The 72089-nt window shown below is 41.7% G+C and overlaps 2 protein-coding genes across 2 annotated transcripts in view; both read right to left on the bottom strand.

Annotated features, from left to right (window-relative positions):
• The window catches only part of STX12 (syntaxin 12), a 42358-nt gene extending 19847 nt beyond the window's left edge, over positions 1–22511 (bottom strand). Inside the window, exons 1-3 of the mRNA XM_060622974.3 lie at positions 22272–22511; positions 7597–7666; positions 5987–6086 (exon numbers count right to left, since the gene is read on the bottom strand). Coding sequence (XP_060478957.1) covers positions 5987–6086; positions 7597–7666; positions 22272–22389 — 288 coding nt within the window. The 5' untranslated portion in view covers positions 22390–22511. The remainder of the gene's footprint in view (positions 1–5986; positions 6087–7596; positions 7667–22271) is intronic.
• Positions 22512–30758: 8247 nt separating this feature from the next.
• Positions 30759–55917, bottom strand: FAM76A (family with sequence similarity 76 member A). Its single transcript, XM_060625211.3, has 9 exons — positions 55468–55917; positions 54119–54183; positions 50998–51052; positions 50104–50256; positions 47299–47456; positions 42741–42827; positions 37127–37262; positions 33857–33958; positions 30759–33105 (listed from the first exon to the last, which is right to left on the bottom strand). Exons 1-9 carry the CDS (start codon positions 55546–55548, stop codon positions 33019–33021), a joined length of 924 nt encoding a protein of 307 aa, XP_060481194.1. The 5' UTR covers positions 55549–55917; the 3' UTR covers positions 30759–33018.
• Between the last annotated feature and the right edge of the window lie 16172 nt (positions 55918–72089).

Raw genomic sequence — 72089 nt, forward strand, 5'->3', positions numbered from 1 at the left:
GGATTCTCGCCTCTGTCCCTCCCCAGCTCATGCGTGCACCCCACCCCCCACTACCACCTCTCTCAAAAATAAATAAACATAAAAAAAAAAAAAGGAGAATGTGACATCTTGACCTACTACCATATATACACATATGTATGAAATGGAAGCTTCCTGTAATATATATTTCCCTTTATTACATGGCACACATGTTTTTTCATGTTTTAAGTAATTAATTAATTTATTTTTAAATGTTTATTTTTGAGAGAGGGAGCACGGGGGAGGAGCAGATAGAGAGGGAGACACAGAATCTGAAGCAGGCTCTGCGTTGACAGCAGAGAGCCCAACGCAGGGCTTGAACTCACGAACCATGCGATCATGACCTGAGCTGAAGTCAGACACTTAACCAACCAAGCCACCCAGGTGCTCCTATTTTTGAGAGAGAGAGAGAAAGGGCATGCATACATGTGCTCTAGTTGAGGAGGGGTAGAGAGTGAGGGGGACAGAGGATCTGAAGCAGGCTCTGTGCTGATGGCAGAGAGCCTGATGCGGGGCTTGAACTCAAGAACCTTGAGGTCATGACCTAAGCCACAGTCAGATGCTTAACCAATTGAGCCACCCAGGTACCCCTACATGGTATACATTCTGATATTTCTACTCTATTTCATTTTTAAAAACATTTTTAATGTTTATTTGCTTTTGAGAGAGAAAGAGACAGAGAGATAGAGGCGTGAGTCAGGGAGGGGCAGAGAGAGAGGGAGACACAGAATCCGAAGCAGGCTCCAGGCTCTGAGCTGTCAGCACAGAGCCTGATGTGGGGCTCAAACTCACAAACTGAGAGATCATGACCTGAGCCGAAGTCAGACGCTCAACTGACTGAGCCACCCAGGTGCCTCTATTTCATTTTTTTAAATGATCACAGCACACTAGAATTATTTCACGTTCCACCTAGCTACAACTCACAAGATGAAAAACAATCCAGAATAGGGAAGTTGTAGGCCTTGTCTTTAGAGCCATCAGAGATAAAACATCATAAAAAAATTCAATAATAAAAAGCCAAATGGAATCACAGTAGGCTAAGGTAGATGGAGAAGGTTTTTTTCTAGGAGGAGAGGATTTGAGGTAGACCATGAATGATAGGGAATAACAGGTCAAACCACAATAAAGAAGGAGGCACAATGACTTCAGGAACATGTGAAGAAAAGGCCTGGCACATCAAGGGAACAATGAACTCCAGTAAAAAGTGTGTGTTTTTAAAGGATTTCAATGACCACTGAATAAAATAACTTGAAAAGAGACATCTTTTCCCCTGAGCACTTCTTCAACCTGAGGCTTATCAGTGACTCATGATGGGACATGAAAGTAACTGCAAAATAGAAAGGAAAAACATCTGATTGAAATTATTTACAGAGACTGCATGCAAAACAAAGCAGGACCAAACAAAGCTGCTAGCCAAACCCCAGAGATGCAAACGCTGAGATTCCTTTCCAGTTAAGCTCATTTTATTAATATATTCAATGTTATTATTAAAAATAGCCGCAGATATTGAGTAGCTACTAATTGCCAGGCACTCTGCAAGATCTGGTGCATACATTCTTCCTATCGTCACAACAGTCACATAACCCCATTTTACAGATAAGGAAACTGAGGGTCAGAGAAGGTCTACCTAGCACCAAAGGCCAAGTCACTTTAGTTTCACACACTGCCTTCCCATTAAAATGAAGTCCTTTCCTATTTTTTTAAATTATTTTTAAATTTACATCCAAGTTAGTTAGCATATAGTGCAACAGTGATTTCAGGAGCAGACTCCTTAATGCTCCTTCCCCATTTAGCCCATCCCCCCTCCCACAACTCTTCCAGTAACCCTCTGTTCGTTCCCCATACTTATGAGTCTCTTCTGTTTTGTCCCCCTCCCCATTTTTATATTATTTTTGTTTCCCTTCCCTTATGTTCATCTGTTTTGTCTCTTAAAGTCCTCATATGAGTGAAGTCATAGGATTTTTGTCTTTCTCTGACTAATTTCACTTAGCATAATACCCTCCAGTTCCATCCATGTAGTTGCAAATGGCAAGATGTCATTCTTTTTGACTGCCGAGTAATACTCCATTGTATATATATCCCACATCTTCTTTATCCATTCATCCATCGATGGACATTTGGGCTCTTTCCATACTTTGGCTATTGCTGATAGTGCTGCTATAAATGTGGGAGTGCATGTGTCCTTTCAAAACAGCACACCTGTATCCCGTGGATAAATGCCTAGTAGTGCAATTGCTGGGTCATAGGGTAGTTCTATTTTTAGCTTTTTGAGGAACCTCCATACTGTTTTCCAGAGTGGCTGCACCAGCTTGCATTGCCACCAACAATGCAAAAGAGATCCTCTTTCTCCACATCCTCGCCAACATCTGTTGTTGCCTGAGCTGTTAATGTTAGCCATTCTGACAGGTGTAAGGTGGTATCTCATTGTGGTTTTGATTTATGTTTCCCTGATGATGAGTGATGTTGAGCATTTTTTCATGTGTCGGTTGGCCATCTGGATGTCTTCCTTGGAGAAGTGTCTATTCATGTTTTTTGCCCATTTCTTCACTGGATTATTTGTTTTTTGGGTGTTAAGTTTGATAAGTTCTTTATAGATTTTGGATACGAACCCTTTATCTGATATGTCATTTGCAAATATCTTCTCCCATTCTGTCGGTTGCCTCTTAGTTTTGCTGATTGTTTCCTTCACTGTGCAGAAGCTTTCTATTTTGATGAGGTCCCAGTTCATTTTTGCTTTTGTTTCCCTTGCCTCTGGAAACGTGTTGAGTAAGAAGTTGCTGTGGGCAAGATCAAAGAGGTTTTTGCCTGCTTTCTCCTTGAGGATTTTGATGGCTTCCTGTCTTACATTGAGGTCTTTCATCCATTTTGAGTTTATTTTTGTGTATGGTGTAAGAAAGCGGGTCTAGGTTCTTCTGCATGTTGCTGTCCAGTTTTCCCAGCACCACTTGCTGAAGAGACTGTCTTTATTCCATTGGATATTCTTTCCTGCTTTGTCAAAGATTAGTTGGCCATACGTTTGTGGGTCCATTTCTGGGTTCTCTATTCCGTTCCATTGATCTGAGTGTCTGTTCTTGTGGCAGTACCATACTGTCTTGATGATTACAGCTTTGTAGTATAGCTTGAAGTCTGGGATTGTAATGCCTCCTGCTTTGGTTTTCTTTTTCAAGATTGCTTTGGCTATCCGGGGTCTTTTCTGGTTCCATACAAATTTTAGGATTATTTGTTCTAGCTCTGTGAAGAATGCTGGTGTTACTTTGATAGGGATTGCATTGAATATGTAGATTGCTTTGAGTGGTATTGACATTTTAACAATATTTGTTCTTCCTATCCAGGAGCATGGAATCTTTTTCCTTTTTTTTGTGTGTTTTCTTCAATTTCTTTCAGAAGCTTTCTATAGTTTTCAGTGTATAGATTTTTCACCTCTTTGGTTAGATTTATTCCTAGGTATTTTATGGTTTTTTGTGCAACTGTAAATGGGATCGATTCCTTGATTTCTCTGTCGCTTCATTGTTGGTGTATAGGAATGCAACCAATTTCTGTGCATTGATTTTATATCCTGCAACTTTGCTGAATTCATGAATCAATTCTAGCAGCTTTTTGGTGGAATCTTTTGGATTTTCCATATAGAGTATCATGTCATCTGTGAAGAGTGAAAGTTTGACCTCCTCCTGGCCGATTTGGATGCCTTTTATTTCTTTGTGTTGTCTGACTGCAGAGGCTAAGACTTCCAATACTATGTTGAGTAACAGTGGCGAGAGTGGACATCCCTGTCTTGTTCCTGACCTTAGGGGGAAAGCTCTCAGTTTTTCCCCATTGAGGATGATATTAGTGTTGGGTCGTTCATATATGGCTTTTATGATCTCGAGGTATGCTCCTTCTATCCCTACTTTCTTGAGGGTTTTTATCAATAAAGGATGCTGTATTTTGTCAAATGCTTTCTCTGCATCTATTGAGAGGATCATACGGTTCTTGTCCTTTCTTTTATTGATATGATGAATCACATTAATTGTTTTGTGGATATTGAACCAGCCCTGCATCCCAGGTATAAATCTCACTTGGTCACAGTGAATAACTTTTTTAATGTATTGTTGGATCCAGTTGGCTAATATCTTGTTGAGAATTTCTGCATCCATATTCATCAGGGAAATTGGTCTACAGTTCTCCTTTTAGCGTGGTCTCTGTCTGGTTTTGGAATCAAGGTAATGCTAGCTTCATAGAAAGAGTTTGGAAGTTTTCCTTCCATTTCTATTTTTTGGAACAAACTCTTTCTTAAATGTTTGGTAGAATTCCCCTGGAAAGCCATCTGGCCCTGGACTCTTGTTTTTTGGCAGGTTTTTGATTACTAATTCGATTTCCTTACTGGTTATGGGTCTGTTCAAATTTTCTATTTCTTCCTGTTTCAGTTTTGGTAGTGTATATGTTTCTAGGAATTTTTTCATTTCTTCCAGATTACCCATTTTATTGGCATATAATTGCTCATAATATTCTCTTATTATTGTTTTTATTTCTGTTGTATTGGTTGTGATCTCTCCTCTTTCATTCTTGATTTTATTTGGGTCCTTTCCTTTTTCTTCTTGATCAAACTGGCTAGTGGTTTATCAATTTTGTTAATTCTTTCAAAGAATCAGCTTCTGGTTTCATTGTTAGACTGGTTTTTTTGGTTTCGATAGCATTAATTCCTGCTCTAATCTTTATTATTTCCTGTCTTCTGCTGGTTTTGGGTTTTATTTGCTGTTCTTTTTCCAGCTCCTTAGGGCGTAAGGTTAGGTTGTGTATCTGAGATCTTTCCTCCTTCTTTAGGAAGGCCTGGATTGCCATATACTTTCCTCTTATGACCACCTTTGCTGCATCCCAGAGGTTTTGGGTTGTGGTGTTATCATTTTCATTGACTTCCATATACTTTTTAATTTCCTCTTTAACTGCTTGGTTAGCCCATTCATTCTTTAGTAGGATGTTCTTCAGTCTCCAAGTATTTGTTACCTTTCCAAATTTTTTCTTATGGCTGATTTCAAGTTTCATAGCGTTGTGGTCTGAAAATATGCACAGTATGATCTTGACCTTTTTGTACTTGCTGAGGGCTGATTTGTGTCCCAGTATGTGGTCTATTCTGGAGAATGTTCCATGTGCACTGGAGAAGAATGTATATTCTGCTGCTTTAGGATGAAATGTTCTGAATATATCTGTTAAGTCCATCTGGTCCAGTGTGTCATTCAAAGCCATTGTTTCCTTGTTGATTTTTTGATTAGATGATCTGTCCATTGCTGTGAGTGGGGTGAAGTCTCCTACTATTATGGTATTACTATCGATGAGTTTCTTTATGTTTGTGATTAACTGATTTACATATTTGGGCGCTTCCACATTTGGCACATAAATGTTTACAATTGTTAGGTCTTCTTGGTCTATAGACCCCTTGATTATGATATAACGCCCTTCTGCATCTCTTGATATACTCTTTATTTTAAAGTCTGGATTGTCTGATATAAGTATGGCTACTCTGGCTTTCTTTTGTTGACCATTAGCATAATAGATGGTTCTCCGCTCCCTTAGTTTCAACCTGAAGGTGTCTTTAGGTCTAAAGTGGGTCTCTTGTAAACAGCATATAGACGGATCTTGTTTTCTTATCCATTCTGTTACCCTATGTCTTTTGATTGGAGCATTGAGTCCATTCACATTTAGAGTGAGTACTGAAAGATATGAATTTATTGCCATTATGATGCTTGTAGAGTTGGAGTTTCTGGTGGTGTTCTCTGGTCCTTTCTAATCTTTTGTTGCTTTTGGTATTTATATATACGTATATATATTTTCATCTTTTCTCCCCTCAGAAGGTCCCCCTTAAAATTTCTTGCAGGGCTGGTTTAGTGGTCACAAACTCCTTTAATTTTTGTTTGTCTGGGAAACTTTTTCTCTCTCATGAAGTCCTTTCCTATTAAACAAACATACACACATATACACCCCAGAAAATACCTACCTGTTCCGAAGCAGATAAGGGAAGAGGCAAGGCCCCTAACTCCTTCAGTAACTCATTTGTTTCCTTGGCAAGCTGATTTGTGGAGTGCTGTAACTGCTGCCTGAGAGAGAAAAGACATGATTCAGGGTATTCCCACCGCTCAAGAGCTGTCACACTTTGTGCCAGCTTGTGCTCACAGTGCCTTGCGATGCAGGGAGTGAAACAGTACTTGAAGGAATGGGTTCCCAGAGGCCCAGGTCCCCCCACACACAAAATTCCACAAATACGACTCAGTCAAAAACATGTCACTCAGTAGAAAGAACCTGCCTAGGTGAAACCTGCAGATCAGGTATTTTAACTCTTCATGGAGACAAGAAAAGCCTATCAGCAGTTCTGATAGAAATTTAAGAGCAGCTGCCCCCACACCTAACTCGAATAGTTGGAACACACTGAGTTCTCACAAAATTTACGTTGAACTGCCCGGCAGTTCTGCACAGCTGCTGCCTGTCACAGGCCACTGACTGGAGACAAAATGCAGACACTGGGGGTTGGAGGAAATATGCACTAAAAGCACAGTTTCCACCCTAGGGAACAACCTCCAAAGATCTACACCCACGTTCTTGCTTAAAGCTGGTGCTTTTTCAGCTTTATACTTGGCTCCCTACTGTCCTTCATGCTTGACTTTCTGGCTCTTCCCTCCAAAACAAAGAAGACCTGTACTGTGTAAAAACACATACGGAGTATAAGACAAGGGAAATTAAAGAGGAAAGAATATGCATTATATTAAGTGGGATTGGAAAGTAGTGGAAACCCTAAAAGAGCTCCTTTTAGTCATGGTTTCCTCTACTCTCTCGCCATTTCTACAAAGGTTTTAAGGGAGGACAGAGAAACCACACTACTAATCGTTAGTGTTTTTTCACTGCAAAGGGGCCTCCAAGATTAAAAGACAAGGGAGTCAAAACAAGAGGCAGTCAATTAAGGGCCTGAACCTCCCAGACATGACTAACACATGACCAACACGAAGATTTTTCACATCTCCCTAGAAAAAGCTCAGAGTAGTAAGTCAGTCTCTCAATTCACACCATCAAGGACAGGAAATGAAGAATATCCTTCAATATATCTTAAAGATGAAGAATAAAACTTCCAAAAGCAGAAATGGGGTCAAGGAGGATGTAATAAAAAGATTCATGAGTCCCTACTACCAGTCCATTCTCCTCTCCCTCAGACGCCCCTCCGGTCATTCGGAATACATTTTTCTAGTGTTTATAGTTGGAAATCCCACTAGACTAGATGACCTCTGCAGATCATCAGGAGTCCTGTGCCAACAAGGAGGCTCATTTAGGCAGAATATAGTTTAACAGTGGTAGGAGTTCCCTTCTCTACTTCCTCAAATTCCTAAACTGCCCAAGGAAGAAAGAATCGGAGTTCAAGGATTTTGAAAGGCAATGGAGATCACAAACCATGAATATATTTTGGTGCCCCTCTTCTAGATCCAACTATTACTTCATGTTCCACTGCCTGTCATTCTGACTCCATAGGCCTGAAACCTAAGTGAGCTGCCATGCAGCAAGGACAGTAAGTGCATCCTAGAGGGCCCTCACCAAACCCAACCTTGTTAGGAAGCTACTCACAGATTTTCCTGTAGTTTGCTTGAGTCCTGCTTAGTTCCTAGTTGGCTCATCAAATTCTTTATCTGAGCAGCTAGGGAAAGGGGGAAAAAGATTTATTTAAAAGAAAAATACATTCATCATGAGCACCCTACTTCTTAGATCGCTGGTCTCTCTCCACATCCTGAATAAATTCATGCAACTAACAAAAAGCATGCTGTGATCAAAACTGTGGCATATACATTCCCTTCTAAAACTAACCGAGGTTCACCTTTCTCCTATAGAGTAACTATGTCACCAAGTAGGGGGTGGCAGTTTCGTTCATCATTCTCAAAGAACTTCCAAAATTTTCTAGATTTCCCATGGTGCTGGTTTAATATTTCAATACCTTTGGAAGGGGCCTTAATACCAAATATCAACTCCTAACAATGAAAATTTAAATTCATAATACAATAATTTTTCTATAGCAAACATTTTGGGAAAGACAATGTACATTTGTTATCAATAATAAATTACTATCAACTGAGCAGCTCTATGTGCCAGGCACTATATCAGGAGCTTTGTAGGCGTTATTTTATTAATTTTCATAGCAACAATCCGAAGTAGATATATCTTCATTTTGCAGATGAGGAAATACATTTAGAAAAGTTATATCAGTTAAATTTACAGAAGTTAATTATGTCAAGATACACAATAAGTGTTAGGGCAAAAAATTCACTCACAGGTACATCAAACTCTAAGGCCTATGTTCTTTTACCTATGTTGTCTTATAGTCAAATATGTGTTTTTGTTCATATAACGTTCTCTATCTTTTCCTAGATATTTTGCTAACACTAGCTCATGTTTAAATTCTAGATATTTAGGTCTCTAACCCTGGACTAGGAAAGCAGAGGTCCACAGGAAGTGATCATCTATCAATAAGAAGAAAGACTCTAACACCAGCCTGCCTGGGAATGTGAATGGCCCCGTATACCTTACTGATTTGTGTAACAGAAGTAGAGCACTGATTTCTTTTCTTTTTTTCTTATTCTAAATATTTTTGGGTTTTGTGGGTTTTTTTGAAGTGTAGTTGACCCTTTGATTTCCTTTTTATCCTGCTCTCTGTTCTTTTGCTGGTTGGCAGGGAGGATAAAGAAAATACATTCATTCATTCACTTGAAGAGATTGGGATTTTGTTTTATTTATTTTCTGTTGTTTGCTTGCTTTTTTCTTTTAATGTTTATTTTTGAGAGAGAGAGAGAGACACAGAGCACAAGTCGGGGGGAGAGGCAGGGAGAGAGGGAGACAGAATCTGAAGTAGGCTCCAGGCTCCGAGCTGTCAGCACAGAGCCCAACACTGGGCTCGAAACCACAAACTGTGAGATCATGACCTGAGCCGAAGTTGGACGCCTAACCGACTGAGCCACCCAGGCGCCCCTTGTTTGCTTGCTTGCTTAAGAGCATTCATTATCTTCTATTCCAAGTTGCTGGGGTATAGAACATAATAACAGTGTATTCTTTTACCATAGGAATCGTGGTTATATTCAAGTTTCACCAGAACTTTAAGAGATAATAAAACACAATAGGTATATGGCTCCTCCAACCAAAACACAGTTTCCTTTGTGAGGGGCTTTCCTATTCTCTCAGTATTAATGCCAAAGTTTCACTTGTGAGATATCAGACTGCTAAATGACTGGCTTAGTGGAAGATGAGGAGGAAGTATATAATATATATTATAGGGGCAGCGTATACAATGTTTCCATATCCAGTAAGAAAGAATCTTCACTTACTAGAACTTTGAATTTTAAAAATTAGTAGTTCCTGGGGCACCTGGTTGACTCGGTTAAATGTCCAACCTCAGCTCAGGTCATGATCTCATGGTTCGTAAGTTCAAGCCCCACATTGCGCTCTCTGCTATCAGTGCAGAGCCCGCTTCAGATACTCTGCCTCCCTCTCTCTCTGCTCTTCCCACCCCCCCCCCCACTCTCTCTCTCTCAAAAATAAATAAACATACAAAAATAAAAAATAAAAATAAAAATTAGTAGTTCCTGGGATGCCTGCATGGCTCAGATGGTTAAGCATCTGACTCTTGATTCGTGGCATCCAGCCCCATGTTGGGCTCTGTGCTGACAGCACTGAGCCTACTTGGGATTCTCTCCCCTTCTCTCAAAACAAGTAAATAAACATTTAAAAAAGATTAGAAGACAGAAGAATTTAAAAATTAAAAAAAATTACTGTTTTCTTATGATAGGGTGCTCCTTAAAATAACAAAATTTGGGGTTTGGTCTTTTTTTTTTTTTCATTTTATTTTTTATTTTTTTAAATTTACAATCTTAGTTAGCATATAGTGCAACAACGATTTCAGTAGTAGATTCCTTAGTGCTCCTTACCCATTTAGCCCATCTCCCCTCCTACAACCCCTCCAGTAACCCTCAGTTTGTTCTCCATATTTATGAGTCTCTTCTGTTTTGTCCCCCTCCCTGTTTTTATATTATTTTTGTTTCCCTTCCCTTATGTTCATTTGTTTTGTCTCTTAAAGTCCTCATATGAGTGAAGTCATATGATGTTTGTCTTTCTCTGACTAATTTCACTTAGCATAATACCCTCCAGTTCCATCCACATAGTTGCCAATGGCAAGATTTCATTCTTTTTTGATTGCCGAGCAATACTCCATTGTATATATATCCCACATCTTCTTTATCCATTCATCCATCGATGGACATTTGGGCTCTTTCCATACTTTGGCTATTGCTGATAGTGGGGCCAGGTCTTAATCGTGCCCCTAATTTGGTCACCAAGAATAGTAAAAATGCAAGCTGAGGTTTATTAAGTACCAGTTACCTTACAAAAACACTGATAAACTAATAGCTTCCAAGTCTGATTAGAAACAATGATTAAGCCAAATCTGATTGTTGGGTGACTCTACTCCCAAGTAGAAACTGAACAAACTCATCCTTAGCAATATGTACAAGTTACTTCTCTCTAGCCAAAATCGCTGTATCATACGTGTTATAAAACAAAAAATTGGGTTGATGGGGGGTGGGAGGGAGGGCAGGGTGGGTGATGGGTATTGAGGAGGGCACCTTTTGGGATGAGCACTGGGTGTTGTATGGAAACCAATTTGACAGTAAATTTCATATATTAAAAAATAAAAAAATAAAAAAAATAAAAAAAACAAAACAAAAAAAAAAAAAAAAAAAACAAAAAAACAAAAAATTCCAAAGTCAAGAATATATAAACTTGTAGCACTTCAAATTATGATTTTATCTTATTTTGGGACTGTTTTTTGTTTTTTTGTTTTTTTTTTTTTTAGCAAAAACGTAGCTCCAATTTTATAACAGAAATATAGTGTTCAAGTGATTAAAATTGTGCCTTTTGACCAACTTCATAAAATATATTTATTCTATTAAATGAGGGTTCCTTTTAGCTTAATGGTTCCACAGGAAAATGTAAACACCATAATTTTGCTAAGACAGCATCCTACAAGATAAAACTTTTCATCACTGACATATGGAATTTCCCCTTATCTCAGTCAAATAGGAATTAGGATACCACTAGAGCTATCAACTGGTTATCCATACAAATAATTTATAAGAGGGCATTAGCATTAATTGAGCATTTCTTCTGTGCCAGACAATTGGTTAGGTACTTGATGTGATATAATAGAAAATATATCGGGTCTTTGTCCCCAGATCCTGGCACAAAGCACCTAAAACCCTTGGAATTTTGTGCACAATGGGAGTGTCTTTTGTTATGCATAAAGACCCCCTTCTGAGCACACTGAGTTTATGCTCCTGGGGTGACTTAAAGTTAGATAGCCTTAGGCTGGGTGGGGCTAGTCAGAAGAATGACCAAGTGATTAGAAGGTTAGAACTTTCAGCCCCACCCACAGACTTTAGGGAAATGGGGGGCGGGAGGGTGATAGGCACTACAGATTAAGTTCTATAAAAACTCTTCAAGTACACTTGATGAACTTCTGGGTTGGTCAACAGCTGAAGATACACAGACGGTGTCAGAGGGTGTCCAAGCCCCTTCCTTGAATGGGCATCTCTTCTACCTGGCTGTTCCCGAATTATGCTCTCTTATAATACACTGGTAATCTAGTAAGCAAATGTTTTCCTGAATTATGTGAGGTGCCCTAACAAATTAATCAAACTCAAGGAGGGGCTCATGGGAACCTCTGATTTTACAGCCCACTGGTCAGAAGCACATGTGACAACCGAACTTGTAACTGGTATCTGAAAAGGGATAGTCACATGGGACCCAGTCCTTAACCTGTGGGATCTGATAATAACTCCAGGTAGAAGTGTCAGAATTGCGTTAAATTGTAGGAAATCCAACTGGTGTTTGAAGAATCTCAGAATTGTCTGGTGTATGGAAAAGCCACACATCTGATGTCAGAAGTATTTAAAGTGTAGGAAACACAGGAGTATTTTTCCTTTACACTTAATAAGCATTATCTTATTTGATTCCAAAAACCCTTTGAATAAGCATTATGCTCTCAATATTATAGATGGGCTCACTGAGGCTCACGAGCACAACAACACTCATTTATTCATCCATCCATCCGTCTCTCCATTCATTCAGAATACCTACTTTACACTGTCCTATGCTCTAGAAGAATCTGCTCTCAAGAAGGTAACATTTTAGGAGCACCTGGGTGGCTCAGTCTGTTAAGCCTCCAACTCTTAATTTTGGCTCAGGTCACGATCTCACTGTTTGTGAGATCAAGCCCCACATCAGGCTCTGTGCTGATAGCGTGAGCCTGCTTGGGATTTCTCTCTCTCCCTTTCTGTCTCTGTCTCTCTCTCTCTCTCTCTGCCTTTCCCCCAAGCTCGCTCTCGATCTCTCTCTCTCAAAATAAATAAACATTTTTTAGAGAGAGAAGCTAACACTTTAAAGAGACAATAAGTATATATCTGGTGGTGATAAGTACTATAAAGAAAAATAAATTCAGGTAAGGGCTGGAAAGACAGGGCAAGGAGAGGGTGCTCGTTTTACATAGGGTGGTTAGAGAAAACCTCTCTGAGAAGGTGACACAGAGAAGAGATCTAAAGGAAGTGAAAGATCAAGTTATGCAAATATATGGGGGAGAAGCTTTCTAACAAAGAGAGTATTAAGGCAAAGTCCCAAGGCAAGAGTGCTTCCTGTGAAGGAGGAACAGTGAGGAGACCATTGTGGCTAAAGTAGAGCAAGCAAGAGAGAGGAAAAGTGGACAAAGAGGCAGAGGCCAGATTATATAGGGCCTTGTAAACTAGAGCAAGGACTTCAATCTGTAATGAAATGGGAAGCCACGGAGTATCGTAATAACCAGAACTCAAGCCCAGGGCAAATTCCAACGGCTATATTCTTCGTGCCGCATTATGTTTTCTCAAAAGGCTGACGCTAAATGGAAACAGAATGAAGTAACACAGGGCAGGTCTCAATTCCAGTGTTCCACTTAGCCCCACCCTGCTTATCTGATAACTCCCCAACTGAACAGCTCTCTGCTCCAGGTAGGCTGATGCCCTTGCTCTAACCTGTTCTCTTCCCAACTCCCTCCCACCTTCGGGAACACTCCTGTGTACTCACCAGAGTCCAGCAGAGTGCCAGGCACCCAGTGGGTACATAAGTCATTGCTGACTGAGTTAACCTCCCTTTTATATCATGACACTTTATTTAAGACAAAAGCTATGAATGAACATGAGCAAGGAATAATTGAGACCTGACCTCTAAGCCAGATTTGACCACTAACTAGATGTATGGCACCAACCAAGCTCATTTCATGTAGTTGGGTTTCTTGTCACCAAATGTCTGTGGCATTCAGGTTTAACTTGCATATATTGAGTACTAACTATCGTTATAATACTAGTTGTGGGGGTGAGGTGTTTTCTCATTATAAAATCTTGTTTTTTCTTTCTTTTTTCTTTAAACATTTTGTAGTATTTATTTTTGAGAGAGAGAGAGAGAGAGAGAGAGAGAGAGAGAGAGAGAGAGGGAGGGGCAGACAGAGAGGGAGACACGGAATCTGAAGGAGGCTCCAGGCTCTGAGCTGTCAGCACAGAGCCCGACACAGGGTTCAAACTCACGAACCATGACCAGAGCTGAAGTCAGATGCTTAATCAACTGAGCCACCCAGGCACCCCCCCTTTTTTTTTTAAGTTTATTTATTTTGAGAGAGAGAGACAGCATTAGTGGGGGAGGCACAGAGAGAGGGAGAGATAGAGAATCCAAGTAGGCTGTGTGCTGTCAGCGCAGAGTCTGATGTGGGACTCAAACCCAAGAACTGTGAGATCTTTACCTGAGTCGAAACCAAGAGTCAGTCACTTAACCAACAGAGCCACCCGGGCGCCCCTCCTCATAAAATATTTACAACTATGTGAGAATGAAATGATCTCTGAGTATTCCCATCACTCCTCAGTGCTAAAATTCAACAATATGAATAAGCATAGTCCCAGAACGATGCTATGTAACCAAGGAGTGTTTTTGGCAAGGCAGAGTTTGGCTTAGAGAGGTTCCATGTGTGTACAGATGAGACTGGACTGAGTTTGTGCCTCTGGAGGGCAGGGACCACATTCTACTCATTTTTGTATTTGCGTAACCGTGCGCACGCGCGCGCGCACACACACACACACACACACACACACACCCCACACACTCCCCCCTCCAGAAAATAGTTGGTTGAATGTATGATGACACATTAAGGTAGATCTTTAAAAAGTTCAAGGAAACAGAGCTCCTATCATTGACTGTCTTTATAAAGTAGAGCACTCTCCTTAGAAACGCTAGAGATATGTCAAAGTATCAAGTTATTAATCATCTATCAAAACTTATTAAATACCCAGGGCACCTGGCTGGCTCAGTCAGACGAGCATGCAACTCTTGATCTCAGGGTCGTGAGTTAGAGCACCACGTTAGGTGTAGTGATCACTAAAAATAAAATAAACTTTAAAAACTTTATTAAATAGGGGCGCCTGGGTAGCTCAGTCGGTTGACCGCCCGACTTCGGCTCAGGTCATGATCTCCCAGTTCGTGGGTTCGAGCCTCACATCAGGCTCTGTGCTGACCACTTGCTCAGAGCCTGGAGCCTGCTTCAGATTCTGTGTCTCCTTTGCTCTCTGCCCCTCCCCCGTTCATGCTTTGTCTCACTCTGTTTCTCAAAAATAAGTAAACGTAAAAAAAAAATTTTTTTTAACTTTATTAAATACCCTAGAGAGCAGTGGGAATTTTCTAGCACATGGGGGGAAAATCAATTAAAATCAGCTGTTCTTTGTGTATTCTCAGCTGAGAACTTTTTCATCTAGATTCTCCTGACTTCTCGTTTGTTGAGGTTACCTGAATTTGTTGGGGGAGGGTTATGAAAGTGCAGGAGAGGGGGACTTATAAGGCCATTTGCTAGCTAAGCACCAAAATCAATCTATGCCTCCATCAATTCTTTCTAAATTCCTGAATATTAAAGCATTTTCCTAAAAGTTTCCAGCAAGACTCAAGTATCAGATACCCCAAAACTCAAATCATAAGGGGAGTAGTGTCTTACTTTACTAGAATCCAAAGAAACAGAATTTTTTGTATACTGCCCTCCATAACCACCAACACCAGGGGGTTACTAAAAACTAATGACTCAATGAGGGGCGCCAGGGTGGCTCAGTCAGTTGAGCATCTGACTCTTGGTTTCGGCTCAGGTCATGATCTCAGTTTGTGAGTTCGAGCCCTGGGTCAGGCTCTCGGCTTTGGGAAGCCTGCTTGGAATTCTGTCTCTCTCTCTCTCTCTCTCAAAAATAAATAAATAAACATTAAAACACAAATAATGACTCAATGAGCCATCTAGTTTCCATTGAAGAATTTCACCCCTTAATGAGCTTAAGGCACAAAAAGGAATAGAATGTTCACTATATAGTTATTTTCACTGGAGTGTACATAAAATATCAAAAAGTAAAGTGATACTTTTTGGAAAGATTTTTATTAAATGGGTTGAATCTAAAAGGGTTTTCTGGTCATCTTGACTAATGAGAAAACCCTTTTTCTAAGCATTCTAGTAAATAAAAGTTTTACCTTAGACTGATTTGCTACAACCTTTTGTATGAAAAGAATCCTCTATGAAAGGCTGCATAATCCTGGAAACCAGATGACTAGGCCAAATGGAAAGACAAGTCCTTCAGTTCTGTGTAAGCAATTTTGTTATTTTTAAAACTAGACCTCAAGTTCCATCACCGATATCCTATTTTTAAAAGTATGTCCTGGCTAAAACTTTTATGAAGACTACAAAACAAATCAACTTATTATACATTACAGTTGATATCCACACTGCAAACTACTCTATACTGAACACTCTTTATGTACTTTCAGCTGATATCAGTTTTAAGCAGAATCTGAATCTCCGAATGAACCTTAATCCAAATCAAGGTCTAGTCATATCAAAGCAACTACCGTCATAGTATATTAAAAAAACAAATATAAATTCAAGGAAAAAACATTATTTACACCAAATGGGAAAATGAAGGCCTATGTGGTGATTAAGACAATAAAGTCATCTCAGTGTGTTACTCTGAAAATTAGGTTTATATTCTGTTTTCATACAACGAAAATGACCTGACTTTAAAAAAAGTAGCCACTCTATTATAATAGGAAAGCTCTAAACCAAACTGAACATGAGCACTAAATATCAAAGGTCAAAATATGTAATGGTTAATTAAGAGCACAGGCTCTGAATTAAGACTGCCTATGTGTTACTCCTGGCTCCACCACTCTTGGTGTTATGATCTTTTCTTTTCTTTCTTTGTTTTTTAAGTTAGCTCTATGCCCAACGTGGAGCCTGAACTCATGATGCCAAGATGGAGAGTCACATGCTCCACTGACGGAGCCAGCCAGGCGCCCCGACTCAGCTTTCCTATCTTGAGCAAAACACTCCACTCCTCTGTGCCTCAGTTTCTTCACCTAAAAAATGGGAATAACAAGAGAACTCTCATACGGTTTTTGAGAGAATAAAATAATACGGGGCTAAATTTAGAACAGTGTCTGGCACAGAAAAGAACTCAATGAAGGATAGCTATTATTATCAGACTCAAGACCAAGAACGACATACTCAGCAATGATAACATCAATTAAGTACATACTGAATGCCAACAACATAACCATTGCTGTGCCAGACACCAGAGCTAAAGAGAACTATACAATGCATGCTGTCTCTATCCCCAGAAAACTAAAAGTAATCTCTCTAATTAGAATGACAAGGAAAAAAAAAAAAAAAAACAAATTAAAGAATACTGAATATAAATAAATGCTAAACTGTGAAAGAAAAGTGCCTGTAAATTCAAAGAAAAACAACATAAAAGGATAGTTAACATTTCTTAAACATTTACTATGTTGCAGGTGCTGTTTTAAGCAATTTTCATAATTACCTCATTCAACTCTCAAAGCCCTATGAAGTAGATTATTTTTTACTCTACTTTAAAGATGAGGAAATTGAGAAATAGAGCAGTAAAGCAGTATGTCTACACAGGTAAGTAAGAAGCAGATCTCGGATTCAAATCCGGGCAGTGTGACTCCTGAAACTGCTCACCTAGCAACTAAAGCATAGTGGGGCAGGAGATTCGACCAATAATATCACCATTTACTGAATGTCTACTATGTGCCAAGCACTCTACTTTCAAATGCCCCATTTTAACAATTCCATTCATTTCACACCTGGGGTTGCAACAAAAAAGGGAAATAAGCTGCCCAAGGTTAACAGTGCACAGAGGGGCTAGGACTCAGTCACCGAAGGGCTGACCTGAAAGCTCATGCCCCTTCTGACTTCACTTTCTTTCAAAAGCAAAGGAAGGCTTAGTTGCAAGGGGTAGGATTTAAGCACAACTTAGAGGATTTGTATAATTTAGATAGTGAGGTAGGGAAAGATATTAAAGAAAGGAGGAACAGAAGGTGCAAAAACTTGAAGCAAAAACCAGTGTTTAAGGATGTTAAGAAAAATAACCTGCTTATAGCAAAGAGTGAAGATAAGTAGAAAATACGGCTAATTTGGGTTAAGATGACAGAGACTGAGTCGGTAGAGCAAATGACTCTTTTTTTTCAATTTTTTTTAATGTTTATTTCTGAAGGAGAGAGACAGAGCGTGAGTGGGGGAGGGGCAGAGACACATACACACACACACACACACACACACACACACACACACACACACACACAGAAGCCCAAGCAGGCTCCAGACTCTGAGCTGTCAGCACAGAGCCCGATGCAGGGCTTGAACTCACAAACTGTGAGATCATGACCTGAGCCAAAGTTGGACGCTTAACCTACTGAGCCAACTGGGCGCCCCTAGAGCAAACGACTCTTAACCTTGGGGTGGTAGGCTCAAGCTCCACCTTGGGTGTAGAGATGGCTTAAAAATAAAACCTTAAAAAAAAAATGATGACAAAGAGTGAAAACAAAGAAAGTTACGATATGATGCAGCAGACAACAGAGAGCCACCACAGGCTCTTGAGGAGGTGAGTGGTATAATCAAAACAGGATTTTAGGGGCGCCTGGCTGGCTTGGTCAGTGATTTCGGCTCAGGTCATGATCCTGCAGTTCATGAGTTTGAGACCTGAATCGGGCTCTGCGCTGACAGTGCAGAGCTTGCTTGGGATTCTCTGTCTCCCCCTCTCTCTGCCCCTCCCTCACTCACGCTGTCTCTCTTTCTCTCAAAATAAGTAAATATACTTAAAAAAACAAGCCAGGATTTTAGACATACTGCTGATACATTATCAGGATGAATAAGAATGGAAACAGAGACACTGAGAGTTTGATGCTGTGATACACATGTTGACATCATGAAGATTTACGAGACGGCAATGAAATAAAAAGCAAATGGCAAATGCGAAAATAACTTTGAAAGACCACCCACCCATGGGATTTCACAGTAATCAGTTTTAAAAATTCAACTGCCTTTTATTTATTTTTTTTTAGTTAAAAAACTGTTATCAATAAATAAGCAATATTAAAGAACAGCAATGCTGCTCTTGGAAGCAAAGCTAACTTGGAGGCTATTAGGTCTTTTCCTATATCTGACACAGCAATACTTGCCCAGACCCTTCACTCCATAATAGGCAGAGTTAAGTATATTTCTTCTGTACCCCACACATACTGATAACAACCCTTGTTGTACCAGGCAGTCAGCCTTAGCTGTATCTATATCAACTCACGTGGTGGCCTGCCATATTTCGGCTGATATGCTCAGTAATTCCAAACCTACATCTGTGGCTGGAGAGCTGAGAAAAAAGAATAGCTATTCTCTCAAATTTTCAATGGGTAGAGTGCTTGCAGGGCTCTCTGGACATGGGTATATGTCTGTGAGCTCAATTTCAGAGTGTATACTTAGTATGTCTGCCATGTCTGGGAGAGGTTTGGGGAAAGTCACCAACCTCATAACAGGGTAGAAGCAATGTCACCCTACTGACTTCAAATTCCCCATTCCTCATCTAACAACCCTAAGGGAAGAATTCCAACTCACGCCGACTAGGGTCAGAAGATGTGGTAGGTACCACCCAGTACAAGGAAACTGAGGCAGTAAGAGTTCAAAGATGGTAGAAAAACCTCATTCACTTTAAATATACTATTTGTTAAGCATCAAAACCCTAGGGGTGCCTGGGTGGCTCAGTCAGTTGAGCGTCCAACTTCAGCTCAGGTCACGATCTTGTGGCCTGTGAGTTCGAGCCTCACGTCGGACTCTGTTGACAGCACAGAGCCTGGAGCCTACTTCTGATTCTGTGTCTCCCTCTTTCTCTCTGTCCCCTCCCCCGCTCATGCTCTGTCTCTCTCTCTGTGTCAAAAATAAATAAACATTAAAAAAATTAAAAAAAAAAAGCATCAAGACCCTAAATGATAAGATGTTTGGCTACGTCCCTGACTTCTTTTCTTACTATGCTCCCCTTCTTTAACTGCAGTCCGGCCACACTAGCTTCCTTGCTATTCTTTGAACACACTAAGGTCTTTGCTCTTACTATAACCTCTGCCTAGAATGCCTTCCCCCAGCTACTCACATGGCTCTCTCCCTCACTTCATTCAGGTGTCTATTCAAATATCACCTCCTCACAGAGCCCTTCCTTAACCATCTGATCTAAAATACAGAACACCCACCCTCTTTCTCTCTTCATTCTCCATCCCCTTACTCTATTTTCTTCATGGCATTTAATCATTACTGGATATTTATATATGTATGTACACACACATAGGTACACACACATTCTCAGGGCAGCAATTTTGTCTGTCTTGTTCATCACTCCAATCCCAGTGCACAGAGGGTGCTCAAAGAATATTTGTTGAACAGTACATGTATGAATCTATCATATATTTGGGACTGAGATAAGTACTAGAAATAAAAAGATGAATAAGTCATGCCCCATGCTTCTTCAAAGGAGCTAACAATCTAGCAAGGGAGGTTAGACACACCACATGAGAAAGTTCTATGGCCTCAGGTATTCCCCACTTTCCTATGGAGAGTTAAAAAAAAAAAAAAGGGTCATTTGTAAGTTGAAGGGCTTCTACAAACTGTAATATTAATTAAAAATTATAAAAAAGCTAATTACTGGTCATAAGAGACAGATGTGGTTTCAAATTCAGGTATTGCCATTTATTAGCTCGGTAATTATTTAAACTTTCTCAGTCTGCTTCCTAACCCATACAAAGAAATAATATTGGTAGCTACTTCGCAGAGTAGTTAAAAAAAAATAAGATAATGCATATAAAGCACTCTTTGCATTGCCTGGCACACAGTATGTACTCAAAAATAACCTATTAATGTTATTAACAGTTGACTCCAATGATCCCTTGAGCCCAACACCCAACCAACAGCTAAATCCTGTCAAGTCTATTACCAAAGAAGCCTATCCTTTCTTTTCATTTTCACAGCTCCTAATTGGTGTCTCTAATTCCAGTCTCTCCCTTCCAATTCAATATATATACTCCTAAAGAATTAAATCCAAGCCCCCTTAGTTTAACACTTAAAGCCTTTCAGGTTTGGGCCCCAAATTAACTTTTCCAACCCAATTCTCCACTACTTTCTGGAGTCCACTCCCGCAGCCAAATTAAATCACTCTACTTTCCTATATATACCCCATACTTTCCCACCAGCATGCCTTGTGCATTTTATTCCCTTCTCTACTGTCTAAAATTCGAATCCTTTCCACCACTTTCTGGACCTAGCTCAAATGCCATAATGCCTTCCCAGGTTCCTCCCAAATGAAAATGGTATCTTTCTCCCCTGAACACCTGCACAATGTTATTATATACCTCTTCTGTAGTACTGATCACTTGCAACTTTGTATTTCGGTTGTTACAACTCCACAGGCTCCCTGTTGAAAGAATCCATGCCAGTTCCTACACTTACCACATGCCTAATACTCAAAAAAAAAAAAAAAAACAAAACAAAACAAAAAAAAAAACCAACACGTAGGATGAATATTTCAGACATTAAGGTTACATTTAGCCTCAACAATAAACTTTCAGCCTTGAAGTAGACTCTTGTGACCTAACTGGTACTACAGCTCTCTCACAAAAGGAGGAATTAGAACACAAAATACTATACTTTCTAACCAGTGGTCATATTAATTTTTTTTAATTTCTATATTATACAGGCCACATATTTATTCTTCCTTCCACTGCCATATCACCCAGTCTCACACTCTTCATCAGAAACTTTCCCCCCTCTTTATATAGAACGTAATTATAATTCAGGACCAGCTGAGTTCTACCTATTAAAAGAGTACAGCCAAGCTCACAAAAACACAATAATAAATGAGGATTCTTTCCAAGTCAAGTTGTGCTGCTGACCTGTTTATAAGGCTCTGAGATGATTTTCAAGCACAAGAAACAGGCTGTATTTGACTCAATCAGTTCAATCAGTCCTACTCAGAACCTAACGATGGGGAGGTGGTTTTAAGACAAGCAATGACATTTTGAAATCCGCCACTAACTCTGTCATGTCTTACTTGCTGTGTGAATGTGGCCAAGTCCCTGAGGTTCTCTGTGTACGAGATTTGTTCAAAAAAGCGGCTAAATAGGGAAGGAATGCAAAAACTTCATCGGCTTGAAATCCAAAAATACGTGCACATCTTTTGCTACAAAAGACAAAATCATGTAAATCCAAATGTTTTCGGTGAATTCTCTTTATTAAAACAGAAGTCACCTCGTCCCTCAAATACAAGTTATTGTATCTGATTTCCAAATTCATCACAGGGAGAGCTGGGTATTAAGTCACCCAAACACATGCCCTCTCCACTTCCCTTAATTGAAAGCTGCTAATTTCCAAGGAGCAAGAAGCTGAGCGGAATGTAAACCTAAAATCTACATCAGTAAACAACTCCTGATCCAAACTGGCCAAAGAGGAAAGAGAGGTGGGTGGGGGGAAGGCGGATGACAGGAAAAACTCGGCTGACCACTGCGCCAAGTCAACTCACTCACTCACTATTCCCGAGGTGACACACACACCCCTCCCACCCTAGGGCTGTCAGGACTGCTGTTTCGGCCCCAAGACCGTGAGAGGAGAACACCAGAGAAGAAACTCAAGCTTCAGCTGGGGCTCGGGACCCTCGGGGAGGCTGGGCCTGATAGACTCGGGGATGGCAACCCGCCGCCCCCACAGGAGAGAGCCCGAGATGGGCTCAGGTGTGGCCTTGGCCGTAGCCTCGGCCGGGCTCCGCGTCCCGGCACCCTCACCCAGGCCTGTCCCCGGGACGGCCCCTGCCCCCCAGCCCTGTACCGCGGCTCACTGGCTTGGCTGATCCGCTGGATGTTGCCGCTGCACGTCTGGATGATGCTGTTGAAGTCCCGGAGCTGGGGCCCAGAGGACCCCGGGGTCCGATACATGTCTAAGGGACCGTAAGACATGATGAGGAACTGAGGCCGACTCGCCCTGCAGCGCTTTCCTACCGGAAGCAGCCACCAGACTGGACCCGCACCCTGACGGGGAAACCGAGAAGAGAAAGGGCGGGGGAGGGGGCTAGGGCTGCGTGCGCACTAGCCCCACCTCCCTGCAGCGCGCATGCGTCCGTCCCGCCCCGGGCCACTGCGCAGGCGGCGCTGGATCTGGTGCCCGAGACAGTAACTTAGAGACAGGACGCATCCGCTTTGGAGGAATGGGGCGGGGCGATGACGTCATACGGTTGGGGCTCGGATTGGAGGAGCTGGTGTGACAGTGTTGTTGCTCGCCAGAGCACGGTGACAGGAGGCAAGAATTTTCGATTAGCATAAAATTGTACCGATGATCTCAGCCCTAACATCCTAGTCTGAGAATTCAGGCCCAAATATGGGAGAATTCGACAACCTTGACCCTCAGATCCGTAACCAAACTCCTGAAATCCCTCACTCTACTTCCATCCTCTAGGGCTTTCATAGTATTTGCGGAGCACTTTTATGGTTTACAGACGGCTTTTATTTCTTCCTCCACCCCTCTTCTAATCTAAACAATAAAGCGATGATAATATTTTTTCAACGTTTTTTTTTTTTTTTTTTTTTATTTATTTTTGGGACAGAGAGAGACAGAGCATGAACGGGGGAGGGGCAGAGAGAGAGGGAGACACAGAATCGGAAACAGGCTCCAGGCTCCGAGCCATCAGCCCAGAGCCTGACGCGGGGCTCGAACTCACGGACCGCGAGATCGTGACCTGGCTGAAGTCGGACGCTTAACCGACTGCACCACCCAGGCGCCCCATAAAGCGATGATAATATTTTTTATTGAGAACATACTATGTATGAATCTTCACTGCAATTCGCTGTTCATAAGCTCTATCATAGCAAGGGACAATGTTCTAACTATATTTTTACCTTCGGGATAAATAATAGACAATCTTTTTTTTTTTTTTTAATGTTGAAGCAAAGTAATTCGACAAAGTAAGTTCTTTTCTTTTGCAACACTTAGAAAATTAAGACCACAGCAGTCAATTTGCTTTTCTGAGATTTGACTGCAAAACCCAAACACTAAGACAACTCCATCCTCATGTTGCTTCTTCCCTAAAATGCATTCTCATATTCCTAAACTCATTCTCCATCTAAATCGTTCCCAAATAGCCTCTTAATTTACTATGTATCTCAAACCAGGATTTTTGGGAGAACTAGACTCTCAAATTTTAAAAATCATTCTGTAAGTTATTTGGAATGTATGACCTCAATGTTCCCACAGAAGACTGCATTTTGTGAGCTTATCGTAAATGGGCAGACGTCGGTAGGATTTTGGTTTGGGAAGAGATCAAGATAGGGAGAAGTGAAGGGGGAACTGGTAGTGTTTATTTCCTGAATTCTCCACCCATCCCCACCCCAGCCTATTTTGAAATGTCTGGGAAAGGTCAAAGAGAGGAAGCTGTTTGCCTGTTTGGGAGGAGACCCCAAATGAGGGAATAAGCCTGCGTTCAGCCTTAGAGATTTTGTAAGCAAAGCTGTTTCTGTGCAGCATTTATAAGAGCATTTCTTTCTGTACAGAAAGGGACAGATGACATTTGGGGGCTCTGATTCTGGTCAGTAAAACGCTACCATTTCTTAGATCCATATGTCAAATCTTATAGCAAATCATGTCAATTGTACTTTTGTACCTATAAAATAGTCTTGAGTATTTTTCATTTACATTTGACTCTATTTAAGGTGAACTTCAGTAAAGGTATTTTTAATCCTAGGAACTGAAGACATAGGGTTTTGTTATTGTTGTTTTTTTGTTTGTGTTTTTCTAATGTTTTATTTTTGAGAGAGAGAGAGAGAGAGAGAGAGAGAGAGAGAGAGAGCTGGGGGGAAGGAGCAGGGGGCGGGGGCAGAGGATCAGAAGCGGGCTCTGTACTGACAGCAGCCAGTCCAGTGCAGGGCTCAAGCTCACAAACTGTGACATCATGACCTGAGCCGAAGTTGGACACTCAACTGATTGAGCCACCCAGGTGCCTGTATTTTCTCCATCTCAATAAAAAGTGGTTTTCTGGGGCGCCTGGGTGGCTCAGTCGGTTGGGCGTCCGACTTCGGCTCAGGTCACGATCTCGCCATCCGTGAATTCGAGCCCCGCATCAGGCTCTGGGCTGATGGCTCGGAACCTGGAGCCTGCTTCCGATTCTGTGTCTCCCTCTCTCTCTGCCCCTCCCCCGTTCATACTCTGTCTCTCTCTGTCTCAAAAATAAATAAAACGTTAAAAAAAAATTTTAAAAAAAGTGGTTTTCTATCTGTGTCTTGTGCTATTGTGTGCTATCTGCCAAAGCAATACATTTATGTCTTGCAAATACTAGATGTCAAATGCACATTTATTATATTTATACATAAATATAAATAAATAAATAAAAATATAAATAAATATAAAATATATAAATAAATATAAATAAATAAATAAAAATATAAAAATATAAAAATATAAATAAATAAAAAATAACTACCATTTTTTAAATACCTATCCAGGCAATGTGAACACCTTTTACAATTCTTATCGGTAACCCCCAAGATAAAGCCTATCTGATAAAGACCACCTGTGGTCTGACAAACTTAGGCTTATCAACTTAATGCTGCAAGGGAGACTGCACACCCGAGAAATCACCGGGCATCTCACCTAGCACAGGAGGAGATAGAGTTATTCTAGGATTTGGGGGAAAGATGGGGTGTAGGTAAAATTTAAAAGAAGCAGTGTTTTGATAGCCTCAAAGCACAGCAGGCTACATGTAAGGGGATTATCATCAGGCCTGAGCTAACAAGAGGACTCGGGATCTTGTTTCCTTGGAAACTACAACGTGAGGATAAATGTGGAATGTTGTATCTGGAAACCCCTTATCTGAAGCTCTGCACCTGGGTTGGAAATCGAGGCTGGTCCTCTGTGTCAAACTAACTCAAATCCTCCAGGCCGGAGTGGAATATTCCATTCTTACTGATCTTTTAAATGGCAAATATTCTGAAAATCTGTGATTTTTCTGCAGTATGTCCTTTTGTTAACTGACAAAAACAATTCTCATGGTTTGCACCCATCAATGTGAGATTAACTCCTTGGTAACAGATAAGGAATCTGGTGTTCTCTAGAGGTTCTGGGTACTTGCCCAATGCTGTACAGCTATTAAGTTCAGAGCTGGGATTCATACATATTCTATGACACAACAATTCTACCCCTAACTAAATACTCAACAGATATGAATACCTATGTGTTCCAAAAACCAAGTATAGGAATGTTCATAATAGCATTTTTTAGGACTAAGCATTTTTTTGAATTTATTTTTATTGAGTTATAATTGACATACAATACAATGTCACGTACAGATATTAAGTGTTCAGATCAGTGAATTTTGACATTTGTATGCATCCATGGAACTAGCACCCATATCAAGATATAGAATATTTCCTCATAATCCAGGGAAGTTTCCTTGAGCTGTGCTCCTTTCTATCACATATTTTATGGGGGGGGGGAGGGGGAAGGAATGTAGCAAATGGGTCAGAGTTGTACAAAAACAAAAACATCAAAAACTGCAGGTTTGTGCATGTTGCTATATCAAGTTGTGCTCCTTTCTAATCAATTTCCCTCATCCCCAGAAATCACTTTCTAATTTTTATCACTACAGATTTGTTTTCCCTATTCTTGGACTTCGTAGAGATGGAGTCATATTTTATGTATTGTTTGGTGTTAGGCTTATTTCAATTAACATAAGATTTTTGAGACTTATCCATGATATTGCATATATCAGTGGTTTGGTCTTTTTTATTGCTGGGTACTATTTTATCATACAAATATACTACAATTTGATTATCCATTCTCTTATTCATGGACATATGGACTGTTTCCAGTTTGAGGCTATTATGAAGAAGGCCAGAGAAGCATTTATTTTTACTAATTCCCACCTGGAAATAACCTGAGTGTCCATCAACAGTAGGATGGATAAATTGTAGTAGTATTAGAGAACACAAAAATAAATGTCCTACTGCGATGTGAGCAATGTGGGTGAACTCATGCAAACATAATACATAGTGGGACGCCTGGCTGGCTCAGTCAGTGGAGCATGCAACCCTTGGTCTCTGGGTTGTGAGTTCAATCCCCACGTTGGGTGTGGAGCCTACTTTAAAAAAAATTAAAAAATAACATAATGCTTAGCCAAAGAAGCCAGACAAAAATGAGTACATTCTGTATCAATCCATTTTTCTTAAATTCAAAATGAGCAAAATCAGGGGCGCCTGGGTGGCGCAGTCGGTTAAGCGTCCGACTTCAGCCAGGTCACGATCTCGCGGTCCGTGAGTTCGAGCCCCGCGTCAGGCTCTGGGCTGATGGCTCGGAGCCTGGAGCCTGTTTCCGATTCTGTGTCTCCCTCTCTCTCTGCCCCTCCCCCGTTCATGCTCTGTCTCTCTCTGTCCCAAAAATAAATAAAAAACGTTGAAAAAAAAAATTTAAAAAAACAAAATGAGCAAAATCATATTATTAAAAGTCAGGATAGTATGTAGTTAGTTTTAAGAAAGAGAGGGAGTACTAGGAATGGGCACATGAGGTGAGCTTCTAAGATGCTGGTAGCAGTCTTTCTTCATTTGGGTGGTGATTATATGTATGTGTTTACTTTGTGAAAATTCATCAAGTCATATACATGTGATGTGTCCTCTTCTGAAGTATGCTATGCTTCAGTAAATAAGTTTCGTATTTTAAAAATAGAGTGTCATTATGACCAATACGGTAATCTTTCTAGGGAATGGGAAGGAAGGGTCAATGGAGATACGGTACTCACTTAGGTTGCAGTGAAGGCTGCATTCAAATTAGGACTCATCATACGTTGCTAGTGGAAATGCAAAATCTTATAGCCCCTTTGGGAAACAGTTTGGTAGTTTTTTAGATGAAACAAATTTACCATATGATCCAGCAACCCCATTCCTAGGTATTTTACCCAAGAGAAATGAAAACACATTTTTATATAAAGATCTATACATAAATGTGTAAAACAGCTTTATTCATAATAAACCAAAGCTGGAAATAACTCAAATTTCCATCAGCTACTGAATAAGTAAACAAATTGTGGTACATTCATACAACGGAACACTATTCAGCTATAAAAAGAATCAGACTACTGAAACATGGAATGGATTAGTGAGACATGCCCAACACGGACGGATCTCAAAAGCATATGCTAAATGAAAGAAGTCAGGCACAAAAGTCAGGCACACAATCATATTGTGTGACTCCATTTATGAGACATTCCGGAAAAGGCAAAACTGTAGGGATAGAAATCAAATTAACGGTTACGGGGGGGGGGGGGGGGGGGGGGGGGATGGAGTTGGGGGCAGGGGATTAACTGCCAAGGGGCATAAGGGCAGTTTTGAGGTTGAGAGAAATGTTTTATGTCTTGATTGTGGTGATTACACAACTGTATACATCCATCAAAACTCCTTAATCTATATACTAAGATGGGTAAATTTTATTGTATGCAAATTATATCTTATTAAACTTAAAAAAAAAAAAAAAAAGGCAGTGCGATGAGAAGAGCCAGCGCAATGAAGTGGCATTCATGAGGTGGGTAGTGTGGAGTTGCAGAAAGGATATATAAGTTGTGGGTTGCATGAATGTTCTGAGGGCCTAAAAGTGATCTTGGGATAAGGTAACAATGGAAGCAAAAAACAAGTGAACATCCATGTTTATTCCAATGTGTGACTCCCTCTCAGGAGACAGAAAATGTAGATTCTGTAGAAGCCATCCAAAATAATCGCTTGCAAAATCTAGCGCATGCTATGTGCCAAGTACTGTCCTAAAGACTTCTTGTATTATTTAATCCTCACAACCCTAAGTAGAGACAGAACTCAAACCCAGGCGGTCTGACTTCGGAGCTAACCATAGCCTGACACGGTGTCACTTTTCAAGCAGAACTGATAACCCTGTTGCAGAGACAACCTGGCAAACAGGAGTAGGCAAAGTAGTCGTTGATTCCAGTAAGAGCTAAGGAATACGAATTGCTTTCCCCAAATTGATAACTTTCATTTTTGGCTTCAAAATCTAGAGGTTTTACTCAATCGTATAGGCCAAAGGGCAATGTGGTAGCCAGCCTACAAGATGGACCCCAATGATTCTTACCTCCTGGTATGTACCCACATGGGTGACACCGTCCCACATTGAATAGTGTCAATAATTTGACCTCTGTAACCAGTAAGCTATTGTAGAAATGATGAAGAGTGGCATCTGAAGGTAGATCATGAAAGACATTGCAGCTTCTACCTTGCTCCTCTTGGTTTTAGTCTGGTTCCAAAATCTACTCCCTTTCTTGGCTGATTATATATTTTTTTTAATTTTTTTTTTTAACGTTTATTTATTTTTGAGACAGAGAGAGACAGAGCATGAACGGGGGAGGGTCAGAGAGAGAGGGAGACACAGAATCTGAAACAGGCTCCAGGCTCTGAGCTGTCAGCACAGAGCCCGACGCGGGGCTCGAACTCACGGACCGCGAGATCGTGACCTGAGCCGAAGTCGGACGCTTAACCGACTGAGCCACCCAGACGCCCCAATGGCTGATTATATTTTTTAAGATAGCCACCACAATAGCTATTCAACATGCTTTTCTACTTTGTCATCTTCTCATTAAGAGAAGGGATTTATGTCCGCTCCCCTCAAGTCTGGATGGACTTCTGTTCAACCAATAAGAGTACTGCAGAAGTAAGGTAATGTGACTTCTGAGGACAGGTCAGAAAATGTATGCATCTGCAGCTTTGTTTACTGAATCCCTTCACTTGTGTTTGGGAGTCTGGAGCCACCACGGAAGAAGTCTGATTACCTTGACCCACCATGCTGGGGAAGGCCAAGCTATATATGGAGGGGTCCCAGGTCAGTGCTCCAGTCAGCATTACTGGACTTCCAGAATCCCAGCCCGAGCACTAAATATACAAATAAACAACCTTTAGAGACGATTCCAGCCCCAGGAAGTATCCCTCAGCTTTTGAATCTTCCCAACTGAGGACCCAGACATTGTAGAATAAAGACCAGTCAGCCCCACAGTGCCCTGTCCAAATTCTTGATCAACAGAGTCTGTGGGCATATTTAAATGCTTGCTTTAAGCCTAAATTTTGGGGTAGTTTGTTATATAGGAACAATAAGCAGGATATCCTGCAACTCCTGACAGTTTGGGCCTTCCCAGAAACGGCCCCTCCTCCAAGACCTTTGAGCTGGCCGTTAGTCGAAGACAGCTATACTGCAGGTAACTTATGATCTTAAACCGAAAGAATGGAACTAAAGCGCTAAACTTTGAGGGTTGAGCGGCTGAAGGCCTTCCTGAAGAACTAAATATCCTTCTCTGTTTATACTCTATACTTCCCCTACAGTGATTTTTAAGGCTGAGAAAATGGATAAATGGATTTACACAATGAAGATGGTCATAAACATAGCCTACCGCCTTTTCTTTTTCGGGCTGCTGTAACAAAGTATCACAGACTGCATAGCTTGTAAACAACAGAAATTCATTTCTCAAGAGTTCTGGAGGCTGAGAAGTTCAAGATCAAGGGGCCAGCAAGGTTACACTCTAGTGATGGCCCTCTTTCTGGTCCACAGTCAGTGCCTTCTGGCTGGGTCCTCACATGGTGGTAGAGATAAGGTATCTAATTCCATTTGTGAAGGCAGGGCCCAAGCACCTTCCAAAGACAGGCTCCACCTCTTAATACTATCGTCTTTGGGGGTTAGGATTTCAACACATCAATTTGGGGGGGAGAACCCCCCTAAATTCAGGCCATAGTACCTACAAAATAAAACTTTCTTCAATTTATTGAGAGAAAATAAGTTGTCGCTGAGTCTACAGAATGACCAGGATGTGGCAGTGACAATGTCTGAGAGGCACCTGTTATTAATTTTAAAAATTACCAGCACCAAAGATTCAAACTAATACATTCCTCTCCTTGAGATGGTATCTCAAAATCTTCTCACTCATACCTTATGAAGTTTCATCCTGTGTTGTATTTTGACTCATAATGGTGAATATAAAATCAAGGAACAGTGGTGGTGTCCAATATTTCACCAAATAGAAGCCCCATGAGGAAATAAATTTTCTTCACTGCTGTATTCTCATTGCCTAGCATAGCGTTTATAACAAAGCAAGCACTTAAACTGGAAAATAAAATCACAGAAGAAAAAAAGAGAATGGGTTTATTCTCTGATGGATATGAAGCTCCCTATTACCACAGTTAGGCTTTTAACTGTTTAAGTCAACAAGCAAGACAAACTGTTTTCTAGGCTGAAGGGCATAATGGGATATGCCTACTGGTAAACCGGCAATCAATCAATCAATCACCCAACAATACTTGACTCAATGTGAATTTTTATTAACACACATTTTTCAAAGTTTGTACAAACCAAAACATTCCTGTGTTTCAAAGTGTCCATTATACAAACATACAAATAAACAAAAGGTGTTACCAAAAGTTAGCTACTCAATTTCATGGTAAAACAGTGTCATGATTTTTAAAAACCAAAACTTCAAGACTGAGGTTTCTTCCTTCACTTTTTGGAACTTGTGGAAAGTTAGAAAATGTGTGAATCTGCTTTGTATTAAATGCCAACACCTTAAAAAAAGATTTAGTATAAAACTAAGTATGTGTTTTTATATTGTCACTTCATGAAACAGAATTTCTCAAGTCTTCCAAATTAAAAAAAAAAACAAAAAAAACCCAAAACCATGACTGTAACTTTTTTTCATAATCTTTTCCCCAGAGTCAAACGTAAATGCATCTGAAAAATATTATCTGACAGTTTATCTTTACCTAAAAGTTTCTCATTCAAAAAGTTACAAAAGTGTTTAGCACTGTCGTCTCCCTTGCTTGGAAGGGAAAATGACCTCCCCTACTAGAGTGATAGATGAGCAACGTGGTCCATTGTTTCTTTTATCAGAAAGAAGCCACCCATTTCCACATTTCTGTCCAATTCTGTGCATGGCTCCACTTGTGAGAATGTTATCACGGATTACAAGCACTGGCTTTTAGGAAATGCCTAGCAAGTTAAACTGACTGCTTACAATTTTGGTGCACTGAGGTACAAAGTTCATCTGTCCTCATGGTTACCTCGAGCCTCAGGACCCCTCTGCATTAATGATTCCAAGGTAGTTGATTTTACTGTGTTTCACGGCACATCACACACCTCTCATTTCTTTCACAAACATCCCATGGAGGACCTGAGAGAATGGCGAGAAGTGCAAATCTATCTCCTCTCCCGGAAAAGTAAACCCATGTGCCTGCTCAGTCAGGAAGGGAAAGGTGGACACAAACAATTCTGGCTGAGGCCAAGCTGCTTCTGCCAAGCACCTGTCTTCAAGAAACGCCCTTTTCCCACTAAAAGCAGGGAGTGTGCAGGCTGGGATGGATGAGGAGGAAGGGGGAGAAGGTACAGTGACAGCATTTCTCCCGCTCAGACTCAGAGTCCATACTTGAGCAGCTCGTACTAACCCCCTAAATGCTCTGTAGTTCAAATATTATCCATTTTGAATCTGCTCATTAAAAAAAAAAAGCTCTCTGACAATGGCCCAATGTAACGACCGATATAAGTAAAGGGTATTTTTTTTTCTTTAAAAAGAAGTGGCAGTGTGAGAATTTAAAATCAGTCACATAAAACAATCTAGAAAGGGGTAGGGGAGGGAAACGTCCAGTAAAACCTGGACAACCTTTCTTTCTGCCCTTACTTAAAAAGACAGACTGTTCAAATCTTTGCTACCTCCCCTAAGCATCTCCTTAAATGCTCTTCCAAGAAGTCCTCCAAAAGGCACTTAACTCCACACTGATGCACTGAATTGTTGCACCGTAGCAATCAGTTTTTAAGACTCCAAGGTAACAAGAAAAGGTCTTATTCCTTTACTAAAAGGTAGAGAGAAGGGCTTTTTTTTTTTCTTTTTAAGAGGCATCACTTTTACAAGAACAAGCTAGGCTACCATTATTCCTTTATCAAGAAAAAGTTTCTTTTTTTTAAAAAATAAATAAAACTCTGGCTATACATAGTACAAAGTCATACATAATATACCTGGAAAAAAACCCAAGAGTATACCCTGAAGCAAAAGGTTTATTGGAGAGAGAAAGCCTCTTCCATTGTACCAAGTCTTAAGGTGGCAGTTTTCAAAGTTCAGAGGGTGGCAGTGATATGTATGTAATTAATGCCAAACTATTTGCTCATGGGTATGGCAGGATGTGATGGACCAAAAAAAAAAAAAAAAAAAAAAAAAAATTCTGCACATAACACTGAACAGTGACTGCCACACACACACACACACACACACACACACACACACACACACACAGAGTAGTGCCAAAAGAGAGAGAGAGACAGAGAGTAGTACTCGGGGTGGGGTTGGGGGGAGTGAGAGTATGAGACAGAGAGCTTGGAACCCCAAACATCCAAGCATGCAGTCATGACACAGCATAAACCAGGTGTTTCCATTCAGCCCACCACAATCCCACAAAGAAGGATAACTGTAATAAAATAGAGATTTCTTAAGAAAGCTTGCAATTCACAGAGAACAGCCAGGTCACCAACCCTCGCCCAGGAACCCCTTCGCTGTTGGCTGGGAGCCTCCTCATGGTCTCTCACGGAGAGGTGATAGCTCCTGACTTCTCAGACTTCTTGCTCTTGGACAAGGCAGCTGCCTGCTTCAGGAGCTCTCGGTTTTTGGCCTAAACAAAAAAATCAGTGCAAGGATATTTTACCAGGACAGGACATGCTTTTCATGCAGATGCTAAGGCAGACAACATAAAGGGTCAGCAAGAGAACAAATTCTAGAGGCAGAAATCAACAGAAAGCTCCAGGGCTTGGTTCAGGGGAAGGAAGTATTTGCTAGAGGTTAATCAGCACACTTCAATCTCCTGGGATCCACTGTTACAAAAGGATGCTTTGTGCAACACAAACAAACCGTGGAGTGCCTTAACGTGTTGGATAAACAGAATTTATAATCCAGACATCTGGAATCACATCTGGCTTATCCAAAACTCAAAACGCACATTTATTAATTCCAGTTTTTGAGGGAAAGAGATCAGAACACACCCAACAACGAAATAGTAAAAGACAGCTAATAAGGTGGATTAAATATGATTTTGTCAATATTTTGAAAACAAAAAAAAAATCTAAGAGATAAATCACTTAAAATACAATCAGCTAAATACACCAGGGTTATCACATAAAACAAGCAGACTCGGGGCACCCGGGTGGCTCAGTTGGTTAAGTGTCCGACTTTGGCTCAAGTCATGATCTCGTAGTTCATGAGTTCGAGCCCCACGTCAGGCTCTGTGCTGACAGCTTGGAGCCTGGAGCCTGCTTCAGATTCTGTGTCTCTCTCTCCCTCTCTGCCCCTCCCCTGCTCATGTTCTGTTTCTCTCTCTCTCTCTCAAAAATAAATAAACATTAAAACAAACAAATAGGCAGACTCACCTGTAATTGCTCTGTGACTTCTTTGTGGGTCTTCTCCATCTGGTTCATTTTGGCTCTCATCTGAGATTCTTGGTATTGAAAATCAGCCTTCAACTCTGTGATCTGAGAGGGGGGAAAAGGCAGACTGACTGAAGAAATCTCTGTGCAGTACAATGATGAATGTTCTGGCAGCAGAGAGCTAAATGGTTCCTCAAATTAATGAAATCCAGGGCTCTTCGGAAGATCCCTAACTAAGCCAAAGCCAGGGAATTCTGTATCCTATTTATCCTAAAGATTTCTTAAAAATTACACAAAATCCTGACATAGCCATTTCTGATACCTCATCACTGACAGGCTTTAAAAATTTTATGTATTTAATACCTGCCAATAATCCTCCAAATAAATCAGTGATTACAATACAACACAATATGACTGACTGTGAGAAGCCAGGAGAATAACAGCTATTGCCATTTACTAATTTTTTAACCCTGTTCTAGGTAAACTGTTTGATATTTACACACACACACACACACACACACACACACACACACACACACACACAATTTTTTTTTTTTGAGTAATCTCTACACCTAAGATGGGGCTTGAACTCACGACCCCAAGATCAAGAGTTGCATGCTCTTCTGAGCTAGCCAGGCACCCCAAACTGTTTGATTATATTATTTCATTCAATCCTATGATAAACCTGTCTGTGGCGGGCAATATTATTTTTCCCATTTTACAGATGGGAAAACAATGGCTTAGAATGGCTTAAGTTGGGGTGCCTGGGTGGCTCAGTCGGTTAAGCGTCTGACTTCGGCTCAGGTCATGATCTCACAGTTCGTGAGTTTGAGCCCCGTGTTGGGCTCTGTGCTGACAGCTCGGAGCCTGGAGACTTCTTCAGATTCTGTGTCTCCCTCTCTCTGCTCCTCCCCCCGCTCACACACTGTCGCTGTCTCTCAAAAATAAATAAAAAACATAAAAAAAAAAAAAAAAAAAAAAGAATGGCTTAAGGAACATGGCCATGCTCATACATGTTAGCAAGAGACGAGCTAGAATTCAAACCCCAGGCCTTCTTCTATTGACTATGCTATTCAAGGAGCAGGGAGGAGATATCTAAGTCAGGGAAGTGATGTGTGAGCTGAGTTTCGAGGTACATGAGGTACAGCTGGCACACAAGGTAAGGAGAACGACATCCAAGCACAGGAAACTGTACAGGCACAGCCAGAGAGTGTGAGGTAACTGACAGATTGTTCAAATGACTGATGAGCGGGGCGCCTGGGTGGCTTGGTCAGTTAAGCGTCCGACTTCGGCTCAGGTCACGATCTCACGGTCCGTGAGTTCGAGCCCCGCGTCGGGCTCTGTGCCGACAGCTCAGAGCCTGGAGCCTGTTTCAGATTCTGTGTCTCCCTCTCTCTCTGACCCTCCCCCGTTCATGCTCTGTCTCTCTCTGTCTCAAAAATAAATAAACGTTAAAAAAAAAAAAAATTAATCAAATGACTGATGAGCATGGAGAGTGACATTGATGCTGTAGATAGGCAGGTATGTTGTAGAAGGGCCTGTGTTCCAAGCCAAGGAGTGTGATCTTGATCCTGAAAGTGCTGAGAAACAATCTATTTGTTTTTGTTCCTTTTAAAACCCTCACTTTGCAAATCAGTAGAAACAAGTTGTTCATTTTGTCTCTTTTGCAAAAACCCTTTTATTATGTGCTATTCTGATCTTGTCTATGAAGAAAATATACTTGGGTCTGCTTTCATCTGACAGTCATGTTGTAAAGTGGAAAGTATACTGGTCTTGAACTTCCCATGAATCTCTACCTTACTGGCAGAAGAAAGCATAGCCTAGTAGAAAGAATGGCAGAGTCAGGAAGACTTGCCATTTACTAATTGTGTGATGTGATATGTCATTTAATATCTTTGGGTCCGTTTCCTCATCTATAAAATGAGGTTGAAATTAGATGGACAGAATGCATGTAAATATTTTAACAATATAAATGCCTTTGTTAGCCACTCAGAATGAATCCTAGCACTCCAAACTTGGCACAAGAAAACATACAGCCTCAGAGCAAAAAAGAAAACTAAGAGAAGGATTGGAACCCTAAGAGAAAAAATATTGGAGGATACTTTTCATCTACAAAATGATGACAATAGTAATTCCTATCTCAAAGGTCTGTTATGAGGATAAATGGATTAATACATAGAAGGCGCTTCGAACAGAGTCAGGCACATACTTAAGTATCCAATAAAAGTTTAGCTATTATTGTTACTAATATATTAAGACAAAAAGAAGATACTCTTTGGGAACCTAAAAGTAAGAGGGGCACCTGGATGGCTCAGCTGGGCGTCCAACTCTTAATTTGGGCTCAGGCAATGATCGCAGGGTCTTGGGATCAAGCCCCATGTTGGGCTCCACATTGAGCATGGAGCCTGCTTGGGATTCTCTCTCCCTCTGCCTCTCCCTCTCTCTCTCTCCCCCTCTGCCACTCTCCCCCACTCTCTCTGTCTCTCTAAAATAAAAAAGAAAAGAAAAATAACCTAAAAATAAGAGAAATAGACCTGAATCTCAAGAAGGATGTAAAAAGTTCCCTTAAAGAAGGAGGATGACTGTTAGACCAGGGTAAGACTTAACTGAAGATGTTAATGTGTTTAAAGAATGGGTCACTCAGGGAGTTGTCAGTAATGGAAGCAAAGTAATGTAAGAGTCATGGAGGAAGGCCTACCCGACCATTGTCCAGGAAGGAGGGAGACCTGGCCCACATATTTTAAGTATTACTGTCTCACGGGCATGGCCATCCCAATACCAGAGACGGAGGTATCAGGTTCTCAGCCTGAGAGCATTAAAAATTCCAATTACATAACCACCTCCTCTTGTCCCAACTCCATGTTCATTCAGCACCTTCTGATTACAACTTTCCAAGGCAGTTCATGCTGAGAAATGTAGCAGTCAGTTATGCCCCCCTGTGAATTAAGGGGGGCACTGTAGTTTTACACATCACCTCTGTAAGCCTGGTAAACATGAGTGAAACTTCCTCCGAATGTTGAGAAAAGTCAACTTTCTAAATGCACCTGACCAAGGCAGAGTGAGGGTTCTCTCTCACGGTAACAGCAGATCGCGAGTCCCCTTGGCAGACAGTAAGCCTCTCCCACGATACCCCAACCTTGACACTGGATCCCTCAAAGCTTCAGTGGTCAGTACCAAGTAAGTATCAGTTAAACACAGTTAGCACCATGCCCTATGGTACCACATGCTTACCCTTGCACCATTCTGGCCTGAGAGGCATTAACAAAACTGTACCTTCTTCTCTTTCTCTAAAATCATTTGATCCTTTTGATGCAGCATCTTCTTCAGAGTGGCCACTTCTTCCTTCAGTTGGGCGATGATGACAAAGTGGTCAGTGCCTGGTGAGTCCAGGGCCAGGTCTGGGGAAAAGCTGAGTAGAAAAATGGAGAGGGCAAAATCGTAACTTGGAGGGATAAACCTTTTTTTACTTGAGGACACACCATGGACCACTTGACTACAAGCTCCAGAGTAGGAGCAACTATTTGAATTCCCAGCAGGAAGTACAATGCTCCACACACGCCACACTCAATAGCATTTGCTAAACTGCACAGGCGAGGCGATCATCAGATCTTGGTTCTTTATGTTCTGCTCCAAAGCACCATGTATGGTGCAGCTGTTAAGAAGCTGCTGCATCCCATTCCAGGAGCAGTCAGTCCCTTTTAAAAATTAGAAGAAGATGAAACTAATAGGAAGGAAGCCAACTTCCCCTACACTGCAAATGGCCTGTTGACTACCATTTCCAATATCAAGAATCCAGTGATAATCAGGAAAGAAACAGGTGATAAAATCCAGAGTCACACCATAACCTGGGGTTTCAAGAGATTCTTCTCAGTAACAGTACCTGAGCACTTCATTTTGTTAAAGTGCCAGGTGAACTCTGTCTTTTTTGGAGAGTTTTGTAACCAGGCCTAGTTCCAGGGAATCTGTGAATGCCTGAAGTTGTATATAGAATTCGGTGTATACATACAATGGATGGTTTCTAGGGTGAGGATCCACAGCGTTCCCTGGTTGGTCAGAGATGTCTTAGGCCCAAAACAAGTTAAGGAATCACTGCCAGAAGAGTCAAGTCCTGCCCTTCTCTAGAGACTGCCCAAAGAAACCTCCTTACCCTTCCCAGGGCAACCTTTAAAGTAAAACACAAACCTGTTTTTCCTAAGCAGTCAGTGGAATATTGATTCGAGACTCCCTAGATCAATACAGCAATGACTCTAGTTCATCTTGAACTACAGCTAATAACCAGCATTTCTCTACATGGGCAGAAACTCCAAATAGCGAGTGGAATCACTGAACATCCTCAGTTACCAAGTCAAACATTTCTATGGCTAGAAGACATGGTTGACTGCTAAGAATATTCTCTCTTGGTCTACATGAGGCATGTAAGAAGAACATCAGAAGAAGAATGAACCGGTGCTTTCTTAACTCATGAATATGCAGAATTACTAGGTGACGAAAAGTAAAAGCAATATAATAAAACAAGGTAAGCAGGAGAAAATGCTGAAAGGACCCATCAAAGTCTCCTCTACCAGTTTCAATACCTGCCAAGGGACTGTCTTCCCTCAATCCAAAAGATTTTCTTTAAACCCATAACTAGAGTGACAAATGAAACAGTGTAATGGGCTAGTATAAATCTTGTGCTCCCGAAAGCTTCTAATGCTCTGCCCACCTGCTTCTCAAGAGAGGATTTTTCCCATACCACTATTGTTGACAAAACCAGTCATGTCTGTCCTGTTAGGGCCTGACCTTTCTAACTGTCTAACTTCTGACTAGTAAGAACTGTTGGAAATCAAATGAAAACAGATGGCTAGGTTAGCAAGGCAGAAAATCAGATCCAGTCTCTTTCCAAGTATCTCCAACAAAAGGGTAAGGCCACACAAAGTAAGTCTAATTTTTCAGGCATATTTCAAATGGAGAATAAAATAAAACTAGGGTTTTATGAGGAGGGGCACTTGGCTGGCTCAGTTCACGGAGCATGTGACCCTTGTTCTCGGGGTGGTAGGCTTGAGCCCCACATTGGGTGTAGAGATTACTTAAAAACTCTTAAAAAAAAAACTACAAAGAAAGGAAAGGAATATCCTTTAGAAACAATCAACAGGTATGCCTTATCGCCAATGGAACAACAAACAAATAGATCAAAAAGTAGCTGGTACGTTTTCTCAGGGAAGGAAAGCTAGAAATGAACTCAGATCTTTCTCAAAGTGAAAAGTTCTTGCTATGGAGCACCCGGGTGACTCAGCCAGTTAAGCATCCAACTCTCGAACCCGGCTCAGGTCAAGATCTTACAGTTCGAGGGGCACCTGGGTGTCTCGGTCGGTTAAGCATACGACTTCGACTCAGGTCACGATCTCATGGTTCTTGGGTTCGAGCCCCACGTTGGGCTCTGTGTCTACAACTCAGAGCCTGGAGTCTGCTTCATCTGTGTCTCCCTCTCTCTCTGCCCTTCCCCTGCTCGTTCTCTGCCTCTGTCTCTCAAAAATAAACATTAAAAAAAAAAATCTTACACTTCGTGAGAGCCCTAGGTCAGGCTCTGCACTGACAGCATGGAGCCTGCTTGGGATTGTGTCTCTCTCTCTCTCTCTCTCTCTCTCTCTCTGCCTCTCTTGCACATGTGCACTCTTTCTCTCTCTCAAAATACATAAACTTAAAAAAAAGTTTTTGCTACGATTTCAGCAAACTAGAAAATATGAGAGGGAGGCTATGAATTTTGCGGGATACTAAAAAAAAAATGACCAAGGCATTTAAAATTTTTTTTTTCAGTTTATGTATTTTATTTTGAGAGAGAGAGAGAGAGAAAGCATGCACCCGCACGTGCATGTGCGCACACAAGCTGGGGCGGGGCAGACAGGCAGGCAGAGAGAGAGAATCCCAAGCAGACTCCATACTGTCAGCACAGAGCCTGATGTGAGCCTCAAACCCATGAACTATGAGATCATGATCTGAGCCAAAGTCGGCCGCTTAACCAACTGAGCCACCCAGGCGCCCCCAGAGGCATTGTAGAAGTATAAAACTATTCGAGAAAAGGTTTTATAAAAAACCTGAAGTGATGCATTCTCTCAGTACAATATGGAAGGCTAATGGAGAAAGAAAGAGAGGAAAAAAAAATCAAATATGTCTCAATATTTAAAAAATAGGAGTGGAAGGGCACCTGGGTGGCTTAGTTGGTTAAGTGTCTGACTTCGGCTCAGGTCATGATCTTGCAGTTTTGTAGGTTCGAACCCCACGTTGGGCTCTATGCTGACAGCTCAGAGTCTGGAGCCTGTTTCAGATTCTGTGTCTCCCTCTCTCTCTGCCCGTTCCCTGCTCATGCTCTGTCTCTCTCTCTCTCTCTCTCTCAAATAAATAAACATTAAAAAAAATAATAAGAGTGGAGAATGGTAGAATAGAAAGGAGAATGGAAAGCTGTTAGAGAGCAGCTTGCAGAAAAGGGGATAACAATGAAAGGACAAGAGCCTATATGGATATTTTCAAAGTGGGGCCAGGAAAGTGGACTACGATCAACTGAAAGCTAAGAGGCGGCTACAATAGATAGTTCAGAAACAAGACCGGTAACCTTTGGTACAGAACTGAATTCAAGATAGATATTCAGTAAAAAAAAAAAAAAAAAAATGGGGGTTTGCATAACATTACAAAAGGACCATCAAAAAACAGCTTGTCAGAATGTTTTCAAAGTGAGGGAAAAGAAAGAAAAAACTACACAAAAGTAAAAATAAAGGAAAAATGTAACTTAACTTTTGCTATGAACTTTTAAAAGAAATGCAAACAAGTGGAATTGGTAAGTTAAGACTGCTAATGCAGGAACATTCAAATGGAACTTGTATGTGTATGAAAATAACTTTTGTAGAAGCAGAAAAGTTTTCCAAATTTTCAAGTTATCAGGGCAAGTTATTTTAATAAGCTAGCATCTACATTTCAAGAAAAAAAATGATCTTTTAGATCTTTTCCAGATGAGATTGTTAAAGACCATGGTAAGGATCAATATTTCCTACTTGAGGAAAACAATCATTGCTGGTGATTAGAAGTGATAAAACACTCTCAACAGGGGCACCTGGGTGGTTCAATTGGGTGGGCATTTGGCTCTTGATTCTGGCCCAGGTCACGATCTCCCAGTCATGGGACTGAGCCTTGCGTCAGGCTCTGCACTGACAGTGAGGAGCCTGCTTGGGATTATCTCTCTCCCTCTCTCTCTGCTCCTCCCCCACTCATGCTCTTTCTCTCCCCCAAAATAAACATTTTTAAAAAATCACTCTGAACAGAAAACTTATGTTTTTAGCTTTGTATATCCATAGCAATGGACAGCAAGAATAATGGCAGTATCTTAAGAACAAATAATCTAAAAGAAGGTAAGCTTTAAGGACTGGCTGGTTAAACTAAAGTTAAGAATGCACTTTTTCCAGGTCATTCAAATACAGCCTGGGTCATAAGTGAGCACAGAATCTAAAGGCTGTGGGTCTTGGCTTAGACCTTTATTTTATTTATTTATTTATTTATTTATTTATTTATTTATTTATTTAAAGTTTATTTAGTTTTGACAGAGAGAGACAGAGCATGAGTGGGGGAGGGGCAGAGAGAGGGAGACACAGAATCTGAAGCAGGCTCCAGGTTCCGAGCTGTAAGCACAGAGGCCAATGCGGGGCTCGAACTCACGGACCACGAGATCATGACCTAAGCTGAAGTCGGAAGCTCAACTGACTGAGCCACCCAGGCACCTCTTGGCTTAGACCTTTATAAAGGCAGGGAATTCAGAAAGGTTCACTCCTTGACATGGTTTTTGTAGGATCAGGCATGCTGGCAGGGGTGATGGGACAATCTTCATGATGGTCAGGATATCTGCTCAAGTAACAGTGAAGCTGATGGTCTTTATGGTTCCTTTCTCCATATAATTTGAACATCCAAGTTAAACATTTCCAGAAGGTTCCATTTGACAAGTATAAAATCAATGATACTAGTGAATAAAAAGGTACCTTGTAGAATCTGAAATCAACTTAATAAAAAAGATAACAGTAAAGAATAAACTTCATAGATGATTTGTGTACCCCTAGATGAAATTCGGTCCTGGCAAGCCTATGTGCTAAGTCTACTCCCATTCCCACCACCTGCTGGGAGGGAGAACTGACACTGGGAGTTTTCAGAATGGAGAGGATTTCAAGGCTTTGGAGGAAGAGTATGCCAGTGTCTCACTTCAGGATGCCTGGGCCTGGAGAAACAGGAAAATGGTGGCCCCAAGACTCAGCTGGGAAGCAGCCCACTGCACCAACACAGACGGGACACTCTGGATATTAGGACAAAGCAGCTTGCAAGAGGAAGCATCATTCAGATGGAGAGAGGAAGGCAAGGAGTAAATATATGCTTTTAAGACAGGCTTAAAATGCAGTGAAAATATTCAAATGCATCTCATTCTCTGCTGATTCAGTAGCTGCCCTGGGCCTTCTGCATGCTAAGGAAGCATGAATTAGACTAAGAACACTGCCTTAACTCCCAACTTGTCTCTGCTCCACCTCTCAATACCAACTCTTGCCCTGCATGGAGGAGGCCACAGGCACAGAACACAATGAAAAGCATATAGCTCCTGACTTCTTAGAATTAGTGTGGGAGAGTTATATGTTGATTGCAGAATTCAGTTGCTATTAAATCGTTATATGTGCTTGTCTTTTAATGACAAGATTAGAGTTATAAACAAATAGCAGCACTGCTTGCTTATTCATAAGATATCAAGTGGCTAATGGAGTGACCCTCGGAGGCTCAATAACAACCCTAGACTAGGTCCAAGCCACACCCTGGAATGTATTCCTGTTTCAGGAACTGTATATGCAGTAACTCAAATGGAAGCATGCACACATACCAATTGGCTTACCTGTCTCCGTTGGTTGTGATTGATTCAAACTTGGATTTTTTCTTTGGGATTTCATTTTGAATTGAAGATGTAGAAAGTGTTTTCTGGCTTTTAATGGCAAAAACAGAGAAACACAAATTAGAAATCAAAGATTTATAAAACATCACGACAAAAGTTTGTTCAAACAGGACCAATGTAATATCACAGCTCCTCCATGAAAGAGCTAATTATTCTTGACTATTAAAATCCACTGAGGTGTTAATTTCATAGGTCCTGGATGCATGGGTAGCTCACTTCCAGAGACCTCCAAAATTCTTACCTTTAATTAAATATTATCTGCTTTATTAACAACTATGGGAACAGAGTCAATAAAATTTTAATAAGACGTGGGGTGCCTGGGTGGCTCAGTCGGTTAAGTGTCAGACTTCAGCTCAGGTCATGATCTCATGGTTTGTGAGTTCGAGCCCCGCATCGGGCTCTGTGCTGACGGCTCAGAGCCTGGAGCCTGCTTCAGGTTCTGTGTCTCCCTCTCTCTCTCCCCCTCCTCTGCTCATGCTCTGTCTCTTGAAAATAAATAAACGTTAAAAAAAATGTTTTTTAAATTTTTAATAAGAAGTAAAACCTACCTTACAGTTTAAGAAAGTACTTTCACATTTAATGTTTCATGCACATCTTCCAAGTCTGTGAGGTATATACAAGGCACTATTTCTACTCTGCAGAAACTGAGGCTCATCAAGTTTAAGTGACCTTCCCAAGGATATATAGCTAGTCAATAGTGAAGCGAGGACTAGATACCAGGTTGAACCCCTAATCCAATTCTTCTTCAGGATAGTTCTGTGAATCTACTGATATCTGAGTCCCACAAACCACTAAAAATCAGTTATAGACTCAATGAGTTCACCCTCGAGTAAGACCCTTTCTTTCTTGATCTCTTTTCAATTTTTGATACCACTGACCATGCTATCCTTAACCCCCCTTCCAACTTTACTGAGAAATAACTGACAAATTGTATACATGTAAAGTGTACAATATAACATTTTGATAAACGTGTACGTTATGGAATAATCACCAAGATTAAGATAATTACCACATCCATCACCTCACATAACTTTTTTTTTTTTTTATGGCAAGAATGCTTACAATCTACTCTCAGCAATTTTTTTTAATGTTTTTATTTATTTTTGAGACAGAGACAGAGCATGAGCAGGGGAGGGACAGAGAGAGAGGGAGACACAGAATCCGAAGCAGGCTCCAGGCTCCGAGCCGTCAGCACAGAGCCTGGCACGGGGCTCGAACTCACGAACCGTGAGATCATGACCTGAGCTGAAGTCGGATGCTTAACCGACTGAGTCACCCAGGCGCCCCAGCAATTTTCAAGTATATAGTATCATATTAAGAATAGCCACTCTGCTGGGGGCGCCTGGGTGGCGCAGTCGGTTAAGCGTCCGACTTCAGCCAGGTCACGATCTCACGGTCCGTGAGTTCGAGCCCCGCGTCAGGCTCTGGGCTGATGGCTCAGAGCCTGGAGCCTGTTTCCGATTCTGTGTCTCCCTCTCTCTCTGTCCCTCCCCCGTTCATGCTCTGTCTCTCTCTGTCCCAAAAATAAATAAACGTTGAAAAAAAAAAAAAAAAAAAAAAAAAGAATAGCCACTCTGCTGTATATCAGATCCTTAGAACTTACTCTTCTTATAACTTAAAGTTTATACCCCTTGACCTAAATCTCCCCATTTCCTCCTTCCCCAGCCCCTGGCGACCATCATTCTAGTCTCTGTTTCTATGAAATTGGCTTTTTAAAAAGATTCCTTGTAAAAGTGATACCACAAACTGTATGTGTATGTGTGTGTGTGTGTGTGTGTGTGTGTGTGTGTGTGTGTGTGTGTATCACATTTTCTTTATCCGTTCATTCATTGTAGGGCATTTATATTGTTTCCATATCTTGGCTATTATGAATAAAGCTGCAATGAACCTGGGGGTGCAGACAGCTCTTCAAGATACTGATTTCATTTCCTTGGGATATATATATACTCATAAATGATTGCTAGATCAAATATATAGTAGCTGTTTTTAATTTTTTGAGGAACCACCATCCTGTTTTCCACAATGGTTGCACCAATTTACCTTCCCACTAATGGTGTATAGGGTTCCCTTTTCTCCACAACCTTGCCAACATTTGTTATCTTTTGTCTGTCTGTCTGTCTGCCTTCCTTCCTTCCTTCCTTTCACAATCTCTGCACCCAAAGTGGGGCTCCAATTCACAACCCTGAGATCAAGAATCTCATGCTCCACCAACTGAGCCAGCTGGGCACCCCTCTTGACTTTTTCATAACAGCCATCCTAACAGATGTGGGGTAATATTTCATTGTGGTTTTGGTTTGCATCTCCCTGATGATTAGCAATGTTTAGCACCTCTGTATGTATCTATTGTATATATTCTTTGGAAAAATGTCTATTCGGGTCCTTTGCCCATTTTTTAATTGGATAATTTGCGCTTTTTTTGTTATTCAGTTGTATGAATTCTTCATATATTTTTGATATTAACCGCTTATTAGGTATATGGTTTGCAAATATTCACTCCATCCTTCTTGAGTGCTTCTGTTCTGAATTCTGTTCTCAGCCTCCAACTTGAATTCTATCATCAAAGAGCATGGTTTAAACAACTACTTATCATATGGGCTGGAGATGGTGTTCCCCAGATCACCTGTACCATAATCATCCAGGATGTTTGTAAAACAATGCAGATTCATGGACTCTATCCTAGGTCCTACTGAATTAAACTCTGGGATGAAGTTGCAGGAATCTGTACTTTATAATAACTTCTATTCCTACTGACTCTTATGTGCTCCAAACCTTTCTTCTGAGTTTTAGGCTAAAGCTCCCACAAAATTGTTCTTGACGCTCCAACCTCAATTTAAAAAAAAAAAAAAAACAACTGAACTTCTCTTTTCTTCCTGTATTCTCTTTCAGTTAAAGAATATACCTATTCACCCAAGTAAGAAACCTGAGAATGATTCTTTACTCACCCAACTCCTGCCCATCTACCTGTTCATTAAATTATCTAAGTTTCTCATAATTCTCCCTCTAAAGTATCTTCTTGAATCTGTCTCTTTTTTTAATTTTTATTTTATTTTTGAGAGAGAGAGTATGAGCAGGGAAGGGGGCAGGGAGAGAGGAAGACACAGAATCTGAAGCAGGCTCCAGGCTTCTGAGCCCGACGTGGGGCTCAAACTCATGGACCGGGAGATCATGACCTGAGCCGAAATCGGATGCTTAACCAACTAAGCCACCCAGGCACCCCGTGAATCTGCCTCTTTGATCTCTGGTGCCATGGCCTTAGTTGAGATTCTAATATTAATACCTCTTACTGTGGACTCTTACAAAACAGGTTCTTAACTAGCCTCCGGTCTCTTTTTCTTCCAATGTTTTCTCCACAATAATCAGGGTCAGGTTCATGCTCCTTAATGTTTTCAGAATCCCTTTGTCTCCCATTCCCTGGCTCCCAAACATAAGCTCCAGCAACATAAAAGGACCTGCAACTCCTCAGGGCCGTGTGGTCTTACGCCCTCCATTTCTCTGCACACACTATTCCCTCAGCCTAGGATGCTTCTGCCCATCCGTGATCTGATGGTTCCAACTCATCCTAAAATCCAGCCCCAACCCAGCTCTTCTCTGAGCCTCTCTTGCCTGACTCCCCAAGGCAGTTAATTACTACTGCCTCTCATGCCTGCATCTTGATGTTTCCACTGTGGTGCTCATCGAATTATAATGCAATGATTTGATTACAGGTCTGTCTTCCCTATCAGACTGCATACTCTTGGTGAGCAGCATGATTCTTTTATTCATCTCTGCCTTCCTAGCAGAGTCACTGGCCCATGAGAGTACTTAATAATAATGAACAAACAAAATCATAATGGTAACAATAACAAACAGTAATTAAAATATATTGAATGCTTCCCATATGCCAGTTATAAAGCAAACCACTATTCATGCACTATATAATTTATCTCCACAATTCCATGAGGTAATATTATTATTTCCCTATTTTAAAGATGAACAAGCTTGCCCAAGATCCCACACAGAGAACCTGGCAGAGTCAGGATTCAATCGAAAGCCAGAACTCTCAACAACATTACAGATACTCTGAAAGGAAGCTTAAGACAACAATGAAAGGACATCTTTTTGACTGGATTCCCACCAGGACAGACCTAGAACAGCTACCAACCTCCTGGCCAACTATGCATTAAAAAAAGCTGCATCCCTCAGAAAGTGACATGCCCAGTCTTCTAAGGAGATAATCCACTCCAAGGGTGAGGGGAGCATTATAGTCAAAGCAGAACAATTTCACAAACTTTCCAGACACAAGACAAACCAAGTCAGTAAATCCTAATACCTTATGGAAATCTCTCTGGCACTTGGAAGATACATGAACTGTCCAATGTGACAAAGGAGATTCCTCCTAAGGCTAGTAACTAGAGAGAAAAGAAGAGGAAAATTGATACCAAATGGTTTCTTCCATGGCTAACTGTGTATTCTGTCTGACCAATAGGTACCTCTAGTCCTATCTCATGCACCTTGGGGATACCTGTTATAATGGCTGCCACCACTCAGTCGACTATACTGTTCCTTCTCTTGGTGGCTGGCACGGGAAGAGCTGCTCAGGTGTTTCCTCTGCTCTTTGGTCTTCTGAAGGACCCGTTTGTAGGACAGCGTGCACAGCCAGCACAGCAATTTCCCATCTACCTGAAAGACAAGGAGACAAACATGAAGAAGAGAGAATGTAGTACAGAATGGAGCTACTGGGAGCTCCGGACCTCTGGGTTAAGTCCCAATTCTGCCACTTAGGAGGTGTGCGAACTTAGGCAAGTCCTCAACCTCAATTAAATCCCCCTATGTCCTTGTGAAGCAGCTACTGTGATTCCCACTGGAAAGGTGATGACACTGATGCCTAATAAGAGTAAGTAACTCGTCCAGGACCATTCAGCTAGCCCAGGTCAGTAGGACTGCAGAGCTTATACTCCGACTATCATCATATGCTACCTCGTGATTCCTAATTCAGCTTCTCCAGTATCTTAATTCGGGGAAAAGGTGCTCTGGTTGGCAGACAGGAGTATCCTGTCACTGGAGAGTTAATATCCTCCCATGATAAATTAATGAATTTGGTTCACAGGAGTCAGTTCTCATGAGCCTAAGCATCTCTGAAAAGTACCTCTGGACACTGAAAAAGTTTCTGTACTGCATTCCTTCATTAAAAAAAATATTTACTGAAGAGATTGCTAGTTGCCAGAGGTGGGGAGTGGTGGGTAGGTGAAATGGGTGAAAGTAGTTAAAAGGTATAAACTTCTAGTTAAAGGATAAATAAGTCATGGGGATGTAATGTACAGTATGGTGACTATAGTTAGTAATACTATATTGCATATTTGAAAGTTGCTAAGAGAGTAGATCTTAAAAGTTCTCATCACAAGAAAAAAAATCCCATAACTGTGTATGGTGACAGATATTTACTGGACTTATTGTGATGATCACTTTCCAATATATACAAATATCAAATCATTACGCTGTACATTTGAAACTGATATATGTTGATTATACCTCAATTTAAAAAATACATAATCACTTCACTTTTTTAAATTAATTAATTATTTATTTTAGAAAGAGAGAGAGTATGGGTGAGCGAGATGCAGAGAGAGAGGAAGAAAGAGTATCCTACAAGGGGCAGAGAGAGAGAGCAAGAGAGAGACAGAATTCCACGCAGGCTCCACACTGTCAGTGCAGAGCTCAAAGCGGAGCTCGAGCTCACCTGACATAGGACTTGAACTCATGAACAATGAGATCATGAGATCATGACCTGAGCCGAAGTCGGATGTTTAACCGACTGAGTAACCTAGGTGCCCCACTTCACTTACTTTTTAAAAAGTAGAAAATGAGAAGCACAATTTTTCTCAGTAAAAAACAGTAAGCTGGAGATAGATTTCAGATTAATATTTTGACAGTGTCAGGTAAAAGAGGGGGAAGAAATAGTTCTCGATAAAGTATGACTCTTACCAAAACAAGTAAATATATATATATACATATATATGTATGTGTGTGTGTGTTGTGTGTATCTGTGTGTGTGTGTGTATGTATATATGTATGTTTGTTTGTTTTGGGCACTTACCATGTGCCAGGCCACTGGAAATGTGGCAGAGAACAAGATGGACAAGAAGCTCATGTTCTAGTGAAGGTGGACAAACATAAGCAAATAGACAAGATAATTTCTCACAATGTTATGCTGTGAAGACAACAAAACAGGGTAATATGATAGGGGGTGAGTGAGTTAGTAAAGGGGGCTCTGTGAGGAAGTAGCATCTGAGCATGAGGAACCAATTAAGACTGATGGGTGTTATCAGGCAAAATGATAGCCAGTGCAAAGGTAGGAATGAAACTGGCACATTTGAAGGGCTAAAAGGTGGTCAGTGTGGCTGAAACAAGGTGACAGGCGGGAGGTGTAACGTCAGGAGAGACTGAGAGGCAGGTATGGGCAATGTGCACCAGGGAAGGGGGTTGGGATTTGTTCTAAGTGCAGCTGGAAGCCACTGGAGGGTTTTAAACAGAACAAATCTAAACCATTTTTAGTTTACTAAGGTACCATCACTCCACCTAGAGCTCTCCTCTATGTCATCTTGGAATTTTTAACTTCAACAGATAGAAACACTTGAAACAGTCAGATAGTGAAACTGGTAATACAAGTGTATCCTAAGTCACAATCTCTCCTTTACAGAGTTCTATAGAATTTTGCCAATCATCGCTTTACTTATACAGGGTACAGATCACTGTTAATTAAGATTCTCATGAAATACCAGCTCATGTAATATTAGAATATGATGGTCCAGGGACGCCTGGCTGGCTCAGTCAGAACATGTGACTCTTGAGCTCAGGGTCAGAAGTTTAAGCCCCACGTTGGGTGTAGAGATGACTTAAAAAAAAAAAAATATATATATATATATATATATATATTTATTTATTTATATATATATATGAATATATATTTATATACACATATATATATAAATATATATATGTATATATTTTTTAAAGAATATAATGGTCCACATTTGCTAAATGAAAACAAAGGCTGAAAATCTTCAAGTTCAAGAACAACTAGGACAGGAACGGAGATTTCTTTGTTATATGTCTTTTTTTTTTTTTTTTTTTTTTTAAAGATTTTAAGTCATTTCTACACCCAACATGGGGCCGAAACCCACAACCATGAGATCCAGAGTCGCATGCTCTACTGACTGAGCCAGCCAGCGGCCTTGTTGTGATTTCTTTTTGACACAATTGACCAAACTTAATTTCTCAGAAAGGAAAAAAAAAAACAACAACAACAAAACAAAACACAGAGATTTACCTTCTTTCGATCATCCTTCCTGTCAAATGCACATTGCTGCTTACACTGTTCACATGAATAGGGTGGTCCATACTTCTTCTCTGAATTTGTGCAGCGCTGGCATTTGTTGCCGATAAATGCTGCAATTATGTTGCAATACTGACAAGGTTTGGGCTTAAAGAGAGGGGAAAAAAAGGGTCAACTAAGTATATTATAAAATACCACTGCATTTTTTAAAGCAATAATTCCTATTATACAGTTCATCAGTCATTGTAAAAATGTATTCCCAACTTCATAAATTTCCTTCTACACTGATCAAATGAAGCCCAATTCCTAATACTATGTAAAGTGATTTTCTGCACAGGACTACTGATTTTAAAACAAATAAATTAACAAATAACAAAACCCCATTAGAGTATATGCTGGGACTTCTGTAAGAAATTCAACAAAACCAGTTCTTTGGAGAAACCAGTAAGCGCTTCCAAATTTCTGGAAAGGCCTCTTTGCCATTATCACCGTATAAACAGGCTGGGAGAATGCCTGCAAGGACATAATATAGAACCCTAACACTGAGAGACCCCCTCCCCCCCAAAAAAGTCATCAAAACGAACAGTCAACTGCTACCAAAGACGTCACATTGTAGGATCCATCTTTCCCATCCTCTTTCCATACTGGTTTCCGAAGCTCTGAAGGAAAATTATAACGACAATCCCGCCATCATGAACATAAACACAGAACTTCTCAGTAAGTATTAGCTAGGTTCAAAAACTCAGGGGCTACATAAACTTTTCTAAGAAAGCATTTACACATAAGATATTCTAATAAAAAATATGGTAGTTATATAAATAATCCACAGAATGTAAGGTTCCAAGAGACCCAAGAACTCACTGTTAGGTACAGAGAAACTCTACTTACTGTTCCATATAACTGCACATTCTGTGCACACTTCTTGCATATTGTATTGGTTTTACTGTTAAGGAAAAAAGAGACACAATGCTTTTATGAGAAAAAAGTTGCTTCACTTACAATATCTGAAAACTGATTCCTCCTTAAGCCCACAGAATTTGCTCATTGCTAAGTGCCAAGGTGATATTTGGTCTGGACACCTGGTTAACTTAAAGTTAAGTATTTGGCCACTAACTCTTTTATTTATTAATTATTTTATGGTTATTAATTTTATTAGCTCAGATAAAATGAGGTTTTGGTTAAAGTGGACAGTGAGTTATTTCTGAGTATCACATCTCTAAGTATCACTAAACAAAATTAGCAAATATGGACAGGACCCTCAAAAGAATATTATGTTAGACTGAAATGGACTAGCAGTAATTCTCAATTTAGATGAACAGCTGAGAACCTTGAGGTGAGGAGGGAAGTATATGCGTTTGGAATACTAACTCAGAGATTCTATTCATGTTGACTTTACTCTGTCTACACCCTCCTCTGTAAGTAAAAGCATATGAAAATCCCAGATGTGGGGAAATGGATGCTATGATTAAATATTTTGTCAATATTTCCAATTTCTCTAAGAACTAAGCACTGATCAAAATAAAAACGTCTTCGGTCTTGTGAAGGTCCAGAGACCTGTATTATCTAAATATCTGAGCTGATAAACTGCCTTAGGGGGAAAAAATCATCTTCAAATAAAGTCCAATTCTTCACAAAGAGAGGTACAATAAATGCTTGATGTGCAAGAATAGTTAAAACAATATTCTGGGGCTGAAAATAAAATCACGTAAAAATGCAGTCTCATTAGCTATCTTGTGATTATTTTCCCATAAAGTCCTATAAAAGTGACCATAAAGTTAAAACAAAGAAAGACCTCAAAGTACAAAATATTTAAATTAAAGTGAGATATTCAAGTAAAATATTTTCCAGGGCCATTTTCTGCCATTTTAAAGAGACAGGACAAGATGTGAGGCGTATCGAAAGAAACCTCTAGAAAAAGGATTCACATCGGTGATTCTGGAATGTTGAACTTTTAATTTATACTTAGATTTATTACTGAAGAAGTGGGATTTATATGTATCAATATATACAAATGCTCCTGACATCTTGGAAAACAAAGAAGTCATTTCGGAGCACGCAGGTGGCTCAGTCAAGTGTCTGGCTCTTGATTTCAGCTCACGTCATAATCTCGCGGTTTCTTGGATTCAAGCCCCACGTCAGACTCTGCACACTGACTGCGCCAGAGCCTGCTTTGGATTCTCTCTCTCCCTCTCTCTGTCCCTCTTCGACTTGTGCTCTCTCTCTCAAGATAAATAAATAAACTTTAGAAAAAAAGGAAAACCACTCCTATGATCCATCTTGAATCATTTTTTTTTAAGATTTTATTTTTTTAAGTCATGTCTACACCCAACCTGCAGCTTGAACTTACAACCCCGAGATCAAGAGTTGCGTGCGCCAACAACCGAACCAGCCAGGTGCCTCCATCTTGAATCAATTTTTATGTATGGTGTAAATTCATATCTCACCCTACACCCAAAAATTAATTCAAGGTGGATCATGGACCCAAATATAAAAGCTGAAACATAAAGCTTCTAGATTATGTTTTATATGTTTCCGTATCTATGAAGGGCTAAAACAGGTAAAACTGATCTATGGTGGGAAGGAAAATCAGAACAGTAGTTGCACGGGGGAAGCGAGAAGAGTGGAGATTGAGTGGGATGAAGCATGAGAGGACTCTGGGCTGACGGTAATGTTCTATATTTTAAAGGGTTGAGGGTTACAGGTCCATATACTGTTTGCGAAACTCATCGAATGATATACTTAAGATTTGAGCATTTCACTGTGCGCAAATTTTACCTCTAAAAAAATAAAGGACCATAAACAAATATCAAACTTTGTTAACGAAATGCATGCTTAAGTATTTAGGATCAAGTATACTGATGTCCACAACTTTAAAATGAATCGGAAATAAGATGGATTAATACACTGAAGGGGCACCTGGGTGGTTCAATTGGTTGAGCACCCAAATCTTGATTTCAGCTCAGATCACAGTCCCAGGGTCTTGAGATCAAGCCCTGCATAGGGATCCGCACTGCACATAGAGCCGGCTTGGAATTCTCTCTCTCCCTCTGGCCCTCTCCCCCGCTCACTCTCTCTCTCTCAAATTAAAAAAAATACATTGATGATAGATGATGCACATAAAGTAAATGTAAACTGTAGAATCGAAGTGGTAGGTATATGAGTGTTTACTGTTTAATTCTTTCAACTTTTTCTGGTTTGAAAATATCCATAATAAAATGTTGGGGAAAATGTTCCCAGAATAGAAATAAGGCTGATTAAAATTAGGTTTCTAGGTCTATGTGTGAGCTAACAAATAGACCCCACCCTGCTTTAAGGTACTATGACCTACAGTTGCAGGCCCACAGAACTTAACTATACCCATAAACAACTTTGCTGCTATTGAAAACCAATAAACCACTCTGCTGCTGTTAAAAAAGTCTCCCAAAGATATGTGTTCATTTACAACTAAATGTTTTTCACATTTTTAAAAATGAGATTTACATAAGGCAAGTAAATTTCAAATGTGGCTAAGGCTAACAAACCCTTTAACAGAATAGGCACATTTCCAAAAGTGTCTTCTTTTGGCTTATAAATTCTTCAAGCTTTGAGTATAAGCATACTGAAACCTAAGGCTCATGTTTTACAATTGTGGTTTCTTAGTGTCATAAAGATCATAACCACAATATAAAATGATCAAGGATCTGAAAACTAACTTTAAAAACTTAAGCAAGGGGCACCTGGCTGGCTCAGTCAGTGGAGCGTTCGACTCAGTCTTGGGGTTGTGAGTTCGAGCCCCTGTTGGGTGCAGAGATTACTTTAAAAAGTCATGAAAAAATTTTAAGCAATCCATGGATAACCAGGGAACAATATGTGTGTTTTATATTCATCAATGTGTTATAATAAAAAAAAAAAAAAAACCCTGCAGAATCCGGGTATAATGCAATCAATTACAGATCTGTACACTGAACAGCAGCAACTAATTAAGAGGAAAAAGCCTGCAAACATCTTTCGTGGTCAATAAAAACTGTACCTCTCCTGCTGGTACTCAGTCCTACAGTAGGTGCACTTCACAACAGGGTGTGCAATCCGACATTCCTGAAATGAAATGAGGATATAATTTAAAAGGCAGTCAGAAATGGAAACAGCCTTCAGTAGGAGGCAGAAGACCTGGGTACTATTCCCAGCATAGCCACTGTGCTTGAGTGAGTCACTTGAACTTTCTGTGCCTTATTTTTCTCTTCTGTAATACTGGCATCACTGCCCTGCACTGATGTGGAAGTTAAGAAAGAATTTATATGGAACTAGTCATAAATTGTAAAACCAAAGTATGTATGAATAAGTCTCAGACTGGGAATCAGAAGCCCTGGATTCTAGTTCCGGTTCTGCCACTTCCACGGTTTGATTTTTGAACAGGTTCACTTGTGAAATGAAATGCTAAGTTAAAATCATTATTGCTGACCTATATGAAACTTCCTTGAAGTCAGTATATCTATATCTCAAATGTATATATATTTTTATTTATATAAAGACCAAAAAAATAAAGGCACCCAAACACTTGCGTTCTCTCCTACCCAGTAAACAGAGTGACAAAGTCATAGCCATTTGAGGCAACGGTGACATACAATTACGAGTTACCCATACCAGAGACAAACTCTGGATTATCTGAGAATATCTCAAATCACTCGCAGGACGGCTTCGTGACTTTTAACTGTCACCTCACAGCACTTCTGTTAATTTAAAAAGGCAAAGCAGGATGCAAACAACTCAAACAAAAAAAAAAAAAAAAAAAAAGAACTTGGGCCTTCAAGGGTAAAAACTGAATAGTAGCTGATTAGGGCCAGGATCGAAGGTCACCAACTGGATGCTGAAAAATCCTTTTACTTCGTGCGCTTAATTTGGGGGCTTTTCTATAAAGCCTCGCTACCTCCGTCTCTCAGACTGGCCGGAAAGTGCCCGTGAGGCGCCCGAGTTGGAGACTCTCGTCCTAAGCAGCACCCAACTCTGGAGTTCAGTCCCCAGGCAAGGCAGGCGGTCCCTCAGTGTGCAACCAGCGGCGGGGAAGCGAGCCCAAGAGGGAGCTCGGTACGGCCGGTCCGGGTCAAGCCGGGGACCCGCTGTCCCCTCCCCAGACCTTACGGGGTCCGAGAACAATCCCTCGCGGTTGCTAAGCACCCGGACACGCCTGCCGCGGGGGCCTGGACGGCGCCCGGGACTCCCCCACGTGCCCCGCTGGCCCCCAGCGGAGCGGGTGCGGCGCCTCAGCTAGGCGGGCCTGCCACGCCCCGCCCGGGGGACCCCGCCGGGCGGCCCCGCAGAACAGGGGGCTCCGGGCCGAGCCTCTAGCGTCCCAGCTCCCGGCCGCCGCCCCAGCCCGCGCACCTTGCACAGCTGCTGCCCCTGAGACAGCGCCTCGAAGGGGAAGCGCTGGTGGCACTTGGTGCAGGCGTAGAGCGCCGCCATGTCCGGCCCGGGCCGCGCTCACCGCCCAGCCGACCGGCCCACCGCTTTATCTGACAGTCTAAGGGACAAGCTGGCGGCGGCGGCGGCGGCAGCAGCGGCGGCAGCAGGCTGCGGGCTGCGGCAGGCGGGCGGGCCGGCGAGTGCGGGCGGATCTGGGCGGGCGCGGCGGCGCTGGTCGCCCGTTCACTGGTTCATTTCGACGTCCATCAAGCACAAAGGGGCAGAACACGGAGCTTGGGACAATTCTGATTCGGCCTGAACTGGAGTACGCCACTTATGACGCGCGCGGCCTCGATTATGTAAAGCGCAGTCACGCGGGGGCGCCACTAGGAGGTACCTTCCCCGCCCGGGACCTCGGAAGCTCCCAGGCTCCTCCCACTTCGCTCTTTGTTCCCGCCCTCGCTCCGCCTCTCCCCTGATGCGATCGCAACTGCACCTCTCGCGATACCTTAGCGGAGTTGTGATGTTTTGGTTTCCATGGAGCTGCCGTCTGGGAGTAGGAGGGGTGCGGTTGCGCCAAGAGCTGCGCATTGTTGAACTAGAACTCGAGCAAGATCCCGAGCCTGAGAAAGGTGGGGGGCTTGTGAGAGAACTCCACCATCATCTGGACAGGAGGGGCCCGCACTAGGGAGGGAGAAGAGGAAACCATGAGAAACAACGTAAAAGGGGTGCCCTCTGTCTGAGATCCCTGAAAAGAGGGGGGGACTGTAGGATCGTTGACCTCCAGAGAGAAAGGGGGAAGCCCCAGAAACAGGATCCCTGTGTTGAGAAAGAGGGATGCTAGAGTGATGACAGCCGCTCCAGGATGAAGTAGAAGAATACTAAGGCGAGGCTCTCCACCCCTTACAGTCTTTCCGCTCTGGTGGCCTCCCTCAGAGTGCGATGCGATTGGCCCAAGGCCTGCTTCCTACTTTGGGTTCCCAGTTGCAACCCCAGCTTCTCTTGCAGACAACCAGCTGGGCTTTCCCGGCTGCCCCTGCCCCCTCCCCCACCCCACGCCCCCTACCCCCCAAGGCAAGCCACACCCTCCTGGCTACTCTGCCTCTCTTCAGCTTTCGGCTTGGCACACATAGGGGCTGCCCAAGGAATTATGAATTTCTTGTTCTTGAGACTTTGGCAAAACTTCCTGCAATACTGACCTTTCCAAGTGCCTGCCCCGTAGATGCTCCTGGGCTTAGATTATTTTTGGTTCTGCCAACCACCTATACAGTACTAATTGAAGTTTTCCTTCAACGTGCATTTTTTAACAATTGAGGACGCACTTATAGTTTCTAAGTCCCTGGCCCAACAAAATTTACTGTCTCTGAAACCCAAATCCAGCCCCTTTCTTGGGGGGGCTGCCCAAAGATGCGTGTTAATCAAAGGTTTAGGCTCTGGGGTCAGAAAACTAAGTATGGTTCAAAATCCCTGTCCCACATTTACTAGTTATATAACGTTGGACTTACCACTGAACTTCTCAGGGCCTCGCTTTCCTCAATTGTACAACCAGATCATTGTGAGGATCAAAAACAGTACCTGGAAGGTAATGGGAAGCTACTTAATAAGTTTGGTGTTTTAGTTTGGAGTGATGGAAATGTTTTGGAACTAGATAGAGGTAGTGATTGTATAACATTGTGAATGTACTAATTGCCACTGAATTGTTCACTTTAAAATGTTTAATTTTATATTATGTGAATTTCACCTTAAATCATTTAAAAAAAATGTAGCCTTTGTAGGCTCAGGAGCTAGACTGCATGGTTTTGAATCCCAGCTCTATCGCTTAGAAGCTGTACTACTTTGGTCACATTAACAACAAAATAAACAGACCAGAAACAGTACATGGAGGTTGGTACACTAGGTAAATGTTCATTATTAGAAAGAAAAACTGTGTTTCTTATTAGGGAAATGTTGGTGGATTTGTAAACACAGCATCATGTAAACACAGCATCCCTTCTACTCACATACATAACCCCACCCTGGGCTTTGGGCCTCTCTGTGTTCCGGTTCTGATCTCCAATGTATTACCTACCAGTTTTGTAATTGCCTATTTACACATTTTTCATCCATCAGACTATATAGCATTATGGAATAGAAGGACCATATCTTGGTTGTCTCTGTATCCTCGTTACTCAGTTCAGGGTGAATTGATCCATTCTTTCAACAGATTCTTACTGAGTATTCACTATGTACCAGGTTCTGGCTTAGGCACTAGGTGCGTAAAACTGATGTGAATCCTGAGCTCGTGAAGCCAAAAGTCTAGTAACAAAGATAGTCAAATAGCAAGGACTATGAATGATGAGACGTACTGCAGGGATAGAGAACAATGTTGGGGTACGGGAGAAGGTAAGGGGAGTCACCTGGGTAGAGAAGGCCAAGGAATAATTTTCTGAGGAGGTGCCAAGATGTCAAGGTCAAGAAGAACTTAGCCATATGACTTAGCCAAGGATGTTCTGGGCAGAGGGAAAGCTGAACAGCCTGAAGTAGAATAGAGCTTGGCATGTTTAAGAATGAAGAAGAAGCTACTATAGTTGGAGCTTAGCAAGATGGAGGCAAGGAGAGAGGTCAGCCGGAGGTGGCTGGGGCCAGATGTATAGACCCTGGTATGGACATGGGTTTTTTTTCCAAAGGACAATGTATGTAGTATAATGGGGAAGAGGCCATTGGCAGTTTTTAAGCAGACAAGTGTCAGGTTTGTATTTTTAAGATTTGTCTGGGTGCTATGAGGACAATAGACCGTAGGGGGGCAGCACAAATGCATAGAGCCGTGAGAAGGCTATTTCAGTCCTCCAGGTAAGAGGTGACCATTAAAATGTTACAGTGAGGGAGGGGTGCCTGGGTGGCTCAGTTGGTTAAGCGTCTGGTTTTGGCTCAGGTCATGGTCTCACGGTTTGTGGGTTCGAGTCCCCACATTGGGCTCTGCACTGACAGCGTGGAATCTGTGATTCTCTCCCTCTCCCTGCCCCTCCCCGGCCCCCTCCCCTGCTCACACACATACTCTCTCTCTCTCTCCAAATAAATAAGCTTTAAAAAATAAATCAAAATGTTGCAGTGAGAGAAGTGGACAGATTCAGGACATGTTTTAGAGAGAGAGTCAACAGGATTTAGGGATGGATTGGATTTAGAAGGTGGAAAGGGAAAGGAAGAAATGTACCCAGCTATGTGGATAGTGGTATCATTTCCAGCAAAAAGGAAGATTAGAAAGACAGATTTCAGAAAACCAAGAGTTTTATTTTTGACATACAGGCACGCATCATTTTATTGAACTTGGCTCTATTGCACTTTGCAGAGATTGCATTTTTACAGGTTGAAAGGTTGGGGCAGCACCGCGTCAAGCAAGCCTGTCCTCACCATTTTTCCAACATTTGTTTACTTCTGGTCTCTGTGTCCCATTTTGGTAATTCTTGCAATAGCTCGAATCTTTTCACTATTATTATATTTGTTATGGTGATGTGTGATCGATGATCTTTGATGTCGTTATTGTAATTGTTTTGAGGTGTCACGAACCACGCTCATATAAGACAGCAAACTTGATTGAAAAATGTGTGTGTTCTGACTGCTCTATGAACCAGCTGCTTCCTCTCTTTCTCCTCAGGCTCTGCTATTCCCTGAGACACAGGAAACAATATTGGAACTAAGCCAATTTATAACCCTACAATGGCCTCTAAGTGTCCAAGTGAAAGGAAGAGCCAAATGTCTCTCGCTTTAAATCAAAAGCTAGAAATGATTGAGCTCAGTGAGGAAGGCTTGCCAACAGCTGAGATGGGCCGAAAGCTAGGCCTGTTGTGCCAGTTAGCCAAGTCGTGAATGCAAAGGAAAAGTTGTTGAAGGAAATTGAAAAGTGCTACTCCAGTGAGCACATGAATAATAAGAAGGCAAAATAGCCTTATTGCGGATATGGAGAAAGTTTGAGTGGTCTGGAGAGGAGATCAAACCCACCGCGACATTCCCTTAAGGCAGAGCCTAATCCAGAGCAAGGCCCTGGCTCTCTTCATTTCTATGAAGGCTGAGAGAGGGGAGGAAGCTGCAGAAGGAAAGTCTGAAGCTGGTAAAGGTTGGTTTATGAGGTTTAGGGAATGACGCCATCTCCATAGCATTGAAGTGCAAGATGAGGCAGCAAGTGCTGATGTAGAAGCTGCAGCAAGCCTTCCAGAAGATCTAGTTATGGTAACTGGTGAAGGTGGCTCCGCTAAACAACGGATTTTCAACGTAGATGAAACAGCCTCCTATTGGAAGAAGATGGCCTCTGGGACTTTCATAGCTAGAGAGGAAAAGTCAATGATCAGCTTTGAAGCTTCAAAGGACAGGCTGATTCTCTTGTTAGGGGCTAATGCAGCTGGTGACTTGAAGTTGAAGCTAATGCTCATTTTTGTTCCAAAAATCCTTAAAAACTATGCCAAATCTACTCTGCCTGTGCTCTATAAATGGAAAAACAAAGCCTGGATGAAAGCACATAAGTTTACAATGTGGTTTACTGAATATAATTTTTATGTTTATTTTTTAATGTTTTTTTTTAGAGAGAGAGAGAGCGAGCGAGTGACCACAAGTGGGGGAGGGGCAGAAAGAGAGGGAGACAGGGGATCCGAAGTGGGCTCTGTGCTGACAGCAGCGAGCCTGATGTAGGGCTCGAGCCCATAAGAACCCACAGACTAGGAGATCAGGACCTAAGCCAAATTTGGACACTCAACTGACTGAGCCACCCAGCCACCCCTGTTTACTGAATATGTTAAGCCCACTGTTGAGACCTACTACTCAGAAAAAAGATTCCTTTCAAAATATTACTGCTCATTGACAACGTACCTGGTCACCCAAGAGCTCTGATGCAGATATACAATGAGATTCACATTGTTTTGCTAATACATCATCCGTGCTGAAGCCCATGGATCAAGGAGTAATTTCAACTCTGAAGTGTTATTTTTTAAGAAATACATTTCTCGAGGGGCGCCTGGGTGGCTCAGTTGGTTAGGCGTCCGAATTCAGCTCAGGTGATGATCTCACAGTTTGTGAGTTTGAGCCCCGTGTCGGGGTCTCTGCTGACAGCTCAGAGCCTGGAGCCTGCTTCGGATTCTGTGTCTTCCTCTCTCTCTTCGCCCCTCCCCCACTCGTGCTCTGTTTCTCTCTCAAAAATAAATAAACTTAAAAACATTTTTTTATTAAATTAAAATTAAATGAATAAATAAATTTTATTTATTTAATTTATAAATACATAAATAAATAAGTAAAAATAAAAAATAAACAAACAAACAAATAAAAATTAAAAAGACGTACATTTCTTGGGGAACTTGGGTGGCTCAGTCAGTTTAGCCTCTGACCCTTGGTTTTGGCTCATGTCACGATCTCACAGTTGGTGGGTTTGAGCCCTGCTTTGGGCTCTGTGCTGTAGATCCTTGCTTGGGATCCTCTCTCTCCCTCTCTCTCAGCCTCTCTATCTCGACCTCTCTCTCTCTCAAAAATAAATAAATAGACAAATAAATAACAACTTTTTTAAGTTTATTTATTTTGAAAGAGAGCATGAGTGCAGAACGGGGGGAGAGAGGGAGGATAGAGCATCTAAAGGAGGCTCTGTACTGACAGCAGAGAGCCCAATGCTGGGCTTGAACATACAGACCATGAGATCATGACATGAGCTGAAGTTGGAGGCTCAACTGACTGTGTCACCCAGGCGCTTCAAGAAATACATTTCTTAAGGCTATAGCGCCCCTAGAGAGTGATTCCTCTGGTGGATCTGGGAAAAGTACAATGAAAATCTTCGGGAAAGTATTCATTCACCGTTCTACATGCCATTAAGAAAGAACATTAATGATTCACGGGAAGAAGTCAAAATACCAACGTTGATAGTTTAGAAAACGTTGGTTCCCACCCTCACGGATGACTGTGAGGGGTTCAAGACTTCAATGGAAGAAGTACCTGCAGATGGGGTGGAAACAGCAAGAGAACCAGAATGAGAAGTGGAGCCTGAAGATGGGACCGAATGGCTGTGATCCCATTGATACAACCTGAACAGATGAAGAGTTGCTTCTTATGGAGGAACAAGGAGAGTGGTTTCTTGAGATGGAATCTCCTCCCCACGTGAAGACTGTCGAAATGACACAAAGGCTTTAGAACATTATATAAACTGAGCTGATAAAGCAACAGCAAGGTTTGAGAGGATCGACTCCAATTTGAAAGAAGTTCTACTGGGGGTAACATGCTATCAAATATCACTGCAGGTTCCAGAGAAATCATTTGTGAAAGGAAGAGGCAATCAATGCAGCAGATTTCATTGTCTTAGAAATCGCCACAGCCACCCTGACCTTCAGTACCCACCATCCTGACCAGTCAGTAACTGTTAGCATCAAGGTGAGACCATTTGCGACTATATGGATGGACCAGGGGGTATTGAGCTAAGAAAAACAAGTTAAGAGAACGACAAATGTCATGTGATTTCACCTATATGTGGAATCTAAAAAGAAAACAAAACAACTGAACAAACAAAAAAGCAACAACAAAATCATAAACGCAGAGAACAAATTTGTGGTTGCCAGAGGGGAGGGGTTTGAGGGAATGGGCAAAATAGGTGAAGGGAATGAAGAGGTACAAACTTCCAGTTATAAATAAGTCAAGGGGTGAAAGATACAGCATAGGGAGTATAGTCAATAATATTGTAATAACATTATATGTTGACAGATGGTAACTACATTTATTGTAGTGAGCAGAGCATAATGTATAGAATTGTCAAATCATGTTGTACACCTGAAACTAATATAACATTGTCACCTATACTTCAGTTAAAAAAAGAAGTGAGAAGGGGTAAGTAACTATTGAAACAGGAAAATTTTAATAAATTGTAAGAAACTAAAACAAAAGTCAAGACCTTCCACCAGCAAAAAGATTACAACTCACTGCAACCTCAGACAATGGTTAGCATTTTTTATCAATAAAATATTTTTTAATGTTTATTTATTTATGAGAGAGAGACAGAGTGCGAGCAGGGGAGCGGCAGAGAGAAAGAGGGAGACACAGAATCTGAAGCAGGCTCCAGGCTCCGAGCTGTCAGCACAGAGCCCATTGCGGGGCTCAAACTCATGAACAGCAAGATCGTGACCGGAGTCGAAGTCTGACACTTATCTGACTAAGCCACCCAGGCGCCCCTCAATAAAATATTTGTATTAAGATATGTACATTGTATTTTTAGAAACAATGCTATTGCACACTTAATAGACTACAGCATAGTGCAAATATAACTTTTACATGAACTAGGAAACCAAAAAATTCATTTGACTCACTTTATTGTGATATTCACTTTACTGTGGAGGTCTGGAATCAAACTGGCAATATCTCCAAGGTATGTCTGTATTAAGTTCTAGATGCCTGTGGGACATCCAGGAGGAGATATTATGCAGGCAGTGGGCTCTAGTCTGTATATCTCTTCTAGTAGAGGTCTGGGACAAAGATAGAGTTTGGGGGACATTATCAGTATATATGTAGTATTTAATACTCTAAGACTGGGTGATATTACCTTGGAAGCCCATAGAGAGAGGAGAGCAGTGTCTCCCTCCTAAGTCAAGGGGAAGTCCATCCAACAGAGGTCTGGTCAGAAGGAGATGCCTGCAGAGGAGTCAGGAGCAAGAGAGTGCAGAGAGGAGAGAGTGGTTTTACAGAAGCCAAGAGAAGAGCGAGACACATTAGTCAATAGTGTCATCAGCTGCTGGGAGGCTGAAGTGAGGACAATGATGGATGTTTCCTGAACTGACTTGGACACACCTGTGTTTGCTGATGTCTACCCTGTCAAAACTTGTCCTCTTCCCTTACTGAGTCTTCCTCCACGTGTCTTTGTCTTTCTCCATGTGTCAGCAGCAGGGTGTACCCTAAGTGAGCAATAGGAAAAGAGAATTTTCTAGCAGTATTGTTCCTAGTATCAAAAAGAAAGGGGATGGGGTGCCTGGATGGCTCAGTTGGTTGAACATCCAACTCTTGATTTCAGCTCAGGTCATGATCTTACAGTTCTTGAGTTCGAGCCCTGCATCCCACTCTGCACTGATAGCATGGAGACTGCTTGAGATTCCCTCTCTCCCTCTCTTTCTGCCCCTCCCCAACTTGTGAGCGCTCTCTCAAAAATAAATAAACATTTTTTAAAAAGGTGGGGAGGAAAAGGAAATAACTATTGGCAGGATAACAGATAAATAAATTGTGCTGTGTTTAGGGTACCATGACAGTCCAGAGAGGGGACACTTAGCGTTAACTCGGTCAGCTCTCCTAGGGTGTCACCGCCTACCTCCTATTCACAATCTCCAGAAAATCTTCATGTGAAGGATGATGGTTTAGGTCTGGGGTGGAGAAGGGGGAGTTGACAAAAATTAGAACTGGTTTCTATTGCAGGTGTGAATTCTTGGTCCACAAATTCAAAAATAAAACTTAAAAAAACCACAAATGTAATTTACTTTTCTGCCTTAAACATTATTTTTCCGGATTTATTGAGATATAATTGACATATAACTGGATTTAATTTCCGTTATTTATTCAGTAGATTGCATTGACAATCTAGTAAGTATCAGGCATAGTGCTAGGCCTTAAAAGTACAGCAACAAGGGGCACCTGGCTGGCTAATTCAGTAGAGCATGTGACTCTTGATCTTGAAGTCATGAGTTCGAGTCCCACATTGGGAGTGGGGATTACTTTAAAAAAGTACAGCAACAGATATGACTAAGTCCTTGCTGTCACAAAGCTTCCATTCTAGGGGTGAGGGAGACAGGTGATATACGAGTACACAAATGGATAATATAATTGCAGGTGATGCTAAGGGCTCAGATAAAAAAAAAAAAAGAAAGGGAAAAGGGAGAGAGAATGATGGGAGAAGCTCTGTTTTAGGTGGAATGGTCAGGGATGACTTCTCCAAGAAGGTAGCACATGAGCAAGCACCTAAGTGAAGGATGGGATGGAGGAGGGAGGGAGTGGTAATCCAGCAAATGAGACTCAGAAGATGCAATGAGGTTAGAAAGAAAACCAGAAGTGAAGAAAGGGCTTCAAGAAAGACATGATCACTGGGGCACCTGGCTGGCTCAGTCGGAAGAGAGAGCGACTCTTCATCTCGGGGTCGTGAGTTCGAGCCCCACGGTGGGTGTAGAGATTGCTTGAGTAAAATAAGTAAATTTCAAGAAAAGAAGAAGAAGAAGAAGTGATCATTTGTGGTAAAACCTGCTAAGAGCTTTGGTGGGATGGATGTTTGGTAACCCAGGCAAGAGTGGTTGCACTGGGTTGGCATGAGGAAAAGCCTGACTGAGGTAGGTTAAAGACAGAGGGGGCAGGAGAAAAAAGGAGATAGAGGGGCCCCTGGGTGGCTCAGTCAGTTAAGCATCCAACTCTTGATTTCAGCTCAGGTCATGATCTCACAGTTTGTGGGATCGAACCCCGAGTCAGGCTCTACACTGACAGCTGAGAGCCTGCTTGGGATTCTCTCTCTCTCTCTCTCTCTTTCTCTCTCTCTCTCTCACTGCTCCTCCCCCTGCTTGTGTGCTCTTTCTCTCTCTCTCTCAAAATAAAAAATAACCTTAAAAACAAAAAGCACAAACTATAAAAAAAAAAAAAGGAAAAAAGAATGGGAGGTGAGGAAGTGGGAGTCAGTCAGTATAGGGAAGCATTTAGAGGATTTGGAACACAACAACAAAAGGATAATTAAAAAGGTTGGGGGGGGGGGCGCCTGGGTGGCGCAGTCGGTTAAGCGTCTGACTTCAGCCAGGTCACGATCTCGCGGTCCGTGAGTTCGAGCCCTGTGTCAGGCTCTGGGCTGATGGCTCGGAGCCTGGAGCCTGTTTCCGATTCTGTGTCTCCCTCTCTCTCTGCCCCTCCCCCGTTCATGCTCTGTCTCTCTCTGTCCAAAAAATGTAAAAAGGTTGTGGGGGTCAAGAGAAGATTTACCTTTTTTTTTCCTCACTGGGGGCTATTACAGTAAAGGGGAAGATTGATGATGCAGGAGGGACTTGCAGGAACAAAGCCTTTGAGTAGGTGAGTGGGGATGGGATCCAGCATACAAGCTGAAAGTTGACCGTGAACAGTAGCAGCACAAATGACTTAGAGTCTGCCCCACACATTCCCCAGGGGCTGCGTCTAAGTTCTAGGAGGTTTTTTTTGTGTGTTTTTGTTTTTTTAAGTTTATTTTTGAGAGAGACAGTGCAAGTAGGGGAGGAGCAGAGAGAGGGGGAGAAAGGGAGAATCCTAAGTGGGCCCCGCACTATCAGCACAGAGCCCGATGTGGGGTTTGAACTCACAAAACTATGACATCAGGGCCTGAGCTGGAACCAAGAGTCAGACGCTTAACCGACTGAACCACCCAGGAGCCCCTTGGGAGGTTTTTAAGCCACAAACACAGGTGGAAGGATCATCTAGTCCTTGTCATCTGTCCATACTGACATCCTCTTTCCCATCTGGTGTCAAGTCATTTGTCCATGTGGCTCGCTGCCATGTCCTCCTCATCTAGACCACAAGGCCTCTTCATGTCTGCCAGCGATATGTGCCATACCCGCTCTGCTCAAGGTGACTGGGGAAAATGTCCCACTGCTCCCTGCGCCTCCCTCCAGCATGAAGAGCCACACCCATCAACCATTCCTGTCTATAGCTCCTGGGCTATGTTGGGTACAGTGACGACCTTGTGAGGTTTGCCACTTAGGGTAAGACTAGGCTTCTGCAACAATAAGAATGAACAAATTATTCAGTGGCTTGAACAAGGTAGAAGTTTGTTTTTCTCTAATATAATTGCGATGGACAATGTTTATGTCCTCCCCAAATTCACATGTTGAAACCTAATCCCCAGCGTGACAGTATTTGGAAGTGGAGGCTTTGAGACGTGATTCCCTCATGAGGGCTCAGCCCCACGAAGGCTTAGAGCCCTTATAAAAGAGGCCCTAGAGAGCTCCCTTCCCCCTCCACCAAGTGAGGACACAGTGGGAAGACAGGAACCAGGAAGCTGCTTCTAACTAGACACCAACACTGCTGGTACCTTGATCTTGGACTTCCTAGTTTCCAGAACTGTGAGAAATACATCTCTGTTGATTATAAGCCACCTAGTCTAGGGTATTCTGTTGCGGCAGCTGAAACTGACAATAATGGTCAAAGGACGAATGGTCCAGGCCAGCCGGTGGCTATGCTCCATGTTGACATCCAAGCACCCGGATTTCTTCTAGTGAGTTGCTGCGGTGTCTGCATGGTGAGGCTAGTTCGTGTGGGGTGCAACTGGTGGGGAATGTAAAAAGCCCTTGGACGACTTCTTTCTCTCCCCTTATCCTATGAGATCTCAGGTAGCTCTTGGCTTTTCTACCACTGATGACTTTGAAGTTTGTCTCTAGTCTGGCTTCTCCCCTGAACTTGACATCTCTATTTGGATGTCTAATAAGCATCTCAGACTTGGGATCTCCCAAAAAAACATCCAGATCCTTCTGCAGGACTTTTGCTTTCGGTTAACGACAGTTCCATTTTTCCAGTTGTTTGGGTCAAAGATCTTGGTGTCATTCTTGACTCCTCCCTTTCTTACCTCACATCGGATCTGTCAGTAAATGCTATTGATCGGTTCTATTATTGAAATACCACATATCCCTCGCTAGCTGAACTCCTGTGATCTAAACTCAGAAACCAAAGAGACACAAATAGAATTTGTGAAATATCCTTCAACACCTGAGACCTTACTACTCCTACCATTCTTAGATCTAAGCCCTGTGTTTTAGAGAACGCTGCATATCACAAACACACGTCAGATAAAGAACATACGAGTGCTTCTGCTGCTCAGGATCTGAATCTCAGTACTGGCACAGCACAACCCAAATCATAAACATCTAGTATTAGCACAAGTCGGGCCCCAGAGAATGCTTCTAAAATCTTGTGTCCCGTGTTTCCAAAACACAAGCGAGTTGCGTCGATTGCTGTAAAGGTTTACAGGTTGTGTCACTGGCAACATCAGAGACAAACGCGGCTTCAGCGTCTGCAGGAGACCGAAGGATAGAGCTTAGGTAAGAGAGCGACAAATTAATTGCTGTGCCAAAAGTTTTCTCTCTGATAGCATGAATGTAATAAATTATGGCACAACAAAATATCATTTTCCAGGAGTGCCTAGTGTCCATTTTCTTGTTTCTCTTCCAGTTTCAATTCAAAACTGGAGATGCTCGTAAATTACCTTGGCAGTCACAACAGTTACACATGGCAGCTGAGGGATGTTTTCCAACTGAACAAATCTTATTACTCACCTGGGTATGCGGAGATCTAGATGTAGCATGTGTGAAGCACAGTACCAATTTTTTTCTAGTGGCGTTTAGATGGATATTGAACACTAATTTAAAAAATTAGTAAGATTCGATAAAAATTTCAAAAACAATATATCAGCTTTAAGTTTTCATTTTAAGTGTTATACTAATGTGTATAGCTTGCTTTTTAAATTTTTATTCTTTTTATTTTAGAGCGTGAGCAAGGAGAGCAGGGGGGTGGGGAGAGAGAGAGGGAGAGAATCTTAAGCAGGCTCATGCTCAGCACTGAGTCTGACAGGGGGCTCAATCCCATGACCCTGGGATCATGACCTAGTCAGACGCTCAACTGACTGCGCCAGCCAGGCATCCGGCTTTTTGTTTTGTTTTGGTTTTTTATTTATTTTTTCATTTATTTATTTTTGAGAGACAGAGAGAGCACAGTGGGGAGGGTCAGGGACAGAAGGAGACAGAATCCAAAGCAGGCTCCAGGCGCTGAGCTGTCAGCACAGAGTCCGACGTGGGGCTTGAACTCACAAACTGTGAGAACATGACCTGAACCGAAGTCAGACACTTAACCGACTGAGCCACCCAGGCGCCCCCCGCCCCCAGCTTTTTTATTTTTAATGGATGATTGAAATATTTTGGAGTAGCCACCTGGGTGACGCAGCCAATTAAGCGATCGACTCTTGATCTCGGCTCAGGTCGTGATCTCATGGCTCATGGGTTCAAGCCCCACACTGGGATGTGTGCTGATGGCTTGGAGCCTGCTTGGGATTCTGTCTCTCCTCTTCTCTGCCCCTCCCCCACTTGTGCTTGCTTTCTCTCTCTCTCTCAAAATAAATAAGTAAATTTTTTAAAATAAGTAAACATTTTGGAGTAATTTTTGAATTTTGAAATATATATGAGATTTTATTTTTAATTTTTGTATTTATTTTTACTTATTTTTTTGACAAAAATATATTCAAATTTTGTGTCTTGAAAATAATTATATTTGGAAATTAATTAATTAATTTATTTTAAAGGTTATCTTTTTAAGTGATCTCTACATCCAAAGTGGGGCTCAAACTCACAACCCTAAGATCAAGAGCCCCAGGCTCCAGTGACTGGGAAAATAATTACATTTTAATTTTGATTTTTTTAGACCAGAGGTTGGCAAACTTACCTGTAAAGGGATAGACTCTAAATATTTTAGACACTGTGGGCCATTATGGTCTCTGTCACTACTCTGCCATGGTAGCATGAAAGCAGCCATTGACAATATACAAATGAATGAATGTGTCTGTGTTCCAATAAAACTTTGTTTACAAAAACAAGCAGCAGGGCTGATTTGGCCTATAGGCTATCGCTTGCCAATGCTGTGAAGGGAACACAAATTAGGGGTGCCTGGGTGACAGTCGGTTAAGTATCCGACTCGATTTCGGCTCAGGTCATGATCTCAGCGATTCATGAGATCAGGGACGACGAGGAGCCTGCTCGGGATTCTCTCCTCCCTCTCTGCCCCCCCAATAAACAAATAAACGTTTTTTTAAACAAAAAGAACACAAATTATGTGAAAATGTTGATGATTAAGAAATATTGGAATACACTCGTGATGAGTACCCGGTATTATATGTATGCAAGTGTTGAATTGCTATATTGTACACCTGAAACTAATGTTAGGCAGTTAGTTAGGCATGAGCGAGGAGGGATAGAGCAGATCCCGGCCATACCCTACGAGCCACCTGGAGGGTTAGCAGCCACACCTTCAGAGCAACCTCTAAGGGCCAACAGAACAGGAAAGGCCTGGCCGCAACGCTGGCTCAGAAGCCACAAGGGGATTTCCAGGAACTGAGCATGAGCACAAAAGGTGCACCTACACTGTACGTTAACTAACTAGAATTTAAATAAAAACTTAAAAAAGAAAGAAAGAAAGAAAGATTAGGGGCGCCTGGGTGGCTCAGTCGGTTAAAACGTCAACTTCAGCTCAGGTCATGATCTCGCGGTTCGTGGGTTCGAGCCCCGCGTCGGGCTCTGTCTGTGCTGACCGCTCAGAGCCTGGAGCCTGCTTTGGATTCTGTGTCTCCCTCTCTCTCTGCCCCTCCCCCGCTTGTGCTCTGCCTCTCTCAGCCTCTCAAAAATAAATAAATGTTTAAAAAATATATATTTAAAATTTTTAAAAAGATTAGTAATTTTGATGAAAGAAATCAAGAAAAATATATTCTAAGTATGTTAATGCTCTTCAGCCAAAGACCAGTAGAAACACACCTATAGATAAACAAATTGGATTTATTACTCATTGCAGTGAGAAGTGACATCACTGGGAATCATGGGATATCTCACAGGGTATTGCAGGGGAGGAGCAGAGAGAGAGGAAGAGAATCCCAAGCAGGCTCCGTGCTCAGGGCAAAGCCCCATGTGGGGCTTGATCTCACATACAGGGGAGATCCTGACCTGAGTCGAAATCAAGAGTCAGATGCTTAACCGACTGAGCCGCCCAGGTGCCCCTACAAATAGCCTTTTATAGGATCAGGCCTGGTGGTGAATGACTTGGGGGAAAGTCTAGCAAGGTGGTCACGTTCTGGATGTTAAAAAGCAAGGGCAATTCTATGACTGGGACTCTCAATACATAAATCTTATCCATAGGGATAGGAGACTAGCACAAGGGTAAAACTAACCGTTAAGAAGTAGCAGGCACTCGGGGCGCCTGGGTGGCTCGGTCGGTTAAACATCCCCGACTCTCTTATCGCTTCTCGGCCTTTTGTCTAAGATCAAGTGAAGCATCCCCGACTCTTGATTTCGACTCACGTTATGATCTCATGATTTGTCATGAGTTGGAGCCCTGCCTCGGGCTCTGCGCTGACAGCACGGAGCCTGCTTAGGATTCTCTCTCTCCCTCTCTCTGCCCTTCCCCTGCTCATGTTTTCTCTCTCTCTCAAAATAAATAAATAAGCATCCAAAAAGCTTTTAAAAAAAAAGATGTAGCAGTCCCTCATTTTAGCGAAGGGAAAAAGGGTAGTTTGATATTTTGTGGGAGGCACAGTGACTTTGTTGTCGTCTGTGTTAAGATAAAATATAAAGTAGCCTTGTTTTGTCTCATCTTATCATGGTCTCAGAGTAACATCTGAGATTGGTATTCTGTGAGATCATTCATGTTCAATAACATGGTCTAGCTGTGAGCTACAGGCCAGCCCTTTCTCTCTTTTATATGGAATAAATATAAAATAATTTATTAATTATGTATATGTTTTCTTTATTCCTTGTCCAAATATTTCCAGTCCATCACGAGAACACCCAGATAGGTGGTATGATAATGAAAGGCGTTTATTTTGATAGATTTTCGCTCTTATAAAAATCATAGGTCTACACATATTTCTTATTTTGTCATTATGAAGGTCTATTAAGATATAAAGATGGAATATATTTCAAATGATAGGTTGTGTCTTCATTTGGAGTTTTTTAATATTTACACATGTAACAGGTGCATTTACACCTTTGTCCCAGGCTCTGTAGATGTGAATGGTGGACATTTCCTTTTCACTCAACACATGCTAATTTTCCCTCAGAACTCACCACCCCAGCTCAGAAAGCAAATGGATTCAGAATAGTGAGGATATCCAAGATACTTCCAGAATTCAAGCATTTCTCACACCCCTGTTCCCAATACTCTAGGGTTCAAGCCATCCTAATTGCTTGCCTGGTGTGGTGGAATTTGTTTTTGTCAGCTTAGCTGAGCTGGAACTGTGTTTCCCAGAATTCCCTTTCTTGTGTAGTTTTGGGTGAGAATTTGCCCCCGAGAGAGAGATTTAGGCAGGATTTGGAGGCAGAAGTGAGGCTGCGGCCAAGCTTACTCTTGGAAGGCTGGTACAGGGTCGGATGCTGCTGTAGCTCATGAACATTTTCTCCGATCTGCTGGCTCCCCTGGTCAGTGTCAGGCAGCAGCCAGGCCCACATGTCCTCTAGCAACCCCTGGTTCTCTACCTTCCGCTTCTCCAGCTCCAGGGTTAACTGTGTGTGTCTATGAAGGGCATCAGCTTCTATCACTGGTCATCAAAATGGAGGCTTGAAGGTGAGGAGAGACCAACAGGAGGCCTAGCTTGTCCTTGTGGGTTCCAGTTCATCTTCAGGGGTCCAGTTTGACCTTGACATCCACGACTTCGTGTCCATCTTTCAGAACCGCCTTATTGATTTCTAGCTCAACACCGGATACACAAGTAACAACTGTGTGGAAACCGCTTAACCAACCCTCATAATTGTGTAAGGTTAAATACCTATAATAAAACCTCAATTTTATATCGCTCCTAATGGTTCTGCTTCTCTGATACAACCCTGGTCAATATACCTGGACTTTTTGCAGTTGACTCTGTCCGTGCCCTCCTGGGC

Source organism: Panthera onca, chromosome C1, assembly GCF_046562875.1.
Source record: "Panthera onca isolate mPanOnc1 chromosome C1, mPanOnc1 haplotype 2, whole genome shotgun sequence".
Classification (NCBI taxonomy): domain Eukaryota; kingdom Metazoa; phylum Chordata; class Mammalia; order Carnivora; family Felidae; genus Panthera; species Panthera onca.

What these genes read in the sequence shown, in the direction of transcription:
- FAM76A (XM_060625211.3), bottom strand. Translation starts at nt 55,548, where the DNA reads ATGGCGGCGCTCTACGCCTGCACCAAGTGCCACCAGCGCTTCCCCTTC. An exon ending in ACTGAGTACCAGCAGGAGAG is followed by an intron (nt 51,053 to 54,118) that starts GTACAGTTTTTA and finishes TTTCCTTAACAG; the next exon opens with TAAAACCAATACAATATGCA. An exon ending in AAGTCACAGAGCAATTACAG is followed by an intron (nt 33,106 to 33,856) that starts GTGAGTCTGCCT and finishes TTTTTTGTTTAG; the next exon opens with GCCAAAAACCGAGAGCTCCT.